The sequence below is a fragment of the Prionailurus bengalensis genome, chromosome D1, assembly GCF_016509475.1.
Source record: "Prionailurus bengalensis isolate Pbe53 chromosome D1, Fcat_Pben_1.1_paternal_pri, whole genome shotgun sequence".
NCBI classification, from domain to species: Eukaryota; Metazoa; Chordata; class Mammalia; order Carnivora; family Felidae; genus Prionailurus; species Prionailurus bengalensis.
Genome location: NC_057346.1, coordinates 22796939 through 22856658, shown reverse-complemented (window position 1 = coordinate 22856658; position 59720 = coordinate 22796939). Strand labels below are relative to the sequence as shown.

Genomic DNA, 59720 nt, shown 5'->3' with positions numbered 1-59720 from the left:
TGTATTGCGGGACCTTAATTCTGGCAGTGGCAGGGGCAGGTCTCATTTTGTAAGCAGACCACCACACACCTTGCTAAAATGCACCCCACCCCTGCTGGGGACCAATAGACAAAGAGAGCCTCTGTAGACAATGGTACTGAAGGAAAAAGAGGCAAAACTCAAAAGCAGAGCACATGCAACACACATAGGAGACACTCCCTGAAGCGCCAGGCCCTGAGGAACATGGGACACTGCATTGCAGGGCACTACAGGACTTCTTTATAAGGCTGTTATTGTTAAGAGCAAGAGAAGTGGCTGACTTTCCTAACACACAGAAACAGACACAGAAAGTTAGACAAAATGAGACAGAGAAATATGTCCCAAATGAAAGAATAGGAGCAAACCACAGCGAGAGACCTAAGCGAAATGGACATGAGTAATATGCCCGATAAGAGAATTTAAAATAATGGTTATAAAGATACTCGACTGGAGAAGAGTGGAAGACATCTGTGAGACCCTTAACACAGATATAAAAAAGAACCAATCAGAGATCAAGAACACAATAAATGAAATTTAAAATACACTTGAGGCTCGCTCTCTCTCTCTCTCTCTCTCTCTCTCTCAACATAAACAAATAAATAAACTTAACAAAAATTTTTTTATAAAGGGGGCACTTGGGTGACTCAGTCGGTTAAGCATCCAACTCTTGGTTTGGGCTTAGGTCATGATCTCACAGTTTGTGAGTTCAAGCCCCGCTTCAGGAAAGCTATCCTAGGTTCTCCTTTTGCTGCTTATGCTTTGCCACCATGGTCACCACCAAAAGCAGTCCCCAAGCAGGGTTCTTTCTCCCTCTCTCTCTGCCCCCTCCCCTGCTTATGCTCTCTCTCTCTGTCTCTCAAAATAAATGAATAAATAATACACTTGATGGAATAAATAGTAGACTAAATGAAGCAGAGGAACAAATTAATGATCTCTAAGACAGAGTAATGGAAAATAACTAAGCTGAGCAAAGAAGAGGAAAGAAAATTATGCAAATTGAGAATACTCTTAGGGAACTCAGTGATTCTATCACACATAGTAACATTCACATTATAGGGATCTCAGAAGAAGAAGAGAGAGAAAAGGGAATAGGAAATTTATTTGAAGAAATAATAGCTGAAAACTTCTCTAATCTGGGGAAGGAAATAAGAGGCACGGAGATTCCCCCCAGAAATTCAACCCAAGGAGGTCTACACCAAGACATATAATAATTAAAATAGCAGAAAGTAATGACAAATAAAAACATTTTTAAAGCAGCAAGAGAAGTAGTTACATATGGGAAAACCCTATTAGGCTATCAGTAGATTTTTCAGCAGACAGTTTTCAGGCCAAAGGGAGTGGCATAATATACTCAAAAGCACCGAGAGAGAAAAATCTGCAGCCAAGAATACTCTATCCAGCAAGGTTATCATTCAGAGTAGAAAGAAAGATAAAGAGTTTCTCAGACAATAACTATTAGAGTTCATGACCAATAAACCAGCCCTACAAGAAATATTAAAAGAGACTCTTTGAGTGGAAAGACCGTAAGTGAGAGTATGAAAAGTAGAAACAAAATCAGTGAAAACAAGTACTTCTCTAAAAATCAGCCAAGAGATTCATAAAATAAAAGGAAGTAAATATCTATAGGTATAGGACATATATTTAAAATGTGGGAGGGAGAAGAGTACAGAATGTGTTAAGAGTACAGACGGTTAAGTAACCATCAACTTAATATAAACTGCTATATGCAGAAGAGCTTAAGTACACACCTAATGGTAACCACAAATCAAAAACCACTAATAGATACATAAGAATAAAGAGAAAGGAATCCAAGTGTATCACTAAAAAAGTCAACTTATCATGAGAAGAGAGCAAGGGAGAAAGGATTAGAGAAAATCTATAGAAAAAAAAAAAACACTGAACAAGTAACTAAATAGCACTAAATACATACCTATCAGTAATTAGTTTGAATGTTAGTGGACCAAATGGTCCAACCAGAAGACACAGGGTGACAGAATGGATAAAAAAAAACAAAACAAAACAAAAAACAAGACCTGTCTATAGGCTGCTTACAAGAGATTTATTTCAGACCTACAGACACCTGCATATTGGAAGTGAGGGGTTGGAGAAACATTTTTCATACAAATGGATGTCAAGAGAAAGCCAGAGTAGCAATAGTTTTATCAGACAAAATAAACATTAAAACAAAGACTGTAACAAGAGACAAAGAAGGACACTGTATAATAATAAAAGGGACAATCCAACAAGAGAATATAACAATTATAAATATTTATGCACCCAACATGAAAGCACCCCAATACATAAAAACAGTTACTAACAAACAAAGGAAATAATAGATAATAATATAATAATAGTAGGAGACTTGAACACCGCACTTACATTGATGGGCAGATCATACAAACAGGAAATCAACAAGGAAACAGTGGCTTTGATTGACACACTGGACCAGATAGATTTAACAGGTATATTGAGAACAGTCCATCCTATAACAACAGAATACACATTCTTTCCAAGTGCACACAGAACATTCTCCAGAATAGATCACATATTAGGTCACAAAACAAGCCTTAACAAATTCAAGAAAATCAAAGTCATACTATGCATCTTTTCTGACCACAATGCTCTGAAACTAGAAATTAACCACAAGAAAAAATCTGGAAAGAGCACAAATACACGGAGGTTAAATAACATGCTACTAAACAACGAATGGGTTAACCAGGAAATCAAAAGTTACATGGAAACAAGTAAAATCAATGGTCCAAAATTTTGGGGATACAACAAAAGTAGTTCTAAGAAGGAAGTTTATAGGAAGACAAGCCTACCTCAAGAAGGAAAAAAATAAAAATAAAAAATCTTGGATCCAACAAAACATTAAAAAAATTATTCACCATGACCAAGCGGGATTTATACCTGGGATGTAGGGCTAGTTCAATATCCGCAAAACAACGTGATTCATCACATCAATAAAAGAAAGGACAAGAACTATATGATCCTCTCAATAGATTCAGAGAAAGCATTTAACAGAATATAGTATCCTTTCTTGATAAAAACCCTCAAGAAAGTAGGGCTAGAAGGAGCATACCTCAAGAAAAGCCATATATGAATGACCCAATACTAGTATCATCTTCAATGGGGAAAAACTGAGAGCTTTCCCCGTAAGATCAGGAACAAGACAGGGATATCCACTCTCACCACTGTTATTCAACATAGTATTGGAAGTCTTAGCCTCTGCAATCAGACAACACAAAGAAATAAAAGGCACCCAAATTGGCCAGGAGGAGGTCAAACTGTCACTCTTCGCAGATGACATGGTACTTTACATGGAAAACCCAAAAGATTCCACCAAAAAACTGCTAGAACTGATTCATGAATTCAGCAAAGTTGCAGGATATAAAATCAACACACAGAAATCGGGTGCATACCTATACACCAACAATGAAGCGACAGAAAGAGAAACCAAGGAATAGATCCCATTTACAGTTGCACAAAAGACCATAAAATACCTAGGAATAAATCTAAACAAAGAGGTGAAAAATCTATACACTGAAAACTATAGAAAGCTTATGAAAGAAATTGAAGAAGACACAAAAAAATGGAAAAAGATTCTATGCTCCTGGATAGGAAGAACAAATGTTGTTAAAATGTCGATACTACCCAAAGCAATCTACATATTCAATGCAATCCCTATCAAAGTAACACCAGCATTCTTCACAGAACTAGAATAAATAATTCTAAAATTTGTATGGAACCAGAAAATACCCCGAATAGCCAAAGCAATCTTGAAAAAGAAAACCAAAGCAGGAGGCATCACAATCCCAGACTTCAAGCTGTATTACAAAGCTGTAATCACCAACACAGTATGGTACTGGCACAAGAACAGATACTCAGATCAATGGAACAGAATAGAGAACCCAGAAATGGACCCACAAACGTATGGCCAACTAATCTTTGACAAAGCAGGAAAGAATATCCAATGGAATCAAGACAGTCTCTTCAGCAAGTGGTGCTGGGGAAACTGGACAGCGACATGCAGAAGAATGAACCCGGACCACTGTCTTATACCATACACAAAAAATAAACTCAAAATGGATGAAAGACCTAAATGTAAGACAGGAAGCCATCAAAATCCTCAAGGATAAAGCAGGCAAAAACCTCTTTGATCTTGGCCGCAGCAACTTCTTACTCAACACATCTCCGGAAGCAAGGGAAACCAAAGCAAACATGAACTACTAGGACCTCATGAAAATAAAACTCTTCTGCACAGTGAAGGAAACAATCAGCAAAACCAAAAGGCAACCGACAAAATGGGAGAAGATATTTGCAAATGACATATCAGATAAAGGGTTAGTATCCAAAATCTATAAAGAACTTATCAAACTCAACACCCAAAAAACAAACAATCCAGTGAAGAAATGGGCAAAAGACATGAATAGACACTTCTCCCAAGAAGACATCTAGATGGCCAACTGACACATGAAAAAATGTTCATCACTCCTCATCAGGGAAATACAAAGCAAAACCACAATGAGATACTACCTTACACCTGTCAGAATGGTTAACATTAACAACTCAGACAACAACAGATGTTGGCAAGGATGGGGAGAAAGAGGATCCCTTTCACACTGCTGGTTGGAATGCAAGCTGGTGCAGCCAGTCTGGAAAACAGTATGGAGTTTCCTCAAAAAAACTAAAAATATAACTACCCTATGACCCAGCAATTGCACTACTAGGCATTTATCCAAGGGATACAAATGTGCTATTTTGAAGGGACATATGCACCCCTCATGTTTATAGCAGCACTATCAACAATAGCCAAAGTATGAAAAGAGCCCACATGTCCATCAATGGATGAATGGATAAAGAAGATGTGGTATATATATATAATGGAGTATTACTCGGCAATGAAAAAGAATGAAATCTTGCCATTTGCAACTACGTGGATGGAACTGGAGGGTATTATGCTAAGTGAAATTAGTCAGTCAGAGAAAAACAAAAATCATATGACTTCTCTCATATGAGGACTTTAAGAGAAAAAAAGATGAACATAAGGGAAAGGGAACAAAAATAATATAAAAACAGGCAGGGGGACAAAGCAGAAGAGACTCATAAATATGGAGAACAAACTGAGGGTTATGGGAGGGGTTGTGGGAGGGGGGTTGGGCTAAATGGATAAGGGACACTAAGGAATCTACTCCTGAAATCATTGTTGCACTATATGCTAACTAATTTGGATGTAAATTTTAAAAATAAAAAATAAAATTAAAAAAAATCTCAAATAAACAACATAATTTATACCTAAAGGAGCTAGAAAGAGAAAAAGAAAACCCAAAACTAAAAAAATAATAGTAATAATAGAACAGATCAATGAAACCAGGAGCTGGTTCTTTGAAAAGATCAACACAGTAGATAAATCTCTAGCCACACTCATCAAACAAGATCCAAATAAGCAAAATCACCAATGACAGAGGAGAAATAACCAACACTACAGAAATACAACTGTAACAGATTATGAAACCTATATGCCAACAAATTGAACAACTTAGAAGAAATTGATAAGTTCCTAGAAACCTAACAAAACTAAAACAGGAAGAAAGAAAAATTTGAACAGAGCAATTACCAGCAATAAAATTGAATCAGTAATTTAAAAAACTTCCCAAAAAACAAAAGTCCAGGATCAGAGAGCTTCACAGCCAAATTCTATCAAACATTTAGAGAAGAGTTAATACCTGTTCTCAAACTATTCCCAAAAAAATAGAAGAGGAAGGAAAACTTCCAAATTCATTCTATGAGGCCAGTATCACCCTGATATCAAAACCATATAAAGACACCACAGAAAAAGAGACTTACAGGCCAATATCTCTCATGAATATAGAGGCAAAAATCCTCAACAAAATATTAGCAAACCAAATCCAACAATACATTTAAAAAAATCATACACAATGATCAATAGGATTTATTCCCGGGATACAAGGATGGTTTAATATTTGCAAAACAATCAACAGGATATGTCACATCAATAAGAGAAAGAATAAAAACCATATGATTATTTCAATGGTTTCAGAAACAAACATTTGACAAAGTACAACATCCATTCATGACAAAAACCCTATACTAAGTAGGTTTAGAGGGAACATACCTCAACATAATAAAGGCCATATATGAAAAAAACCCAGTGAATATCATACTCAATGGTGAAAACCGATGTTTTCCCCTAAGATCATGAACAAGACAAGGATGTGCACTTTCACCACTTATATTCAACCTAGTACTAGAAATCCTAGCTGCAGCTATGAGACAACATGAAGAAATAAAAGACATCCAAATTGGTAAGGAAGAACTAAAACCATCGCTATTTGCATATGATGTGATACTATGTATAGAAAATGTTAAAGAATCCACCAAAAAACTACTTACTAGAACTGATATGAATTCAATAAAGTTGCAGGATACAAAAATCAATGTACAGAAATTTCTTGCATTCCTATACACTACTGATGAAGCAGCAGAATGTGAAATTAAGAAAATCCCATTTACAGTTGCACCCAAAACAATCATATATCTAGGAATAAACTTAACCAACAAGATGAAAGACCTATACTCTGAAACTATAAAACACTGATAACAGAAATTCATGACAATGCCAAGAAATGGAAAAACATTCCATGCTCATGGATCAGAAGAACAAATTGTGTTAAAATGTCTGTTCTAACCAAAGCAATCTGCAGATTTAATGCACTTCCTATCAAAATATCAACAACATTTTTCACAGAACTAGAATAAACTGTCCTAAAATTTGTATGGAACCATAAAAGACCTCAAGTAGCCAAAGCAGTCTTGAAAAAAACAAAACAAAACTGGAGGGATCACAATTTCAGACTTCAAGTTATATTACAAAGTGGTAGTAATTAAAACAGTATGGTACTGGCATAAAAATACTTATATAGATCAATGGAACAATAGAAAATCCATAAATAAACCCATAATTATATGGTCAGTTAATCTTTGACAAAGGAGGAATGAATATACAATGAATAAAAATAGTCTCTTCAACAAATGGTGTTGAGAAAACTGGAAAGTCCCATGGAAAATAATGAAACTAGACCACTTTCTTACACCATACACAAAAATAAACTCAAAATGGATTAAAGACCTAAATGTGAGACCTGAAACCATAAAAATCCATGAAGAGAGCACAGGCAGTTATTTCTCTGACATTGGCCATAGCAACATTTTTGTAGGTGTGTCTCCTGATGAAAGGGAGATAAAAGCAAAAATAAACTATTGGAACTACATCAAGATAAGAAGCTTCTGCACAGTGAAGGAAATAATCCACAAAACTAAAAGGCAACCTACTGAATGGGAGAAGATATTTGCAAACGGCATATCTGCTAAAGGATTGGTATCCAAAATAAATAAAGAACTGATACAAGTCAATACCCCCAAAATGAATAATCCATTTAAAAAATGGGCAGAAGACATGAACAGACATTTGTCCAAAGAAGATATACAGATGGCCAGTGGACACATGAAAAGATGCTGAGCATCATCCATCATGAGGGAAATGCAAATGAAAACTGCAAAGAGATAATCATCTTACATCTGTTAGAATGGTAAAAATAAAAAACACAAGTAACAACAAGTGTTTGTGAGGATGTGTAGAAAAAGGAACCCTCTTGCAAACTGGTGCAGCCACTGTGGAAGACAACATATGGAGGTTCCTCAAAATTTTAAATACCCTATGATCCAGTAATTGCACTACTGGGTATTTACCCAAAAAATACAAAAACACTAATTCAAAAGGATATACATACCCCTATGTTTGTTGCAGCATTATTTACAATAGCCAAGGTAAGCAAGCAGCCTAAGTATGCATCAACTGATGAATGGATAAGGAGGATGTGGTGTATACACACACACACACACACACACACACACACACACACACACGTACACAACATACACATGTATACAATGGCATATTATTCAGCCATAAAAGAGAATGGAATCTTGTCATTTGTGATGACATGGATAGAATATAATGCTAAGCAAAAGAAGTCAGAAAAAGACAAATACCATATGATCTCACTCATATGGAATTTAAGAAACAAACATGCAAAGGAAAAAGAGAAACCAAGAAACAGACTCTTAACTATAGAGAACCAACTGATGGTTGCCAGAGAGGAGGCGGGTGGAGGGATGGGTGAAATAGGTGAATAGGATTGAAGAGTACACTTACCATGATGAAAAAAAATTAAATAAAAAAATAAGATAAAAAAGAAAGCTAAGCTTAAGCCTGCGATGTCAACTCTAAGCCTTATATATTCTCCTCCAAGTCAATGTAATATCTCTTCTCTCTTTCTCCTCAAATTAACAAATTATCAGAGCACTTCTTGAGACATCTAAATTTCCATAATAAAGAGCCTAAATGTCCATCAACTGATGAATGGATAAAGAAATTGTGGTTTATATTCACAATGGAATATTACGTGGCAATGAGAAAAAATGAAATATGGCCTTTTGTAGCAACGTGGATGGAACTGGAGAGTGTGATGCTAAGTGAAATAAGCCATACAGAGAAAGACAGATACCATATGGTTTCACTCTTATGTGGATCCTGAGAAACTTAACAGGAACCCATGGGGGAGGGGAAGGAAAAAAAAAAAAAAAAAGAGGTTAGAATGGGAGAGAGCCAAAGCATAAGAGACTGTTAAAAACTGAGAACAAACTGAGGGTTGATGGGGGGTGGGAGGGAGGAGAGGGTGGGTGATGGGTATTGAGGATGGCACCTTTTGGGATGAGCACTGGGTGTTGTATGGAAACCAATTTGTCAATAAATTTCAGAAAAAAAAATAAAATAAAATAAAACATTTTCACATAAAAAAAAAAATAAATTTCCATAATAATATTTTACTGTCAAAACCATCAGCCATTACTTTCTCCAGTGCTATGCTGTGTGGCCCTCTCCTCTGCCTCCTCTACCTTTTCTCTAACCTCAATAACTACACAGGGAATTTTTTTCTCTCTCAGGTAAGTGGTCAGAAATTGAACATGTCGATATCTGCAACTATTTGTAAGACCAAAAGCTCCCCCAGGGCTATTGGTGATGGGTGTTAGGAGGGCACTTGTGATGAGCACTGAGTGTTTTATGTAAGTGATGAAACCAATATTGCACTGTATGCTGATTAACTAAAATTTAAATTAAAAAAAAAAGTTATTTTCAGGAGAGAAAAAAAGGATTGTCATCAGTCGCTTTGAAATCATAGGCAGCGTCTAATCCAGGTCTCAGAGGCTTTCTCTCACTCTCCGCTGCCCCTCTGCCTCAGGCCTGACCACTTCAGTGGCTTGATCCAGGAGTGATTCAAACATCTCTCTGGGCTTTGAGTCTGTGCTCCTTGTAAATGCCCCTTCAGAGGGCTTCTACTGCAAGTTTATTTGAGAGTAAAAGGGATTTGTGTTATCATATTCACTTCTATGCCAGTTAAATGCAGTAGCTGATGTTCCACGTTCGCTTCACCTCCATCGGAACTCTTATTCAGCTACATCTTAGCCACTTCCTGGAATTCTTTGGCTGTATAGTTGACACTTGAACAACATAGGTTTGAACTTCACTTATATGCAGACTTTTTAAAATAAGTATTCCTATAGTACTATAAATGTATTTTGTCTTCCTTATGAGTTTCTTTTTTTTTTCAATATATGAAATTTATTGTCAAATTGGTTTCCATACAACACCCAGTGCTCATCCCAAAAAGTGCCTTCCTCAATACCCATCACCCACCCTTCCCTCCCTCCCACCCCCCATCAACCCTCAGTTCTCAGTTTTTTTTTTTTTTCTCAACGTTTTATTTTTACTTTTGGGACAGAGAGAGACAGAGCATGAACGGGGGAGGGGCAAAGAGAGAGGGAGACACAGAATCGGAAACAGGCTCCAGGCTCTGAGCCATCAGCCCAGAGCCTGACGCGGGGCTCGAACTCACAGACTGTGAGATCGTGACCTGGCTGAAGTCGGATGCTTAACCGACTGCGCCACCCAGGCGCCCCAGTTCTCAGTTTTTAAGAGTCTCTTATGCTTTGGCTCTCTCCCACTCTAACCTCTTTTTTTTTTTTTCCTTCCCCTCCTCCATGGGTTTCTGTTAAGTTTCTCAGGATCCACATAAGAGTGAAACCATATGGTATCTGTCTTTCTCTGTATGGCTTATTTCACTTAGCATCACACTCTCCAGTTCCATCCACATTGCTACAAAGGGACATATTTTGTTCTTTCTCATTGCCATGTAGTACTCCATTGTGTATATAAATGACAATTTCTTTATCCATTCATCAGTTGATGCTTATGAGTTTCTTAATAACATTTTCTTTTCTCCAGCTTACTTTATTGTAAGAATACAGTATAATGCTTGTAACATACAAAACGCGTATTGGTCAAGCTTTCAATCAACAGTAGGTTATTAATAGTTAAGTTTTGGGGAAGTCAAAGTTACATGCATACTTTTGATTGAGCAGGGCGTTGGTGCTGCTAACCTCCACATTGTTCAAGCATCAGCTATACTAATCATAATCATAAGCATCTAATGAGCATTTTCTTGTAGTAGACACTATTTACATGCATCATCAAATTTCATTGTCACAAAATCCCTGTGAGGTTAATATAATTATTTTTTAAATTAACACAGTTATTAGTATGAATTTATACTGTAATTAGTGTAATTATCTTTCTTAATAAGAAAAGGAAGGCACAGAAACATTAACCAACTTGGGCATGATTGCATCATTAGTAAAAGACAGACCGGGGATTCGAACCCAGGTGGTCTGAAGCATAATGCTCAACTGAGAAGATTCTGCTGTCATGGTTCATGGCTCAGCTGAGGAATAGAAGTGGGGGGGCTGCACTTCTGTGCCATTCATTTATTCCTAGTAATACCACAGTAAAGGGGTGTATGGATGTTTGAAACTTTAGAATGTTATGATAGTTGAGAAGGATTGTTTGACAAGGGAAACAAAAATTTTCACCTGTACACAGGCTATGCCTATTCTCATGGTTCAAGGGATGTAACACAAACACAAAGGAAAATCCGTTACCAGTGGGGCCTTCATGGGCACAACCCAATTCCTGACTATGGTTGTCTGTCTTCAGGTTCATACCTTTCTTAAATCCTCCATAGTATAAATCCCCCCCTTTAGAACAGGTATCCTCAGGTGCCCTACTTCCTGCCATCAGCAGCAGATCTACTTTCTCTGCACTAGTATATATCCTGACATATAATAATCTACAAGTTGTTTCCCCCAAAGTGAATTATTCAGGTAGCCATAGGGATTGTACTTAAGGAAAAGATCCTCTGTAATCTAGAGGAGAACGATAGAAGCAATCTGTGGTCCAGAGGTCTTTACCACTGGCATGCCATTCAAGAGGGGTTTGGGTCTCTGCACCCATGGAACCAGTCCTAGGTGGTGTTTCTGTGCCAAGTTGCCTCCCCTTTAAGACTGCTCATCAGCATGAGGTGTATATTTCTTCCCCAGTCTTCTCAGTCATTCAGCAGGAAAATAATGGTATGCATGCACCTGCACACGCACATGTATGTACACACATGCACACACATCCTGATGAACAGAAAAACGAGGCCATGGATCTTACTATCTTTTTCAAGCAACAGAGTATCTGGTGCTCGATTGCCAACCAATGGCTACCAAAAGACCTGGCTGAAACCCTGAAACTGCTGTTTTTAGAACCACATTTTGAGACTGGATATTCTTTTTAAAAAATGTTTGTTTATTTTTGAAAGAGAGAGAGTAGGGGAGGGGCAAAGGGGGGGAGGAACAGCGAGGATCCCAAGTGGGCTCTGTGCTGACAGCAGAGAGTTCAATGCAGGGCTCAAACTCTCACACTGTGAGATCGTGACCTGAGTCAAAGTCAGATGTTTAACTGACTTAGCTACCCAGGTGTTCCAAGACTGGATATTCTTGATATTCTCTTTCAAAGAGGGAACACAGAACGATGGATCATCACTCTCATCTCCCAAATCAAAAAGGTAGATGTAGGAGCTGCTTTTTCAATTTATATAAAAATTTGTGACTCACAATGGTTATGGGACGATCGACCTTTCTTATGCAAACAACAGCTTCTAAAGCAGCTGCTTTAAATTTATGGAGCTTGGCTGTCCAAAGAAGAAGCAGTTTTGATTCTTAAATGGTCTCTGTGCCCTAGGGCAGAACGTGTTGTTTGTAGTAACAGGAAAAATTTGTGGTCCAGAAGTCCTCCTCTTTGGCAGCCAGGTAAGCAGAGAAGAAACTATTGTTAACCTCACCCTTGCTGCACCCTGGTTTCAGTGGGAATACACATATTACATAGAAAAGTCCCTGTCAAGAAAGAAAGGTCAGGGAAGTACAGGCAAGGAGATGAAACAAAGGTGCAGTGGTACCACTGAGTGAGACCCTGGAAGGTGAGCATTGCACAAAGCTTGGTATTTTAGATGCCATAATTGCAGCATTTAAGAATTATGCCCCTCTGTGCTCAGTCTTTCTCTGACTTGGATGCTCTCATGCAGTCAGTCATTGTGGGAAGGGTTGAGGAGTTCAATTTTATCTTTCAAAGACAAAATAAGGGCAAATAGGGAGATCTGGGAGGCCCAGGGTCAGGCCTTTGGGAAAGCAAGGGGAGAGTGGTAGAATTGACTCAGCATTCAAAATCCTGGAAGCTGTGCCTGACTCTGGGCTTGGTCTGGGAACAGAGTCCCTTCTGATAATCCTGAACCAGGCTCTTTATGCCCTTTCCTAGAAGAAACTACTTGTGCCTAGGACTTTGGGATCTAGAAAAGCACTTGGAGATGCTCAGAAAATCACAATGAGAGGGGAGGTTTGGAGATGGGGGAAGAGATACAAGGAGAACATCCCCAGAACGTTTCAGTTGAGATTCATTTAGAGATTTTACACAATCCTTTAGATATTCCTTCAATTTTTGGTCACCCTGGCTTTTAGAACTCCAGATCTCCCCTTGTTTTTGGTAAATTGGAATTCATTTAATTTTCTTGCTGCTCACTCATCCGAGAGAAACCAGTCTGTTCTGACCCGGAGTCTCTGACTTCAAAGGCCATTCTAGAAGAAATTGTTCTTGATCTTCTCTTCCTGTTTACTCCCAGACAAGATGACTCTAAGCCTTAAAGATAGTTAACCTTTAGCAGGTCACTCCTGCACTAACCCCACTGCCAGGTTTGTCTCCTTGCCATGCTAGAGCCTCAGCTGCAGCCCCTGGGCTATGGCCCTCTTTGGACAGGTGACCTCTGAGAGTAGTCTGTTGGCTGATGCATCTGACACCTACTCAGGCTAGGGGGATGTGTGTGATTCCTGAGATTCCCACACACCCAAATCTTCCATTATCTTACCTCAGTTATGTTCTTGTGCTTTGGCATTGGGGGAGCATATATGACAGAATATCCTGTTCACTTTTGCTTGGGAAATAGAAATAGTGAATTTCATAGAGTTATGTTGCACAGTGGTGGGTCCAAGTTTTCCCAGTATAACTTTCTAACAAATTTGTGTGAACCTAGGTCAATATTCTCACTCTCCTGCACACCAGGGTTTTCTTGGGTAGATGAGAACAGGCAGAAGTTATACTGCTCCCGAGCAGAATAACTCGGGAGCACTATAACTTCTAGTCGCTCTTCTCCAGACTGACTGGTCAATGTCCTAGCAGCCTGTAGAGGGAAGCACACTAAATAGGTAATGGGTATTAAGGAGGGCACTTGTTATGTTGACACTTGGGTATTATATGTAAATGATGAATCACTAAATTCTACACCTGAAACCAATATTACACTATATGTTAACGAATTAGAACTTAACTTACATTTTGAAAAAGAAAAAAAAAAAAAAAAAGAAAGCACATGAGCATTTACTGTGACCGCAGTCCTGGAAGTTGGTCGAGAACTGCTGTTAGGGGTGGCTTGCAGCAGCCTTCCATCCCGTACTCATCACTCCAAAACGGGGCGGGCAACTACTGGAACAGGGGGCTGTTAGGCAGTGGGCTGGGGCAATGGAACAGGACTTCAGGGCAAAGCCTCACTGCCTTAGAGACTGAGATCCTGCTGACTCAGTGTAAGAAAAGCCTCGGGAAATAGGCGCTTTTGAGGAGGAGTCCTCTTGAAGAAGTCCATTGTCACTCCTGGCCTCCCCACAACCCATCCACTGTCAAGTCGGTTAGATGAGTTAAGCTCCAAAGCAGGGCATGTGATAGGAGCCGAATCGATGGGAAGTGGTGACCCAGAATCCATGTCTGACCCTGAATTCCCGTTTCTTGCTCTGTTAGCACCAATCAGACATGATCCCTGACCTGACAGCTGAGAGCACCCAGATCACGATCTCCCTCTGTCTTCACACTGCGGTGAAATTGCAATTCAGTCCTGTTTCTTAGGCATAAAATAAAGACATGGGGCTCTATTGCTTCCATGCCCAACTCCTCCATTTGACCCACTGGGGAAAACGGTACCTTCAAGGCTGCCCCCAGCGAGAAAGTCTGAAGGACAGTGAAAGGAGGGAAGTGGGGCTGCTTTGGGTTGAGTATGGGGGGACGGCAAGGGTTTCTGGAGTGAGACCCAGGCATGCAGGGCAGTGATGTGGGGTGGGTCCAGCTACTAGAGGGAGTGCGGTTCTGAGGCAGGGCTGGGTGAAGGGCCAGCCAGGAGAACGAGTCAGCCAGACCCCATGTCCCCTGCTGGCCCGGCAGTGAGGCAGGTTTGCACTGCGTGCAAGGGAAATGGTCATGGAGGAGAAACGTGCCTGGACCTCCGTCACACATGTCCTTTTTTCTGGGTGTGTGGGGCTCAGATGGAGTCCTGTAATAAAGCAAGGCTCCCTCTTGTCGTGGACTCACCTGGGACCAGATGATCCCACCCTCAGGTGTGTTCCCTGCTGAGCAGGGCCAGGGAAAGTGCTTGTCTGAGGTTGGCAGAAATGGTTGAAGGGCATATTGCTCTATGCAGGGAACTTTCTCTGTGTGAGTGGGGGTGGTGTTCTGCTTTTATTTTCTTTTTCCCTGTATCCTTTGCCCCTTCACTGCCCTCCTGCAGGGACAAAGTGAGCCCAACCACGGGCTGACTACAAAGGAGCCAAATGTGGCCTCAAGTCCATTACCTTCTCCTCTGTCTGCAGAGATAGGACGTGGGTACAGGTTGAGCCTCTGGGCAGGGCAGGAGCAGCAAAGAGCAGGACAGCGAGTCCTTCAACCACCCATCTAGGAAGGGGCAGCAGGCTGGAAAGGCTTTGAATAGGAGCCAGGGGTGGAGGGGAGAAGGTGCAGACCCTCAGCCCCAGGAGAGGCCCCAGGGAAGGGCTGGGAACCTAGTTCTGGGGGCTCAGATATGGAGGTGGGGAGGAAAGAATGCCTGGACAGCACATCCTCTCCCTCTGTGGGAGGGAGAGGTGGCCACGGGTGTCCAAGGTCTGTCGGAGGCACACACTAAGATCCTGAGGACAGAAGTGTTGAAAGGCTAAGCAGCTAGCCAAAGCTTCTGGCTGAGTCTGGAACACTCAGGTGTTATCCCGTTTAAAGGGATTTACCAGGGCACCAGCTCCTGAATCTCCCACCATTTCTGGGCCTCACATTCAACAGGGAAGACAGGTACACTGATAAAGTCACAATTTTCACAATAAGGAGCCAGAATCTCATACGTATCATGTACAACCCTTCTCAGATTGGAAAGGAAAGAAACAGCATGATGTAGTGGAAGGATATGGCTCACCGGGTCCAACCTTGTTCCCTGGGGAATAATACTTCATCTCTAAGTGTACTTGGGCTTCAAGCACACTTGAAGATGAGGTCAATTATTTCTAAGCTATGTGGTTGTTCAGAGAAGTCAAAGAAATCAAGAATGTTTGCCACCAAGTAGGGTCTTACTGACCATTATCGTATGTGAATTTATTAAGTCCTAATAACTACAGCTGATATACCTCTGACAGCCCTTGATTTCACCTGTGAGGTCCCAGATCCCATAGAAATGAGTAACTTGTTTAAGGTCACGTAGCAGGTAGGTAGCACCCTTGGGCCTCCATCCCAGATGTACAGGGAGTACCCTCCTGGCGAAGATTATGTGAGGGATCGTACTTGGGAATAGCATGTGTCTGGCTCTGGGAATAAGTCCCCTCAGATAAGTGGGCCCCACACTCACTCTGTCCCCAAGACAGGGGAATCTGCCATTGCCATCGCCTGTCTTCTCTGTGGTGACCACCAACCACAGGTCATCTCACAACTTGGTACTAGGGGCTTTTCACCGTTCCCTCGTGTCTCAGGTTAACCACACCAACGATGCATTCACTTTTTCATCAGATAGTCTTGCCTATCTGATAATTGCAAGGCATCCCAGTGCTGAGGAGAAAGCAGCAAACACAACACAGGGAAATCTTGCATTCAGGGCGCTTTCGTTCTTGAGAGGGGAAAGAGGCAAGAAAACATAAATGAGGAAAGTCTTAGAATGACAAAGCGGCTTGAGCATGCCGGAGAAAACAGGAAAGGGACGTGGCAAGTGTGGTAAGGGAGTTTTGCACGTATGTACAAATATTTCCTATTTACATGTGTGTATATTGGAAAGCCTCGGTGATAAAGTGACACTTAGTAGATGAAGGAGGGAGGCACAAATGTGTGGCACCATCTGGAGGAAGTGAGGCAAAGGCAGGGGACTGATGGGAAAGCTCATTTCCATCCCACCCTGCTCCCTTCCCCGCTCTGTCCCCTTTCTAGTGACTAATCCAAATATGTCTTCCTCTCTCCCCATAATCCCCAGTGTACGTCTCCCCACTGGAATCATTTCCGGTCTTTGTCTCCCTTGAACAAATTAGTGAAGGGAAACTGATCATCTTCACCTCTGCATCCCCCTTTCTTGTGCTGCCCCATCCATCTCTCAGAGTGGTGTTAATGCTGGGCGGTCAGACCACATCTGGAGTATCCTGATGGCAGTGACGACTCACTTTGGGAGGGAGGGAGTACCGCTGGAGGTCATGCTGAGGCCAGTGTCTGGATGGTTCTGGTACCTGAAAGGGACTGAGCCACTCCCTCGCAAGGCTCAGGGCCCCCCAGATTTGCTACATGTGAAAGGCTGTCCTGGAACGTGGGCTTAGACATGCTCCGTGTAGGCCAACGAATAGAACGACAAGCGAAGTGAAGAGGTACTAGGGAGAGAGATTCTACACCAACGTTAATCAGTTCCTTATGCTAGATCTACTAAAGTGAAGTGAGCTGTCTGGATGGGCTGAGTTCCAAGTATCTGGAGAAATGCAAATGCAGACAGGATGTACCATCTCCTGGGAATGTTGTAGAGAGGATTCAGGTGGCTTGATCTGAAATCATGTGATCTAGTGGGATGCCTAAGGGCAGGTGATGGGAATAAATAAAGCTGGGACGTCTATCTGGGACCATCTTAGGAATGGGCCCCGGGATGTTCCAGTTGCTTCTGCTGGGCATATTCACAGTGCTCTTCATGGATGAAGGTAAAACCTGTGAGGGAGGCAGTGATGGGTGGTGAGAGGCTATATGGGGAGGAAACTGAGGTGGTTTCTCAACTTGACTTTTGAGCTACTGTAAAATGGCTGATAGAGAATTTTTCTTCTTCTCTTCATAGGAGACAGAGTCCTGACATCAAAAGGTATGGTATAGTTGGTTTGCAGTTTTTGGATAAATAATGGCACAATGAGAGGGGACATTCCTGATTTTTTCACAGATTTTCTACCCTCCCTGACTATATTCCACTCTCTGCACTCAGTGCTCTAATGTCTTCTTTATGCCCCCAGACTTTGGTGAAGGGGAGAGGAGTCTTGAATCCTTGGAGTCATAGCTGTCACCCACTCAGGGGAGTAAGGACCCCTGGCAGAAGTTGGGAAGGGTGTCAACTTCCTTCTTTGACATCTGTACCTCACCAGTGTAAATGCTGACAGGAGAGGTAGCAGAATTACTTTCCCTAGAGCTCTGCTTTAAATCTTTTCTCTCTTTAGGGATACGGTTTTGCTATCAGTGTGACTTCTTTGATGGATTCAAATGCCTCACTCACTTGAAAAAGTGCTGGAAGTTCAATCTAATGATATATAACAGGAGTTGTACCATAGATCACTATTACTATAATGATAAAATTACAGGTAAGTGAGAGGGAGAGAGAGACACAAGACAATTACCAGTGGTGCCCACCTTCCTTGAGGTCAAGGTGTGGAGGGAACAGGGACCATGAGAGAGGCTGGGAAAATGGAATTCTCCATACCCCGACCTCGGGTGGAGCCTGTGTGGGAGGCAGATGTCTTTTGCCTGATCCTGTCTAGAGAGACCGTGATGAGATGCAGGCACAGTTTGGGGCTCATCCGTGGCTACAGAAAACCAATGAGATTTTTGAGAGCCATCATTGCCAGGGAAACAGTGTGATTAAGTAAGGCAATTACCTTTACTTTTCTTCTCTCTTTAGGGAGATATCTGTACCAATATACAAAACTGTCTTGTAATCCTTGTGAAGAGGGAATGTTCCAAATATACCATGACTTACTGAGAAACATTTTGCTGCAATCATGCTGACTTGTGTAATAATGGCAATATAAATATGGATACTACAGTGAAATTTGGAAAAGGGATAGATGTGATGGCTGAAAAGTCATGAGGTAAATCAAGATAAACATGTGCTTAAGATTTTTAAACTATATGGGAATACACATCTTCTTAAATAATACTCTCCCCATGAACTAGAAAAAGAGATAATATAGGGGCTGGCTTAGTCAGAAGAACATGGGGCTCTGGATTTTTGGTTATGAGTTCAAACCCACATTGTGTGTAGAGATTACATAAACAAACAAACAAACAAACAAACAAAAAAGAGAGAGAAAAAAAGAGATAGTATAAATGGAAACAGACCATAAAGTAGAAAAGATACACACAAACACACACACCATAAAACAACATGACTGCACTGACTAAACATATCAGCCAAATTAATTTAAAAAAAGATTTTAGTTTGGTAAACAGAGCAAAATCCAACTCTATGATGTTCAGAAATATGGCCAAATAGTCAGCGTTGGTGGTATAGTGGTGAGCATAGCTGCCTTCCAGAAATATGGCCAAATCAAAGCAATTAAAAATGTGCAAATATAAATGCATGGGAAAATATATATTAAAAATTAATATGGATCATGAGCCTATATTTTATGCTCCAGATCATCAAAAGAGAGAATATATACTTCATGTTATTAAAGCCACTAATCTACAATAAAGATATAAATTATTAAAATTGAGGCAGCCAATACCACAGCCATGACTTTTGGTAACAACTCTTCTATAGAAATTATAGGAGATATGATGAGAAAAAGAAATGCATGCTAATCACCAGATCATGTGGGTAAATAATTAGCAAGGAGATTAAACACATATACAATACCATTATTAAGGTGGATCTTATAAACCTACATCTAATCCTGAACTCAGATAATAGAGTGCCCACGGAACATTCACAAAGATTGGTCACATATATTAGCCCTTTGGAGGATAGAGTTGATTTACATCTGAACTGTAAAAGGCTATATTTTTCTCAGTAGATGCTTGGACTTTTGGCCAGGACAAAAATACATTTATGATGTTCTCTTTAAAGTCTGAAACTCCCCCGGTGACTCCCAGTGTCATTTGCTGATATAAATAAACTGTTTCCCAACATGGCTTGATCACATGGTCAGAGAGGCATTATAACCACACCCCACCCTACCAACCACATGCACCCTCATTAAGAACTTCTGTTTAAAGTACTCGTGAAGCTGAGATCCCTCACATAAATTGTGATTGTTCAATCCAGTGACAGAGGGCAATCTGTATGTATGTAAATGATGAGTCCTGGGAGCTTGCACATGGAATGTCTCCCAGATTTCCCTAAAGTTTGTCTGCCCTCTCTTTTTTTTGCTGCACTGTATCCTTTGTCTTTAAATAAAATCTGTATTCAGTATGCTCTCTAAGTATGTTCTTAGAGAATATGTATGTTCTATGAAGTGTGATGAGTTCTTTCAAATATCTAAACTTGGGAAATCTTTGCAAGTCCTCAAAGAAATACTCAAATTCCAAGAAATAGAAATAATATAACAATATTCACTTACCACACGCAATAAAGTGGAAGCTGAAAACAAGACCAAAAATGTGTCACCGCCTGGAAATATAGGCCTGTGTCATTGGCCTGGAAATATAGAAACATGTTATTAAGCAACTCTTATGTTGAAAGGAAAATCCAGGACGCACACACAAAAATGCAGAATTTCTTAACAGAAAACATGATATATCAAAAACTGTGGAATACAGCAATAGCATTTATCAGAGGAAAATTCATAGCATTAAATACACATAAAATTTTAAAAGTAAGAAATTAATTAAACATGCAACTCAAAGTAGCAGACCAAGAACAAAGTAAATAGAAAAGAGAAAGAACCATCAATACGTAAAAACAGAAATCTAAGAGGTGGTGTATTTGTTTCATATGGCTGTGTTACTTTCTGTGCTTTGTGCCATAGACTTAGTGGCTTAAACACACACATTATCTCACAGTTTCTATAGGTCAGAAGTCCAGACATAGCTTAGCTGGGCCCTCAGCTCAGAATCTCACAAGGCTGCAGTCAAGGGGTAGACCAGGCCATGTTCTCATTTGAAGACTTAATTTAGGAAGAATCTACTTCTAAACTCTTGGCCTGTTGGTAGAATTCATCTCTTTGTAGTGTGTCTGGGCTGCAGGGCTGGTTCAATATTCACAAATGAATCGATGTGATGCATCACATTAATAGAAGAAAGGATAAGAACTATATGATCCTGTCAATAGATGCAGAAAGAGCATTTGACAAAATACAGCATCCTTCATAAAAACCCTCAAGAAAGTCAGGATAGAAGGAACATACCTTAATATCATAAAAGCCATATATGAAAAGCCCACAGCTAGTATCATCCTTAATGGAGAAAACCTGAGAGCTTTCCCCCTGAGATCAGGAACACAACAGGGATGTCCACTCTCACCACTGTTGTTTAATATAGTGTTGGAAGTCCTAGCCTCAGCAATCAGACAACAAAATGAAATAAAAGGCATCCAAATTGGCAAAGAAGTCAAACTTTCACTTTTCACAGATGACATGATGCTCTACATGGAAAACCTGAAAGACTCCACCAAAAAGCTGCTAGAACTGACACATGAACTCAGCAGAGTCGCAGGATACAAAATCAATGTACAGAAATGGGTTGCATTTCTATACACCAATAATGAAGCAACTGAAAGAAAATCCATCCCATTTACGATGGCACCAAGAACCATAAAATACCTAGGAATAAACCTGACCAAAGATGTAAAAGATCTGTATGCTGAAAACTATAGAAAACTTATGAAAGAAATTGAAGAAGATACAATGAAATGGAAAAAAACTGCATGCTCATGGATTGGAAGAATAAATATTGTTCAAATGTCAATACCACCCAAAGCAATCTACACATTCAATGCAATCCCAATCAAAATTGCACCTGCATTCTTCTTAAAGCTAGAACGAACAATCCCAAAATTTGAATGGAACCAGAAAAGACCCCGAAAAGCCAAAGTAATGTTGAAAAAGAAAACCAAAGCGGGAGGCATCACAATCCCAGACTTTAGCCTGTACTATAAAGCTGTAATCATCAAGACAGTATGGTATTGGCACAAAAACAGACACATAGACCAATGGAATAGAAGAGAGAACCCAGAACTGGACCCACAAATGTATGGCCAACTAACCTTTTACAAACAGGAAAGAATATCCAATGGAATAAAGACACTCTCTTTAGCAAATGGTGCTGGGAGAACTGGACAGTAACATGCAGAAGAATAAAACTAGACCCCTTTCTTACACCGTACACAAAAATAAATTCAAAATGGATGAAAGACCTAAATGTGAGACAGGAAACCATAAAAACCTAGAGGAGAAAACAGGAACAACCTCTTTGACCTCAGGCACAGCAATTTCTTGCTCAACAAGTCTCTGAAGGCAAGGGAAAGAAAAGCAAAAATGAACTATTGGGACCTCATCAAGATAAAAAGCTTCTGCACTGCAAAGGAAACAATCAACAAAACTAAAAGACAACTGATGGAATGGGAGAAGATATTTGCAAATGACATATTGGATAAAGGGTTAGTATCCAAAATCTATAAAGAATTTACCAAACCCAACACCAGAAAAACAAATAATCCAGCAAAGAAATGGGCAGAAGACATGAATAGACATTTTCCAAAGAAGACATCCAGATGGCCCACAGACACATGAAAGATGCTCAACATCACCCATTATCAAGAAATACAAATCAAAACCGCCTTGAGATATCACCTCAAACCAGTCAGAGTGGCTAAAATTAACAACTCAGGAAGCAAGAGATGCTGGCGAGGATGTGGAGAAACGGGAATCCTCTTGCACTGTTGGTGGGAATGCAAACTGGTGCAGCTACTCTGAAAAACAGTATGGAGTTTCCTCAAAAAATTAAAAATAGAACTACCCTATGACCCAGTGATAGCACTACTAGGAATTTATCCAAAGGATACTGGAGTGCTGATTCATAGGGGCACATGTACCCCAATATTTATAGCAGTGCTTTCAACAATAGCCAAATTATGGAAAGAGCCTAAATGTCCATCAACTGATGAATGGATGAAGAAGATGTGGTTTACATACACAATGGGATACTACTTGGCAATGAGAAAGAATAAAATCCTGCCATTTTCAACAACGTGGATGGAACTGGAGGGTATTATGCTAAGTGAAATAAATCAGTGAGAGAAAGACAGATATCATATGTTTTCACTCATATGTGGAACTTGAGAAACTTAACAGAAGACCATGGGTGAGGGGAAGGTGGGGGGAAGTTACAGAGAGAGAGGGAGGCAAACCATAAGAGACTCTTAAATACAGAGAACAAATTGAGGGTTGATGGGGGGTGGGGTCAGGGGAGAGGGGAAAATGGGTGATGGGCATTGAGGAGGGCACTTGTTGGTTTGAGTGCTGGGTGTTGTATGTAAACAATGAATCACAGGAATCTATCCCCAAAACCAAGAGCACATTGTGAACACTGTATCTTAGCCAACTTGACAATAAATGATATTTAAAAAAAAAAAAAAAGAATTTATCTCTTTGTCGTAGTAGAACTGAGGTTCTGGTTTTCTTTCTGGCTATTGCTTAGTGCCTCTTTCAGTTCCAAGAGGCCATTCATAGTTCTCTGCAACACGGTTATTCCCATAGTCAATTTACAATATGACTGCTTCTTCAAGGCCAGTGGAAAGGTCTCTCTCCTAATTGCTAAGATTGAAGCTATAGTATATAATGAAACATAATAATATGTATAATATTCCATCACCTTTGGTAATTCTATTGGTTAGAAGCAAGACACAAGTTCTGCTTACGCTCAAGGGGAGAGAGCTATTCAAGGCTGTGACTCACTGGATACATCCTATTCCTTAGGATATGTCTGCCACAGGTAGAAAACAGGAAGTAAGTACAACAAATGAGTTAAAATTTTTATCTAAATAATCAAATCACAAGTTAACCTGTTACTTAAAAAAGAAAACTGCACAGGACGCCTGGGTGGCTCAGTCGGTTGAGCATCTGACTTCGGCTCAGGTCATGATCTCATGGTTTGTGAGTTCGAGCCCCTCATCAGGCTCTGTGCTAACAGCTCAGAGCCTGGAACCTGCTTCAGATTCTGTGTCTCCCCCCGCCCCCACCCCACCCCCCGCTTGTGCTCTTCTCTCTCTGTCTTTCAAAAATGAATAAACATTAAAAAAAAATTAAAAAAAAGAAGACTGCACAAATACAAATATTAGAGATTGCAAAGGAGAAATAAACATCCAAAACAAGGAAATTTTTAAAAATATGTAAGTTTCATGGGGCACCTTGGTAGCTCAGTCGTTGAAGTGTCTGACTTCAGCTCAGATCTCTGCTAACAGCTCAGAGCCTGAAGCCTGTTTCAGATCCTGTGTCTTCCTCTCTTTCTGTCTCTCCCCCATTCATGCTCTATCCTGTCAAAAACAAATAAACATTAAACAAAATTTTAAAAAAATTGTTTCGAAACTAATTTGTATAATCCTATGCAAATGAATATAAACATCTAGTTGAAATAAGTAATTTTCTAGGAAAATAGAATTTTTACCAAACTGACCCAAGCAGAATTAGAAAATCTACACAAATTGATTTCTATTTAAAAAAAAAAAAAATAGAGAAAATTATAAAAGAGCTCTTGTCATTTCCCAAAAAAGCACTAGATCCACATGGTTTCACAGAAGAATTCCAAAAAAATCTTTAAAAATTAGATGATCCCAATGCTATTTAAACTATTTCAGAGTATAGTGACACCTGGTTGGCCACCTGGGTGGCTCAGTCAGTTGACTCTTGGTTTCAACTCAGGTCATGATCTCATGGTTCATGGGATCAAGCCCTGTGTTGGGCTCTGCACTGCGCATGCGGCCTGCTTGGGATTCTCTCTCTGCCCGTCTCCCCTGCTTACATGTGCTCTCTTTCAAAATAAATAAACAAGCAAGTAAATAAATAAATAAATAAGTAAACAATTTAGAAAGAACTATTTCAGAGTATAGATAAGGAAAGGAGACTTATTCTTTTTATTTTTTTTATTTTTTTTTTTAACGTTTTTATTTTATTTTTGGGACAGAGCGAGACAGAGCATGAACGGGGGAGGGGCAGAGAGAGAGGGAGACACAGAATCGGAAACAGGCTCCAGGCTCCGAGCCATCAGCCCAGAGCCCGACGCGGGGCTCGAACTCACTCGAACTCACGGACCGCGAGATCGTGACCTGGCTGAAGTCGGACGCTTAACCGACTGCGCCACCCAGGCGCCCCACTTATTCTTTTTATTAAACAAAATAATATTAATCTCCAAATCCAAATGAGATTATGTAATAGAGAGCATTATAAAAATCTCACTTATAAACATCAATTTGAAAATCTTTGACAAAGTATTAGCAAGCAGATCTCAATGGCAGATAAAAGGATAATATAGAATGAATTATTTCATCTTTGTTGAGTAACAAGCCATTCAAAGACTGAGTGGCTTAAAACAATAAACAATCATTTTCCTGTGTTTGAGGAATTCAGATAATCCCAATGTGCTCAGCTGAGTAGCTCTGCTAATCTCAATGAACTAGACTCCTATGTCTAGGGGGTATCTGGAAATTTTTTGATTTAGTCACCCTTGGCTAGGGTGACTCAGCTCTGCTCTACATGCTCATTTCCCCCTAGGACTAATCCACTAGCTTAGACACGCCTTATTCATGACAATGGCAGAAGCATAAAGAGCAAGATCCAAGCCCATTTTGAACCTCTGCTTCCATTAAAGTTTGCTAACATCCCCAATGGCCAAGGCAAGTTACAAGGCCATGCCTAGAGTCAGGAAACTGGGCAGGTAATCCCACCGGCAGTGGGAGGACATTGAGAACTTGCAGGTTAAAGGACAGAGACATAAAGGAGAGATGACTGGGGCGCCTGGGTGGCGCAGTCGGTTAAGCGTCCGACTTCAGCCAGGTCACGATCTCGCGGTCCCTGAGTTCGAGCCCCGCGTCAGGTTCTGGGCTGATGGCTCAGAGCCTGGAGCCTGTTTCCGATTCTGTATCTCCCTCTCTCTCTGCCCCCCCCCCCCCCAAAAATAAATAAATAAAAGTTGAAAAAAAAAAAAAAAAAAGGAGAGATGACTAATTAGGTCCAGATGATGCAATTTACCACACATTATGGCCAGGGGAGTCTTATTCTAGGGATACAAGAGTGGTTCCATGTTAAAAATATCAGAAAAATCAGATGATCATCCCAAAAGATAACAAGAAGTCATTTCACAAAATTCAACACCTGTTCATACATTAAAAAAAAAAAAAAAACCACCTCAAAATTGGCATTGATGAATGTCTTTAACATGATAAAGTGATATATACCTGAGTCTGAAGGCCAGTAGTTTATTTGATGGGGGAAATATTAGATGGTTTCATGCTAAAATAAGAAGTAAGGAGGGGCACCTGGGTGGCTCAGTCAGTTAAGCTAGGACTCTTGATTTTGGCTTAGGTCATGATCTCATGGTTGTGAGATTGAGCTCCTGTCAGGCCCCCACTGGGTGTGGAGCCTGCTTAAGATTCTTTCTCTTCCTTGCCCTCTTCCCCTCCCTCAGTCACATGTGTGCATACATGCCCTCTGCCTCTACAGTTAGTGAATGTAATATTAAAAAATTACTCAATGTAATTAGACAAGAGAAAGCAATTAGAGGCCTTAGAATTTGAAAGGAAGAGGCAAAAGTATTTTCTTTTGCAAATGCAAGGTGTATACCTGATGAAACCAAAAGAAGCAATAGACAAACCGCTACGGCTAGCCTTTCCAAATGTTGAAATCAACTACGAAGGTCTGTAATTAAAACAGCAGGGTATGAATACATAAACAGATGAAGGGGACAACTTTTGAAAAGATGTCCTTGAAAATTTAAATGGCAGTTGAAAAAAATTTTTTTTTATTGAGGTAGTGCTTTCTCTGTTCCTTCCTATATCATAACCCTCAACTGTAACTACACTTCTGAATTCTATCATGGTATTTCTGTCCTGTTTTTAAACTTCATATGAGTGCAACTGTATAGATGAAATGAACTGTACTCTTTTGTGCCTGGCTTCTTTTGCTCACCATTATGCCTTTGGGAGTTATCCGTAATGTTGCATATAGCAATAGTTCAGTCTTTATATTGCTGTGTAGTGTTACACTATATAAATATACCACATTTTATATTTTCTGCTGTTGATGGACAATTGGGTTGTTTCTAGTTATCACCAGTAAAGCAGCCGTGAACCTCTTCCTACCACTCCGCTCTCTTCCTCCTGCTCTTCCCTTTATGGCAACCCCTTCATTTGGAAAATCGTGCTGATTAAAAAAAATTGATTCTACGTGGGTTATTGTTCAAAGGAAACAAAACAGCTGCCTCCAGTGCTCTCAAGGCACAAGAAACAACGATTACAGCCATTTCCTAATATGATGTAGGACTAACATGGTTGGGAATGGTTAAAGGGCTCAAGAAGGTTAGGGTTTTAAGTGAAATGCTTTCTTGAAAAGTAGCAGCCAATGAAACTATTAAATAGTTCTTTACAGTTTTTAAAGATTAAAATGCAAACATTTTAGTCACAATGAGGCCTATCATAGGGGAATTGAAAGGGAAATGTGACGACCCCCGCCCCCCCCCCCCCCCAAATTACACATCGGCTCTCCAGTGAGCTACTTTCCATTAAAGAATGAAATACTTTCTGGGGAAATTGGACAGGCTAAACAGCCTGTCCAATTGCCCACAGTGACATACAGGAAAAAGACAAGTCTTTATAATCAGAGGGATTAGAGCTGTAATTATGCCTCCAGATTGTGTGGTTTATGCTAATTCTGTCATCCCTCTTGGCCTGTTTCCTCCCTGAACATTCTTATAGACATCTTTTGATGGACCAGTCACTCTTTTCGCTACATAGGGTAGACCTGCTAAATCATAGGATGTACCTAATAATGAGGTTGAGAAGATTACCATATATTTCAAAGTACCAATTTACAGTCTCATCAGCAACATTTTTCAGATGCTTATTGACCGTATGGGTATTCTTTTTAGTAAATGATCTGTTTAAGTCTTTAGCCTATTTTTTTGTTTGGTAGTTTTTCATTATCAAATTGATCTGCAAGAATACTTTTTTTAATGTTTAATTTTATTGAGATATAATTGATACATAACATTGTATAAATTTAATGTATACAATGCGTCAATTTGATACATCGATATATTACAATATAATTGCCGCTGAAACATTAGCTAACACCTTTATTATGTCACAGTATTATCATTTCTTTTTTGTGGTGGGAACAATTAAGTAAGATCTAGTCACTTAGCAACATTGAAGTTTATAATACAGTATTGTCCGTAATCACTGTTTTGTGCATTAGAACTCTTGGACTTATTTATCTACTGGTTGCAAGTTTGTACCCTTAAACAACACTTCCTTAATTCTTCCATGCCCTAGACCTTGGTAACCACCCTTCTACTCTCTGTTCTTACTAGTTTGGCTTTTTTAGATTCCACATATATGCTTTTTCTATCTAATTTATCTCAAACGCTATAAAATTTCATGCCTGTTGTCGCCAAGTGGCAGAATTTCCTTCTTTATCATGGCTGAACAATATTCCCATGGTGGGGGGTGGGTATCACATCTCTTATTTATCCATTAGTCTGTTGATGAGTAGAAGTTGTTTTCACAGCTTGACTACTATAAATAATGCTGCAATAAACATGGGAGTGCTTATATCTCTTTGATATCCCATTTTCATTTCCTTTGGATGCATAACCACGAGTGGAATTTCTGGACCATATGTAGTTCTATCTTTAAATTTTTGAGGAACCTCTGTGCTGTTTTCCATGCTAGCTTTACCAATTTACATTCCCACCAACAGTGTCCAAGAGTTCCTTTTCTTCTCTACATTCTCAACAATATGTATCTCTATTTTTCTTGATGACAGCCATTTTAACAGGTGTGAGGTGATATCTCATTATGGTTTAGATTTGCATTTCTTTGACGATTAGTAATGTTGAGTATCTTTTCATGTACCTGTTGACCATTGGAAGTCTTCTTTGGAAAAATGTCTATTTCATTCTTTTTCCCGTTTTTAATTGGATTTTCTTTTCCTTTCCTTTCTCTCTCCCTCTCTTCCTTCCTTTCTTTTTTTCTTCCTTCCTTCCTTCTTCCCTCCCTGTCTCTCTCTCTCTCTCCCTTCTTTCTCTCTTTCTTTCTTTCTCTATTTCTCTTTCTTTCTTTCTTTCTTTCTTTCTTTCTTTCTTTCTTTCCTCCTTTCTCCCTCTCTCTTTCCCTTTCTCTCTCTCTCTCTCTCTCTCTCTCTCTCTCTCTCTCTCTCTTCCTTTGGATTCATAGAGAGAGTGATGTGTTTTGAGCCCAAACATACCAATTTGAATCACCCCAGTGCTGTTACTTACTATCTCACCAAATGGCCCTAAACTACTCTCAATATCTCAGAACCCCAGTTTCCTTATTTATGAAACAAAAATGATAGCATCTTCTTTACTGAGTTGTTGCAAGAAAGAAATTAGATCTTATATTAATTACCTGGCATGTATTAGGTGCTCAATAAATGCCATAAGTTGTTTTAGTGTTACTGAATTGTATGAATTCTTTATACATTTTGGATATTAACCCATTATCTGATATATGGCTTGGAAACATCATCTCCTATTTTGCAAGTTATCTTTTCATTTTTTTGGGGGGGGGGTTTTGGCTGTGTAGAAGCTTTTAATTTGATTGAAACCCACTTGTTGAATTTTACTTTCGTTGTTTGTGCTTTTGGTGTCATACCTAAAAAAATCTTTGCCAAGACCAATGTTAAGAAGTTTCTTTCCTATGTTTTCATCTAGGAGTTTACAGTATTATATCTTTTGTTTAAGTCTTTAATACATTTCAAATTAATATTTGTGAATGGTGTAAGATAGGGGTCCAATTTCTTTCTTTCTTTCTTTCTTTCTTTCTTTCTTTCTTTCTTTCTTTCTTTTTCTTTCTTTCTTTCTTTCTTTCTTTCTTTCTTTCTTTCTTTCTTTCTTTCTTTCTTTCTTTTCTTTTCTTTTTTCATCTTGTTATCCACTTTCCCCAACATTATTTGTTGAAGAGACTATCCTTTTTCCATTGAGTGTTCTTGACTCCCTTGTTAAATATCAATTGACCATAAATGCAAGAGTTTAGTTCTGGGCTCTCTGTTCTGTTCTTTTGGTCTATCCTTCTATTTTTATGCCAGTACCATACTGCTTTAATTTTTACAGCTTTGTGGTATAGTTTGATATCAAGAATTGTGATGCCTCTAGCTTTGTTCCTCTTTCTCATGACTGGTTTTCTACTCAGGGTCTTTTGTAGTTACATACAAATTTTAGCATTGATTTTCTATTTCTGTAAAAAATGCTGTTGGAATTTTGATAGGAATTGTGTTGAATCTATAAATGGCTTTGCATATATGGATAGATATTTTAGCAATATTAATTCTTCCAATTTATGAACATGGGATATCTTTCCATTTGTTTATATCTTCTTTAATTTCTTTCATCAATGTCTTGTAGTTTTCATTGTATAGAATTTTCACTTCCTTCCTTAAATTTATTCCTTAGATTTATTCCAAGTACTTTTTTGTTTGTTTGAATGCTATTTTGAAGGAAATAGTTGTCTTTATTTCTTTTTCAGATGTTTTGTACAGATGCAACTAATTTCTCTGTGCTGATTTTATATCCGCCAATTCCCCTGAATTTGTTGCTTAGTTCCAGTAGCTTTTTGGTTACATCTTCAGAGTTGTTCATATTATCTGCAAATAATGGCAATTTTGCTTCCTCCTTTCTCATCTTTTGTTTATTTTTCTTGCCTAATTACTATGATTAGGACTTCCAGTATATCTTGAATAAGAGTGGTGAGAGTGAGCACGTTTGTCATGTTCCTGATCTTAGAGGAAAAGCTTTCAAGTTTTCTTTGTATGTATAATGTTAGCTGTGGGCTTTTTTTTTTTCAACGTTTATTTATTTTTGGGGGGACAGAGAGAGACAGAGCATGAACGGGGGAGGGGCAAAGAGAGAGGGAGACACAGAACCGGAAACAGGCTCCAGGCTCTGAGCCATCAGCCCAGAGCCTGACGCGGGGCTCGAACTCCCGGACCGCGAGATTGTGACCTGGCTGAAGTCGGACGCTTAACCGACTGTACCACCCAGGCGCCCCATGTGGGCTTGTTATATATAGGTTTTATTATGTTGAGGTATATTTCCCCTATAACCATTTCTTTGATGATTTTATTCTCATAAAATGTTGTTATATTTTGTCAAATGCTTTTCTGCATCTATTGAGATGATGATATGATTTTAATTTTTTATTCTACCAATGTGGTATATCAGATTTATTGATGTGCATATGTTGAGCCATCCTCGGATCCCAGACATAAATCCCCCTTGGTCACGGTGATTAATCCTTTCAATATGTCATTGAATTTGCTAATATTTTGTTGAGATTTTTATATTTACCAGGGATATTGGCCTATAGTTTTTTAATAATGTTTTTATTTGGCTTTGGGATCAGGATAATGTTGGCCTTGTAAAATGAATTTAGAAATGTTCCCTCCTTTTAATTTTTTGAAAGAGTATGAACATTGATGTTAATTCTTCTTTAAAATTTTTCTTTAATGTTTATTTATTTTTGACAGAGAGAGAGACAGAGCATGAGCAGGGGAGGGGCAGAGAGAGAGGGGGACACAGAATCCGAAGCAGGCTCCAGGCTCTGAGCTGTCAGCACAGAGTCCGACGCGGGGCTCGAACTCATGGACTGTGAGATCATGACCTGAGCCGAAGTCGGACGCTCAACCAACTGAGCCACCCAGGTGCCCCTTTCTTAATTAAAAAAAAAAAAAATTTTTTTTAATGTTTATTTATTTTTGACAGAGAGAGAGGCAGAGCATGAGCAGGGGAGGGGCAGAGAGAGAGGAAGACACAGAATCCCAAGCAGGCTCCAGGCTCTGAGCTGTCAGCACAGAGCCCCAGGCAGGGCTTGAACTCACACACCGTGAGATCATGACCTGAGCCGAAGTCAGAAGCTTAACCAACTGAGCTACCCAGGCACCCCAAATGTTTGTTTATTTTTGAGAGAGAGAGAGACAGAGTGTGAGCAGGGGAGGGGCAGACAGAGAGGGGAGACACAGAATCCAAAGCAGGCTCCAGGCTCTGAGCTTTCAGCACAAAACCTGATGCAGGCCTCGAACCCACTAACTGCAAGAATGTTAATTCTTCTTTAAATGTTTGATAGAATTTGCTGGTGAAGCCATCTGATCCAGGAGTTTTCTGTGTTGGAAGGATTTTGATTAGTGACTCAATCTCCTTACTCATCATTGGTCTATTCAGATTTTCATTTCTCCCTGATTCAGTCTTGGTAGGTTGTATGTTTCTAGCAAGTGATCCATTTCTCCTAGGTTAATCAATTAGTTGACATATGATTGCTCTTAGTAGTCTCTTATAATTCTTATTTTGTGTTATCAGTGTAAGGTCTCCTCTTCCATTTCTGATTTTATAATTTGAATCTTCTCTCTCTCTCTCTCTCTCTCTCTCTCTCTTTTTAGTTAGCCTACCTAATGGTTTGTCAATTTGTTTATTTTTTTGAAAAAGCAGATCTTAGTTTTGTTGATTTTTAACATTGTTTTTCTTGTCTTTGTTTTATTTATTTCTATTCTGATCTTTGCTATTTCCTTGCTTCTGCTAGCTGTGGGCTTATTTTGTTTTGTTTTTCTAGTTCTTTCAGGTATAAAGTTAGGTTGTTTATTTGATATATATTTTCTGAATATATGCATTTATTGCTATAACTTCCCTCTCAGAACTGCTTTTGTAGCATATCATAGGTTTTGGTATGTTGTGTTTCGATTTTTTAAAATTTTATTTTAAAAATTTACATCCAAATTAGTTAGCATATAGTGCAACGGTGATTTCAGGAGAAGATTCCTTAGTGCCCCTGACCCATTTAGCCCATCCCCCCTCCCACACCCCCTGTAGTAACCCTCTGTTTGTTCTCCATATTTAAGAGTCTCTTCTGTTTTGTCCCCCTCCCTGTTTTTATATTATTTTTGTTTCCCTTCCCTTATGTTCATCTGTTTTGTCCCTTAAAGTCCTTGTATGAATGAAATTATATGATTTTTGTCTTTCTCTGACTGACTAATTTCACTTAGTGTAATACCCTCCAGTTCCAGCCACATAGTTGCAAATGGCAAGATTTCATTCTTTTTGATTCTCGAGTAATACTCCATTGTATATATATACCACATCTTCTTTATACATTCATCCATCGATGGACATTTGGGCTCTTTCCATACTTTGGCTATTGTTGATACAATGTGCTGCTATAAACATTGGAGTGCACGTGTCCCTTCAAAACAGCACACCTGTATCCCTTGGATAAATACCTAGTAGTGCAATTGCTGGGTCGTAGGGTAGTTCTATTTTTAGCTTTTTGAGGAACTTCCATACTGTTTTCCAGACTGGCTGCACCAGCTTGCATTCCCATGTATTTCCATTTTTGTTTCCCTCTCTCTCTCTCTCCCTATATATATATATATATATATATATATATATATATATATATCTTATTTTTTCTTTTGATTTCTTCTTTGAACCATTGGTTGTTCTGGAATGTGTTATTTAACTTCCACATGTTTGTAGATTTCTCAGTTTCTTCTTGTTACTGATTTCTGGTTTCATAGCCTTGTGGTCAGAAGATACTTGGTATGATTTCAATCTTTTTAAATTTGATAGGACTTGTTTTGTGTCCCGTTATATGGTCTATCCTGGGGAATGTTACATGTGCACTTGAGAAGAATGTGTATTCTGTCCCTGTTGGATAGAATGTTCTACAAATGTCCATTAGGTCCATTTGGTCTAAGGTATGCTTCAAGTCCATTGTTTACTCGTTGATTTTCTGTCTGGATGATCTATCCATTGCTGAAAGTGGAGTATTGAAGTTTCCTGCTACTATTGTGTCATTGTCTATTTCTTCTTTAATCTGTTAGTGTTTGCTTAATACATTTAGGTGCTCCAATGTTAAGTTTGCATATATTTATAATTGTCATATCTTTTGGATGAATTAGCTCCTTTATCATTATGTATTGACCTTCTTTTCCTCTGATTACTATTTTTGGCTTAAAATCTGTTTTGTGTGATATAAGTGTAGCTACCCTGCTTTATTTTGGTTTCCGCTTGTATGGAATATCATTTTTCCATGCTTTCACTTTGAGCCTATGTGTGTCCTTAAAACTGAAGGGAACCTCTTATAGGCAGCATACAGTTGGATCTTGTTTTATCCATTCAGCTACTCTGTGCCCTTTTTTGACAGGGGAATTCGATCCATTTATCCATTTACATTTAGAGTTGTTATGGATATGTAAGGACTTACTAATGCTATCTTATTGATTGTTTTCTGGTTGTTTTGTGTCTATTTTCTTTCTTTCTTCACTCTGTCTCTGCCTGTCTTTGCAAATTGGTATTTTCCATGGTCGTTTGCTCTTTCTCCCCTTTGTTTAGCTTTTATGCATCTACTCTAGGTTTTTGCTTTGTGCTTACCATGAGTCTTATTGAAGTTACAATAATTGTAGTTACATCATTTTTGCACCTAAGTCTGATGGTGGAGATCAAGTGTCAAGTAGATTAAATAGTCCAGTTTAAGCTGATGGTAATTTACCTTTGATTGTCTACAAAAGCTTCCCCCCTTTTATTTTGAGGTTATTATTTATCTCTTATATTGTGTATTTATTAATAATTACAGGAGCTACAATTATACTAATGGTTTCCCTTTTGCCCTTTGTACTATATAGTTAGGTGGTTAACACACCATCCTATTAGAATTTTCTAGGCGTGACTGTACATGAAGCTAAAGCAGTGTATTGTGTATTTTTGTATGTTTTCATGCCATTGGTTAGCATCTTTTCATGTCAGCTTAAATAACTCCTTTCAGCATTTCTTGCAAGTCAGGTCTAGTGGTAATAAAGTCCCTCAGTGAGAGCCAAAGCATGGGAGACTCTTAAAAACTGAGAACAAACTGAGGGTTGATGGGGGTGGGAGGGAGGGGAGGGTGGGTGATGGGCATTAAAGAGGGCATCTTTTGGGATAAGCACTGGGTGTTGTATGGAAACCAATTTGACAGTAAATTTCATATATTAAAAAAAATAATAAAGTCCCTCAGCTTTTTGTAAGAATTATTTTTGCATTCTGGATACAAGTTCTATGGAGGATATAAGTATTGCAAATCTCTTCCAAGTCTTTAACTTGCCTTTTTACTCTCTTAATGATACATTCTAGTGAACAGACATTGTTAATTTTAATGTGGTCTAATTTATCAATTTTTAAAAATGATTTTGCTTTTTAGGTCACGTTTAAGTAACCTTTGCCTATTCCAAAGTTATAAATGCATGCTATGCTTTCTTCTAGTTTTATTGGGTACTTTTCCTATTCAATTTATAATCCAGTTTGAATTGGTTCCTTTTGCATATTGTAACATAGAGGGAAGCAGCAGAGAAAGATTAGGAGAGGAAAGAGAAGAAAGGACAGTTGTGATGTATCTGGACTACATATTAACAGACCTACAAGTGGCCATGTGTGAGCTATGAATATCACAGTGGCAGGAATTTCCTTATTTTCTCCTTCATACTAACGTTGTATACGGGTGTACTTTGCAGGTGCCAAGAAAATCATGACTGAGTTTGAAGTGAACACTGTCCACTTGGAAAATAAGATTGTGTCTGTAGAGGAAAATCTCAAGTGTCTACCATCCATTTTACTGCTATTTCTGCTTAATTATAGTAATGATAAAAATGGGAGTTTAAGACAAAAGTATTTGTGAATGTTCAGGTGAAGTGCTTCTAGTCCAGCTCAACTATCTTAGCTGATCATAGGGTTTGGGAACAGTCTTGTTTTAAATTTCGCTGTACAGAGCCTCTTGGGACAGGATTCTTGAGTATAGAAATGCCAATCCCTGTCATGGGAGAGGTCTGTTGTTCAGAATCATCATCCTCTGACTGAGATAGAAACCGAGCTGGAGGTGCCAGGAAGGGTGACACTGAATTAAAGAGACAGCTGGGGTACTTACAAGACAGACAAGGCAAAAAAGCAAGGGCAGGCAGGGTATGAAGGGTGAGAAACATCAACACTTCAGAGTGAGGCCTCGGGAGGGCAAATATCTTAGATTTCGATGTTACAATAATTGTATCTGCAACATTTATGAACGTAAGTCCGATTGTGGAAATCAAATGTCAAGTCTCTGCAGAATTTCTGACACACCATATATGATAACTGCAGAATGTTATCTGTAATAAGAAAGAACATAGAAAATAAGTCAGTGATCTAAGTTTTCTTTTTTTTTTTCACGTTTATTTATTTTTGAGACAGAGAGAGACAGAGCATGAACGGGGGAGGGGCAGAGAGAGAGGGAGACACAGAATCAGAAGCAGGCTTCAGGCTCTGAGCCATCAGCCCAGAGCCCGACGCGGGGCTCGAACTCACCGACCGTGAGATCGTGACCCGGGCTGAAGTCGGACGCTTAACCGACTGAGCCAGCCAGGTGCCCCAGTGATCTAAGTTTTCTTTTTTTTCTTTTTTTTTTTTAATTTTTTTAATGTTTATTTATTTTTGAGACAGGGAGAGACAGAGCATGAACGGGGGAGGGTCAGAGAGAGAGGGAGACACAGAATCTGAAACAGGCTCCAGGCTCAGAGCTGTCAGCCCAGAGCCCGACGCGGGGCTTGAACTCACGGACCTTGAGATCATGACCTGAGCCGAAGTCAGACGCTTAACCGACTGAGCCACCCAGGTGCCCCTAAGTTTTCTAAAGACAAGTCAAACCCGGCACTATTCCTGCCCGTGGAAATTTAATTAGGCATCAGGGTGGGTTTAGGGATGGCTTCACAGCGTATCCGTACCATGAGGACTGAGGCAGGGAGATGTAGAAACCACCGGCCCCCTTCATGTTCGTTCGCCTGAGGTCCCTACAACTCTATATAGCTGTTTCATTTCCTTTCCTGGTAGATTAGCAACTAGTGCTTTAGTGTCTTCAGAGTTAGAATCTGGTCCATTTCGTTGGGAATATAGGGCCCCCGTCTTCTTCCTCCTGTCTCATTTCCCCCAATCCTCTTCTGTCTGCATGCACAGGGACCTGAGCTCAGAGGCATTCTGCTCGTCGGTTCCTCTCCTAGACTGGCCGTAGTCTGAGATACAAAATCGCTGAAGCGCTCTCCTAAGAATTTTCTAAGATTTTCACGGTACCTCTACTGGCCCTCTAACTTACCCTGGAAAATCTTTAAAGACATGCACGACTCAAACGTCTGAGCAATACAGGAACCAAAGCCTCTTCTACAGCGATCTGTCCGTGTGCGAAGGTGGCACGTTACACACTTCAGAGGTGTCACTGCTGGAGAGTGTAGAGCTGGTGTCAGACCAGGGACACTTTGGAAGGAGCTGGAATTATCTAGACCTGATTGTGGAGGGTGGAGGAGTAGGGGTGACGGGGGGTGGGGGTGGCGGATGAGGAGCTGGTGGTGGGTAGAATAGCAGGTAGTAAGCAGTTGGAGCTCTCACCAACTTCCTACCACACAAATGCGATTGTGAGTATAAAAGGATTCTTCGGATCCCTGTTTTAGCCGTTTTAACCTAGGTAACTCAGAGCAAAGATTTAGCCCCCATGACTTTGGTTTTTCCAGCTTTAAAACGGTTCTATTAATGATGGCCTGGCCAACTTGGCAGCACTGTAGATAGGTGGGAGTGTAATAATGAGGGTGAATGCTTTAAACTATTTTACCCAAGGGGCGCCTGGGTGGCTCAGTGGGTTGAGCGTCCGACTTCCGCTCAGGTCATGATCTCTCAGTTCGTGGGTTCGAGCCCCATGTCGGGCCATGTGCTGACAGAGCCTGGAGCCCGTTTCAGATTCTGTGTTTCCCTCTCTCTCTGCCCCTCTCCCACCCACACTCTGTCTCTGTCTCTCTCTGTCTCTCAAAAATAAACATTTTTTAAAAATAAAAAAAGAATAAAATATTTTACCCAAGCTAGGTTACTAACATTTGCCGCTTAGATATTATGAGGTAATATACTCTGTAATTTTTAACTTTGAACTGAATGTATGTAAGGTCCTCATGAATTACAACATATTAGTAACACTTCCCATGGTATTGTGGGATAACCTAATCAGAAATACAGGTTTAATAAAACAAACAAAAAACCTCTCCCTGGTGCACCTAGGTGAGAAAGGAAAGTAGCATTTATTGAGCATCTGATTTGGGCCATGCTTTCTCACTTTGCATCTGATTTAATCATCACAAGAGCCTGGTGAGTAAGTATTTCCCCATTTCTCAGATGAGTAACCAAAGGTACAGAGATTTTAAAACAGCAATTTAAAAAAAAAATTTAGTGAGAAATAATTGTTCTTGTTTTATTTATTTTTTAATATAATTTATTGACAAATTGGTTTCCATACAACACCCAGTGCTCATCCCAACAAGTGACCTCCTCAACGCCCATCATCCACTTTCCTTTCTCCCCCACCCCCCATCAACCCACAGTTTGTTCTCAGTATCCAAGAGTCTCTTATGATTTGCCTCCCTCCCTCTCTGTAACTTTTTTTTCCCCTTCCCCTCCCCCATGGTCTTCTGTTAAGTTTCTCAAGATCCACTTATCAGTGAAAACAGATGGTGTCTCTCTTTCTCTGACTGACTTATTTCACTTAGCATAATACCTTCCTGTTCCATCCATGGTAAGAGAGCAATTTAAAAATTCTGGTTCTAGAGCATCCAGTATTTCCTCTCCTATAATCACTTGTTTTCATATAAACTCCCTGATAAGGGTATCAAAAGTCACTGTCTAAAACAAACTACAAAATTATTCATTATAGACTGACGAGCTGTCACAGCAAATGGGATACAGATTTATGAATGGAAAGGATGACCTAAGGAAAATCTTGCTAGGATTTTAGATTATGGGGAATGGTAGGGACAGAATGGGGAAAGAATAGGAAGGGGCAGCCATAGAGGCTTGAGCCCCTGGTGAGGAATGGCAGAATGTTGAAAAGGTCAGAAAAGTTGGCCCGTAAGGCAGAAGGAGCATTCTGAAGAATGGCTTCCCCTCCCTTATAAACGTGGTCAAGGCTCAGCCCTCCATGGATACCTCCTGTACATGTAGAGTTTCCAAGGGCTCCTGAGATCCTGCCTCTGGAGCCCACTTCTCAGGTCTGTGACTCACCTACAATGAAGCAGAAAAGGAAGGAGACTATCAAGAAGTGTTTGTCCATCCTGAACCAGAAGTCTTCTGTACAGGAGGAAAAGAAGCCAGGAACTGCAAGAACAGCTCTTTAGGCTATAGGGAGGAAACCTTCTTCTTCACAGGGCAGGAATTATTCATGCCTAAGGGAAACCAATCACACAAGCTTTTCTCTGGAAGCTCAAGTTCATTCTCTCTCTACCCCATAGCAAAGCATAAAGATAATTAGTAAATTTGGGGTTTATATTCAGCTAACTTGGTTTTTTAATTATAATCTTTAGCACAGCAATTATTGTTATAGTTACTACATTATCATTCTTATTCTAATTTTACAGAGAGGGAAACTGGGGCTTGGTGAGGTCCAGTATCTTACCCATGATTACATATCTAGTGGAGGCCACACTTTCAACCACCTTGATTCAATGCCTCTTGGAGATTTATTCATACAATCAACGAATAAGTATTATTGAGAACTTTGGTGTTCCAGGTACAGTTCTGTGTGTGCACGTAGAGCAATGTATAAGTAAGAAAAGATCATGTAGCTCCTCACCCGATGGGGAAGAAACAGGAGAATGAAAGAGAAAAAGATGTATAATCTATGACCAAGCTGGGCCTTCAACCTAGAACTTCTGATTCTCAGCCCAGAACGACTTCACCTTAGCAAAAATCTGTCCTCCACAGTCAGGGGCTATTTACTCTGTAGGGCTGGGAGATTCTTGCTAGAATTACCACACAACATGATCTTTACCAAATTTATATTGTGAACTGGCTCGTTTTTCTATGATTTAGGTATCTATCTCTACAAAAGTTAACTCAGTTAAGGCTCACCATGGGTAAAGCACTGGGAAACCATGACTAACCCTGGCATTCCAAGTCTGCTTAACCTGTGTCAGTGAGCTGATGGCACCTTGGCAAGAGGTATCGGGAATCTTCCATGCAGAGCTAATTTAAGGACATATTCTTGCTTGTAGGAACAATACGTTCATTAAAACATATCAAGTATGACATTTTTAGATATCAGGTGAAGATTGGGTGACATGAAGTCTTACGTCAAATGCCACAAAAGTTACAATGTTCTTTTTCTATGACCAGAGTGTGGAGCCGATCATTGCCCAAGAAGAGAAACATGAGGGAATTCGTTTCTTCGAAAAGAATTGATTCTAGAATGAAAAGCCAGATTGTGAAGTCTTGAGTCTAGTTTTCTATTCTGCCATATTTCAGGAGGGCATCTTAGAAACTGGATGGCATTTTTTTCAGGACTTTTCAAAGGCTTATCAAGAAGGCAAAGCCCTGAGCCTTTGGTGCTTGGGTTTACAAGGCTATCAGGGCATTTCATTTGTCACCTATTTTCTCTGATTTATCTGTTTAAAGAGAATGACTCTAAAACCATAGCAAATGAAGTAAAGAACATTCCAGGTTAAACTGCAGTTGGTTTTCAGTGTCTACTCTTCTTTCGAGGTTCCCCTTGGCAGATGCTTTCTGAAAGGCCCATTGAGTTTTGAATCTCCTTTCTGCTGGATTATTTCTAGTTAAGATTGTGAAGTTTTGCAATTCTACCCAAACATTGGGTACCTGACTTACTCCTCATCCTCCCCCAGAACCTTACCCATCAAGTTTTTTCTTGGAAGCAATTTCCTTCTTCATTTAGCACGGCATAGGAAAGAATAAGTATTAGAACCTACTAGAGGCTGTGTGGTACGATGGAAAAAGAGGATTTTCCTGGGAGCCTGAGACTTTTGGTTGATTACTATGTAATTCATGGCATCTTTAGCAAGCCATTTATCTGTGATTTTTAGACTTCAACAATTCTATGGTCCTTTATGACTTTAACATTCCATGGTTTCATAATGTAAATCATGAATATGGATACTAAGATCTGTTATTCTGACCTAGCATTTTGCCTGGCACATGGTGATGTGCTGAGCATATGATGGATAAATCTCACGTGATACCACTATCCACAACCCCACTGATACAGAGTCCCAGATTAATGCACCCCATGGCAAGAAGGCCATCTACTCAGCCTAGATGCCATTTGTCCTGCTCTGATGAGACAGCAGAACATTGTGTCCTCATATTCATTCTTGGCTTCAGGGTTGGTAACTGAAATCTTGGTGATACCACAGATGAGCAACCCTCTTAATCTGGCTTCTAAATGCTGCCCTTTTGTTTTTTGGAGGGAACGGACATAGAGTCAGAAGTCAGGCTGCTTTGTTCCTTGGCTTCCAGGGGAAGTAATGGCTTTTCAGAGTGTATATAGAGTGTGAAATAATGATCTTTAAAAAGTGTGGTGGAGAGGAGCCTGTTTTCAGGGCCTAGGGAAATCACCCTCTTCTTCCAATTGCTGGTGATAAGAGAGGTGAAGGAGAGAAGAACAAAACCAACATTTATTGAGTGCTTGCTGTGTGCCACACATGGGGCCAGCCACTTCTACTTGCATCGTTTCATGGAGCCCTCACAACACCCTGGTGGTGAAGCGTCCATGAAGCAGCCCGGCTGAGGTTCAAGCATAGATCAGTGTCACTAACATTCTCTTTGTTCACAATATTGCTGTTAACATAATGTTTTAGATGAAAAGTCCTGATGGTAATGAAAAGTTTCAAAAAACCCTTTCAGGACTGTTTATGGACTGAATTTATGCACGTGTGGTAACAGATTTTTGTTAGCACCTTATTTTGGTTCCTGAGCAAAATTTATTAATATGGGGTTTAGTGGCCTCTTAGTTTCATGAGGTCCATGAACCTTGCTAGAAAATTTTAAATTTTTCACTAACCTCTTGTCGGGGAGCAAGAATTGCTGTCCCCTTCAAGATCCTTCTAGCCAGACTAAGAATCAAATTGACATGAGACAGATTAACAGGAGAAAATCAAATTTAATAGCATATCTATGGCGGACCCACATAGACATATAATATATATATATATATATATATATATATATATATATATCCCCAAACTAAGGAAATGGGGGCAAGGGTCTGGGACCTCAGAGGATAGGAATGCAATTTATGGGAAGTTTTAAAAAAAGAGTAAATATTTGGTAAACAAGTATTTGCTGGGCCACTCCGAAATAGTGGGACATGGAGAACTAGGTTCCTCCCATCTACCATACCTAGCTCTTACCATGTTGGAGTTTTATCTATGGGTGATAGCTTTCTTCCTGGAGCAGGTCCTCCATCTAAATTCTTTCAAGAGGTTGAGGGGTGCTTTTCCTGAATCTGCTGGCTTTTGATTGATTGCTTTTTAACTCAAAATAATTTTCATGCCAAAGTGGTCCATCTTGGGGCCTCCCGCTCTTGGCTACACTCTAAAGGATATCAATCACTCCGTTCCATAGTCAATGTTGGCAACAAACTACAAAACGTTAGCAGTGCCTAAGATTTTGTTCCTAATAGAAGTAAGTGAAAAAACAGGAATCAGATGTCTTCATTTGCATCTTTGAACTTACTAGGACACAAAGGTCACAGTGGTTGTATGTGTGTGTGTGTGTGTGTGTGTGTGTGCGCGTGTATGTGTAAATGTTCTTGTGAATGCAGATAGAGTAAAAGTGCATCTCACTTCTGTCTTTCCAGAAGCTATATCTTAGAATTTGGAATTTTTCCTAATAAGAAAGCTCAGTTGGAAAGAATGGGCGTGTTTCTAAACGTAGTTGTGCCATTTTACAAAACCCTTTTCTTGGGGCTTCTGCACATTTTCTTACCAGCCTGCTGAATAAATAGAAGCTCCACTTATATCGGATAAACTTTGGTGAACCATGTCGGCACTGATTCGTGGACTGCAACGAAGGAAAAAACTCTGTCATCCATTTTCCTTGTCCAACAGTTCCTATTTCTTGAAAACCTTGAAGCAGCCATTGAGGAATTGGCACTTATGCCACACCCCTTCATTTTACAATGGGATGAAACTAAAGCCACCTTCAGTGTTGCCAAGCTTCCCCCTTCTGATTTTGCTTGCTCTGCGCATGCTGAAGCCATCGAAGAATTCTTACATCATGAGTCTCCCCTGGGAAGTGTAAAAGTCAACGACTTTTTGTCAATAGGTAAAAAAGGTGGTTTTATCATGCAGAACTTTGAGGGAAGCAAAAGCTTCCTGTCTCTTTCTGCAGACGGAATGGAACTCCTGCAATGCTGGGTGGGCATCTGGTTTTCCTTGCCTCCTAGCTACTCACTTGTTTTGTGACAGACATGCACTGACAAAAGACTATTCAAACAACTCTAAAAGAAATTCTGTCATCAGCCAAAAGAGCCATCGACTTTATCCAAAGTAATTTTCTAAATCATCACATTTTAAAAATGCCTTTGCAGGGAATAAGAAAATCTTCTCTGTCACCACCGAAGTTCTCTGGCTTTCAAAGGGACAAACTTTAGTACCGATTTTGATAAGTTTTATTTGTTTACTTTTTAAAGAAAAAGCAAACCTACTCTTGAAACAATTTGAAAAAGAGGACTTTATTCATGGTCTGGCTCACCTAAAAGATACTTTTAACCATCTGAATGAGATAAAAATTTGCACTCAAGGTTCTGTATTTCTCGTTAAGGTGTTACTGAAAAATTAAAGATTTCTTGGCTGAATTGCCGATATTAAAGAAGAAGGTAGAGGTCAATATCCTTGCAAATTTATGTTCTTTCCCCCCAACTTTATTCAGATATAATTGACATATAGCTTTGTGTAACTTAGCAACTTTCAAGAAATGTAGCACAAGACTGTGACTTGTAATCGCGATGCTGTGCATTAAATTCCTAGAACTTACTCATTTTCTAACTGTAAGTTTGTACTCATTGGCCAACATCTCCCTCTCACCCTCTTGCAAATGTTAAAGTGCTGTGGGAAAAGCTTTAGCAGGATGGAATTGAAACACAAAATTTGTTGTCAATTTATTTGGCTCTTTTCGTGTGCTTCATTAGTAAAGAGATTGAACATCCGTTCAAATCTTTTGTCCCTTTCATTAATATTTTCCCAGAGTTATTGATACATGCTTGACATATAACATTGTGTAAGTTCAAATTATTAATAATGTTTATTATTGTTGTTTTTAAAATCTGTAGAATAAGTAGTTTTATTCTGTTTTATTCCATATTTTGTTAGGAAATGGTCCCTCTATTTCTATTTTCTGGAAGAGATGGTAGAGAATCTGTATAATTTCTTCCTTAAGTTTTTGGTAGAATTCACCAGTGAACCTATGGAGGGTACGGGGCGGTGGGGGGGGGGGGCTCTCTATTTTGGGAGGTTATTAACTATTTAAATTTTTTTAATTAAAAATTTTTTTAGATTTACATCCAAGTTATTTAACATATAGTGTAATAATGATTTCTAGAATAGAATCTCATGATTCATCACTTACATATAATACCTAGTGCTCATCCCAACAAGTGCCCTCCTTAATGCCCCTTGCCCATTTAGCCCTTCTCCCCTCCCGGCACCCCACCAGCAGCCCTCAGTTTGTTCTCTGTAGTTAAGAATCTCTTATGGTTTGCCTCCCTCTCTGTTTTTGTCTTATTTTTCCTTCCCTTCCTCTATGTTCATCTGTTGTGTATCTTAAATTACACATATAAGTGAAGCCATATGATATTTATCTATCTCTGACTTATTTTGCTAAGCATAGTATGCTCTACTTCCATTCACATTGTTGCAGTTGCAAGACTTCATTCTTTTTAATCGCCGAGTAATATTCCATTGTATATGTATGTACCACATCTTTATCCATTCACCAGTCAATGGACATTTGGGCTCTTTCCATACTTTGGCTATTGTTGATAGATGCTGTACACATTGGGGTGCTTGTGCCCCATTGAAACAACACAGTTGTATCCTTTGGATAAATGCCTAGTAGTGCAATTGCTGGGTCATAGGGTAGTTCTATTTTTAATTTTTTGAGGAACCTCCATACTATTTTCCTGAGTGGCTGCACCAGTTTGAGGAATGCAAGGAAGGTTTGACATTAGAGGAAGGAATCAATTTAATTGTCCCCATTCATGGAAGAAGAGAAACAAAACTTCAATGATAAAAACCGAATATCAATTTATAATAAAATTATCATCAAATAACAATAGAAGAGAACTTTAAAATTTTGATAGAGTGTCTATTAACATCCACGTAATGGTGAATTATCAAATCAGAAGTCCTTCCAACAAACTGTGCAAGAACAACTGGATGGCCATTTGGCGAAAGATGTAACTTTGCCTTTACACCATACAGAAATATTAACTTTACATGGACCATATATGATATATATAAACTAAAATGATAAATCTTCTAGAAGAAAATTTAAGAGAAGATATTAACCACATTCAAGTAGGCAAAGACTTCTATAATGAAACATGGAAACACAAATCATAAAAGAAAAAAATTATAAATTTAACTTCATCAAAATTCAAGTCTTCTGATTTCTGAAAATCACTACTAAGAAATTACAACAGTAGACTACAGTTGAGAATATACTTCATATGTCTCACGAATATACCATTCCATGTGACTAGTGAGGCCTTTCGAGCTTTTGAACCCTGACCCTTTACTGAGTTATCAGGTCTGAGTTGACTCACTCCCAAATGTGAATATCAGCTTAGAAAATACATCACAAGGCTTCCTTGGACTGGGCTTCAGTTTTCATTAGCACTCAGTAGCAGATCCATAGCTGCTTTTCAAAAGGGCTAGAGCTGTGTCAAGGAGGTGAGAAGTCGCCATCTCCAAGTGGACGTTACCTCTTTGTTGCCAGAAGCTCCAACGTCTGACTATCATCAGCCACAGTGTCTGTAGTTCAGAAAAGTCATTAGGGTTGAAGGGCTCAGAGGTAGAGAGTGGGCCACAGCTTTTCCCCTATGGGAAAAAGTCCAGGTTTTTTACCACACACACACACACACACACACACTTCTGGGGTTACCACAGCTGCAGGGAGATTGTTAGTCTGTGGTCGGGAGGGTGGTGCATGCAGGGAGGAGGTGAAGCTAGTGTGTAGGGCATGGCTGGAGCAGTGGGAAGTTTTTTCCTCCTCCTCCGCACCTTCTCTCACTATTGGTATGGCCCCCCTCACTCCTACGTAACTCCCCCACTCTGGGGCTCTCTCCTTTCCCATCAGATGCTGCTGTGGCTTTGCGCTGCAGTCCTCTGTGCTTTCAGCCAATATATAGATGATCTGCTGTGTAGCCAATTTCCTAAACCTTAGTGGCTTAGAACAACAAAATATATTATTTCGAAGTTTCTGTTGGTCAGGAATCGGTGTGGCTTAGCTGGGTCCTTTGCTTCCGAGTGTTTCACGGACATAACGAAGGTGTCGTTGAAGCTGTAGTGATCTTGTGGCTCAACTGGGGGAGGAGTCACTTTCAAGTTCACTCACACAGTGTTGACAGATTGAGCTGTTCAACTGGTTATTGGCTTCAAATGAGAAACACAGCCCTGGATAACACCTTGATTTTAGCCTTGTGAGATCTTAAGCAGAGAATCCAGTCACGCTGTGCCCAGACTTCTGGCCTACAGGAACTGTGAGATAATAAATCTGTGTTGTTTTAAGCCACTGTGTGTATGATAATTTGTTATGCAACAATAGAAAAGTAATAACAAACAAATAGCTAGGAGAAGAAGTTTCCCTTACCTCCCCAACCCCTTGGGGTGAGAGCACCTGCTACTGGATCCCCGGATGTCTTCTATCTCTCTTAACTCGATCCTGTGGGAGCCCTTGTCCTTCATCTTCCAGAAAGCCATATCTCTGTCACCATCGTACCCTCATCTCCCAAACTGTCAAGAACAGCAGAGGGTCTGGGATTTTACCCTACCTGCGAGCTAATAATCTGGCCTGTTCTTGTTTTATAGATGCTGGTAGAAGAAACAAAACTCCTGGATCAGAGACAGAAGACTTCATTCTCATGGCAAAAGCAGAAGCCAGACTCCATGTTGCTTTGCATCAATTCTCAAGTTCTCTGAGTCCCACAGGCAGTATAGCTGAGGCCCAGGTAGATGCTACTCACTGTGGGTTTGCGTTACAGCTAGGGAACACTGAGCTAAAGGAATTGATCACTTATATACTAAGTGGAAGCACAACTGCTCTTTGTCTTGGTGGAGATGTTACCTCATTCTTCAATATTTTTCACTGTGAACACAACCCAGGCGATGGCCTGGGAAAAGAGAGTGGTCAAGGCCTTGCATCTTGGCATACTCAACAAGAATACACTGTGATGCTCAGGCCCGTGGTCCACCATCTCTACTAACAAAAGTTGAAGAATATAAGCATATATAGTGGAATATTGACCTAAGAGAAAAAGAAAGTGAAATTGGTAGCAATTTTAAAATTTAAAAGAAATGAAGAGATTTATAGATTTTAAAAGGTTAAAATTTATTTATTTATTTATTTATTTTGAGAGAGAAAGAAGGAGTGAGGAAGGGAAGAACAGAGAGAAAGGGAGAGAGAGAGAATCACAAGCAGGCTCCACACTGCTAGTGCAGAGCCCAGCACGGGGCTCAAACTCACAAACCATGAGATTATGACCTGAGCTAAAATCCAGAGTCAGACGCTTAACTGACTGCACTACCCAGGTGCTCCTAAAAGGTTAGAATTTTTTAAATAAACAAAAAGATTCAATATACAGATAAAGAAGCTCCTGAAAAAAGACAACCAAGGAAAAAGAAAAGAATACTAAAAATTAATAATCATAATAAAACACTTTTCTAAAATGATTTTAAAAGACTTGAAACTTTACATTGCAACAGCACACTGTGCCTGATGCTGCCAACTTAGAATGATCAACATCAGGACATATTCTTGTAAAATTACCAAACTTATGAAAAAAGAAAAAAAATCCTTTGAGTTTTTAGACCAATGTCCATAATTTGTAAGGGACAGAAAATTGGTTAATCATTAGACTTTTGTAACAGCAGTGATGTATTTATGATATGTAAGGAAAGAAAATGTGAACCAAAGATTTTGAATATAGCAAAATTCACCTTCAAAGGTAAAGAACATAAAGTGTTTGGACATACAGGAATTTGAGAATTATTATTCCTATAAGCCATTTCTAAAGAATCCAGTGAAAAAATGCTTCTGATAAAGAAAATGACTGGAGATATGGATTACTCAACTTTTTTGAATAAGAAGTTCTTTATTAGTAAGAAGTCACAATCAAAAGAGTTTAAAATATGAATCAATGTTAGAGGACAGGAATATATATGTATGAATCTATAACTCCACATTTACACCACACAAATCTAGTTCTATAGATGAATGTAAATAGCTTAAAGTAACTGGCCTGTAGTAAGCTCAACTAGTTTGATGGGCTTATTGTTAAACGGGCTTATTGTTAAAATATGCACTCTTATATATTTTAAGCGTAATGCAAAAGGGATCCGACCTGAACCAAAGTCGGATGCTTAACCAACTGAGCCACCCAGCCTCCCCAAAGTTCTATTTCCTAACGCAGATGATGAAGCAAGGTATGCAGAGTTTCAGTATATGGGATGACTTCAGTGAGATTGCATCATCACCGTGGACCAGGAGTTGAAGAGGAGATCACTGTCTTTTACTTAATTATTATTAGCGGGAAAGAAATAGTCCAAATCCAGATAGTAATATGTCATTCATCAGTATCTATGACTGGCAGAGCTGGCTTAAAGTTTTTTTACTCCTTTACTAAATTCAGTTTAAAATGGACTTGTATTTAGTATTGCGAATGTACAGAATAGTGGCCAGAGGAGCCATCTACAAGCTGATGGTGTTGAGAAAGTACTATACTTGAGCTATAATAGTAAGCTTTTCAAATCAATATTTTTATGTAATAGCCTTCTAATTACTTTTTGGTAAAATTTCAGCCTTATCCTCATGTCCTAGATATTTTAAGATGTATAAATTCAGTTTCAGCTGAATAGGATGTGACTTACTTAGCCTACAAGATATATTTGATGTGTTACTAAATTCACTTCAAAAAACTTCTTCATTCTTTTTTTTTCTGCCTGCATAATATTCTATTGTGTGGATATATCACAATTTATGTAGCTATTCCCAACTGGTCCATAAACTTTCTCTTCTTTCTTCCCCCAGCTTTATTGTTTGTTATATATATCAAACAAAAGTATATATATTTAAAATGTACAATGTGATAATTTGATATTCATACATTGTGAAATGATCACCATAATCAGGTTAATTACACAGCCATCAGGCGACATAATTACCGTTGTATTTGTGTGTGTGCGCATGTACATGTGCCTGTGTGGCGAGAGTGCTTATGATCTACTCTCTTAGTAACTCTCAAGTACACAGTACAGCACTGTTAACTATAGTCACCATGCTGTACATTACTAGATCCCCAGAACATCTTCATCTCGTACATGAAAGCATGTACCCTTGGATCAGCCTCCCCATTCTGCCACCCCAAGCCCCTGGTAACCACCGTTCTACTTCCTGTTTCTATGAGTTTGACTTTTTTTTTTTAAAGTTTTTGCATATAAATGAGATCAGTATAAATTGTTTTCAATCTTGCAGTTATCAAGCCATAAATAACCATGTGTATTCACTTTTTCACAGATGTGCAAGGCTAATTCCACAAAATGACTTGGGTAAGATCCCTAGATCTTTATAATTTTGATAGCCATTGTCTAATCCCCCCCCCCCGCCCCCGACTGATGTATTAACTTACCCTCTAGTACTGATGTATGAGTGATGAGTAGTGCTGCTTTCCAACCTCACCAATTTAGGGGTGTGATTAGATTCTGATGATTGCCTAGATCTACCCATAAAGTCAAATCGTATCTGAGTTTAGCTTCAGCTCACATTTCTCAAATTATGAGGAAAGCTCAGCACATTTTATATGCGTAAGACCATTTAAATTCCTTTTTCTGTGACCTAGTGCTGTTATTAACTATCTACCTTTCTTCTTGAATTCTTAATAGCTTTCTAATCGATTTTTAGGATTTCTTTGTAAAATAGGAAGATGCAGTCCTCAGTCTGCATTATGAGTTGCAAATATTTTGTAACTGGTTGTTTATTTGTTATTCAGACTTTGCTTATGAGTTAGTGGTTTGTTCCTAACCTCACCTCCTGCTTCAGAAGATTTTTTAAAATGTAGCCAAACATATAAAATTTTTTTATGGTTGTATATTTTTAGCCATATATTGAAAGACACCTCCCCCTCCAAGACTATAAAAACTCCTCTGCTGTTTATTTGTTATTTTGACACATTAATGTTTATTTCTTTAAACCATCTAGGTGGTCAAAGGGTCCTAGATACTGAAACTGGTTTTCATTGATTTTCTTTGTTAATCTGCATAACTAGCACAACATTTCACTTTGAAATGTAAAAATACTTGCCACCTACCATTTTGGGATCCTAGCTGGAATATAGAAAGAGCCTCATTTTCACATCCTTATTACACTTAAAAAACAAAAATGAATCTGATCAACCTGGTTCCTATGTAATAATGGGCTGGAAGGACTCAAGAGCAGATGTGGGAAGATCATTATTTGTTTGTTCCACAGATATTTGGGGGGTGTTTCCTATATTCCGAGCCTCCAGATGCTGGGTATCCAGTGGAAATAAAACAAAGTCTTGGCTTTGTGCTAGTGGAAGAATCAAACAAGTGACCAAATAGATATGTAAGGTCAGGTAGTGAGAATTGCTATTAAAAAGAGAAGCAGGGAAAAGGTTGGAGAAGGGATGTTGACATTTCCTAATGTCAACCAGGAAATGCTGCCCTGAGAGGGTGACATTTGAATGAGCAAGGGGAATGTGGTAGGAAATGAAATGGGAGAATGGCCTTTGCTCAGCCTGGGGAAGACTTGCTATGGGAGGACCTTTGGATTCTCTTCAAAGCGTGATGAAAAGTCATTGGACGGTTTTGAGCAGGAGTGCGGCATCGATGGCCTATAAAAGGGCTCTCTGACCACTTTATAGAGAACAGACTATAATAGGGAAAGATTATAAGCAGGCAAGCCAAAAAATAAGGTTATTGCTTAGACCAGGCAGGAGATGAAGCTGAAGGTTATGGTAGTGGCAGTGGATAGAGAAAAATAAACCCATGTGAGGGAGAAGTTAGTAGGTAGAATGGATAAGACTTGCTATTTGATTCTCTTTGAGGACAGGGCACAGGTATCTATAAAGAATGATTCCTGGGTTTATTGAGACCCTAAACACTGCAGTAGGAGCAGGTTTAGTGAATCAGAAAGATTATGATTTCATTTTGAGACAGCCTGAGATTGATACTTTGTGAGCCACCTAAAATTCAATGGTTATTTGTAGACGTGAATCTGGAAGTCAGAGTAGGGGTCTGAGGTAGAGATATGAAATGGCTTGTCATAAGCATATGGAGCCTACCTTAAGCTTTAAGAATGGATCCAGTTCTCACCCAGTCTCAGTGAATCAGAACTCAACTTGTTCCCAGCTGCTCACTTATTCAAGCCAACTCAGACAGCTTGTTCTGAATCTGACTTTCTGTCTTCAAAGTCCATTCTAGAAGAGATTGTTATTAACTTCCCATCTTTTTGAACACCCAAAGCCAAATGTAAGCCTTATTGAAAGTTAACCCTTGACAAAACACTCCTGATACCATCCTCACAGCCGGGCTCTTGCCCCTTGAATGCTAAGACCACAGCTATAGCCACTACCTTCTTGTCTTTCCTAGCCAGATGCCCTTTCTTGTGTATGACTCCTTATGATGGAAATTTCTGATGCCTACCCTAGCAAAAGGGTCAAGGCTGCTTGTCTGAAATTGTAAGCACCACACAGGGAGTTAGTGCTTGATAGTTTCCAGGGTCTCCACAAATATGAGCTTCCCTTTCTTCACAAACTGTAATATAATCCTAATACTGATCATGTGAGATATGAAAATTATTCTCAACGTCAGTAACTCACCCAAAAATTACATAGCTGGCAAACAGCAATGTCAGGATTTGAGCCCATATAGTGGCAAACTTGAGTCTGGGATTAAAGGATGTGTCCTTTCCACAATTCAATATTGGTGCTGAAGAGGAGTGTATGCTTTCACATCTTTCCTAACTCCGGGGAAAATGGCTCTTTTCACTGACATCTTGCAAATGCACAGTAACAAGCAAGAAATTCCATCCTGCAAGCTTGGGACCAAGTGGTGCCAGCAGCAAGACCTGTGCAATGTCCCCTTGGGCCCCTCCCTTCACCCATATGCCATCCTCTCCAGCAGACTGTGTCTCTCTGTGCTTGAGTTTCTGGCACACTCATGTCTCTGCAGCCACATGACCTGCTCTCTTCACGCTGTGACAGGCTGTTTGACATCTCTGTACTCTGACATTTGCTGTTCCTTTGGGTGCCTGTCCCTACTCACTTTTTCCAGCTCACACATTGCTAGCCCTCCAAGTCCTGTTCAGCACCCCCTTCTTCATGGGAGCCTTCCCCGGTCAGGCAGTCAAATTTGAAGGACTTTCATCTAGATGTCCATAGCCAACTGCGCTCGATGTCCTTTTTGATGTCTCTAGTGAGGCCATTGATTGACGTCCTGGTTGCATAAGCATCTTTTCTTCCTGTGATACTGGCATGTGGTATATGCTTAGAAATTATTTAATTAGAATACCAATCAGTTAATAACACCTGAAGGCAAACTAGACAAATTTTATTTTTGCTCACCTTCTTCCTGAAGCTCCTTTTCCTCCACCACAAAAGCAGTACTCCAATACCCCCCACACATACAGACTATACCTGGAGTCTGCCTTGGTCTACATGAGACAAAGACAAATCTGAGATTATTCTGAGGAGAGTAACCAGGTTAGTGAAGAGAGATACAAAGAGCCAGGTGTCCAAATCCTGTCTTGAAATACCTGAAATGTTAAAATGTAGGAGAGAAATTTGACTCTACTTGCAAAGCACAAGGCTTAGGTATGCAACAATGAATAGAAATTATATACATGTATATTATATATTATAGTAGAGTATATCTTGTATTATAGATTATAATATATATTGTAGATATATATTATATAATATATAAAATACATAGAATATATATTAAAATATATAATAATAAATTATAAATATAATAATGTATAATATAAAATTTATGTTATATAATATAGTCTATATAATTCCATATTATATTATAGATCATATATAATATGTACCGTTGATCTCATCATTGAGGAGAATTTTGAAATAGATGCCGGAGGGGTAGTGAAACTTCAGTTGGTGGCTTTGTTCTGGGAACACTGAGGTGCTGTATGTCCCTGAAATTTTATGATTACATGATTTGGATGAGTAGCGCAAGGACAGATGACTGGAGATCAACCAGCACCTTTCACAGAAAGCTGTACATGATAAAAGTCTCAGGATGTTTGTTGTGTTTCTGCTGTGCATTGTCTTTCTGGTCTGCTCAAATAAGGGTAAGTCATGGAGACATGGGGAGAGCTGATTGTTGATTAAGAGATGGGCGGATGCTGAGGAAGGGGAAATTTCCACAACTGGCTCTTTGGGTGTTGGCAGATGTATATGAGATTATGACAAAGAAGATTTTTCTTTTTCTTTTTTTTTTTCCCCAAGGTGAATTTAAGGACCATCTGACAGGTACAATTATGGCTCGTCCACAATCTCTGGTAAACAGATCATTTATGATATGTTTAGGAACAAACCTCCTCTCAGTCTTCAGAGAGGGCTGTAATCCATTCTTACTCTACAATCCGAGGAGCTCTATCTTCTCCCAGACCAAGTTAGTCCATTTCTTGGAGTAAGGAAGCTGAAATCTCCTTCTTTGCTTTCCTTTCCCCATTACTGGACAAAATCATCAGGTTAAGTAACTTGTTCATTACTTGCGTCCATAGATAAATTTTATAGGAACTCTGATATTTTGATCATATACAGCAATTGATTCACAAGAATATCAAAGGAGTCAAATGCCAGAGAAAGATCAGGAACCACTAGACAATAGTAAGTTCCCATAGAGAAACTCACAGACCTGGAGAATCTTCTCCAGACTACATCTTTTAATTACCTCTTTCTCTGTCTCACAGACTCTGCAACAGCATGTTATAAATGTAAAAAATATCATCTTGGGTTATGCTATGACACCATGAAGATCTGCATCCTAAAGCACCAACAGTCCTGTGCTATTGAGAACCTTTACTTCCTTACGAGAAAAGGTAACGTGGAGTAGAGATTGTCTGAGAAATAGCCACCTGTGCATGGGTGAGTGGTCATTTAGAGGGGATGGCAAAGACTTTTCCTTAAGACAAAATTGGGTAAAGGAGAAGTTGATGTCTCCTATCAGTTAGGGAAATACAATCCATTTTCTGGGTCAGTCATTGGTAGATTCAGCCTTATAGCTGATTGGGGCTTAGCGAAAGGTTAGTGAGGCTCTGTAGAGAAAATACTCCTGGGAATATGATAGAAGGAAATGGAGTCATTACAACTGTGTTCTCTCTCTTTCATCTCTTCAGGGAGAAGTATGTATTATTATTCCAAACTGTCATGTATGACCAACTGTGAGGACATCAACTTCTTGAGTTTTGAGAAAAGAAGAGAGCTCATCTGTTGCAGACATAATAACTATTGCAACCTCCCTGAGGGAGTTTAATTCTATATCTCTCCTGGACTTGGGGTCATTCTTCAACTCACCATCCCCTAGTCTCTTCCCCCAGACCTGTATTTTGCTTTCCTCTTCCAACCACTGGTAGAGAGTGAGAGAGAAAGCCAGCTAGTGAGGTCACAAGGAGAGAGTGGAGGGTAGCTGAGTCTCATTAATGATGGAAGACTAAACTAGACTGAAGTTTTGCAAATCCCTGTTGCTCACATCTGGCAGTTTGGATTTCCTTATGATGGAAATAGGGTTGCCACAAATACAGTTGGGTTTGGAACTGGTTATTTATTATCTCCTATATGGTAATGCAAAGAATTGGGTCAAAATAGTCACAAACTTGTACCAAGAACTCTCTGGCCATACTTTATGCTCATCTATATCCACTCCTCTGGTTGGAATTGAGATTCTCTTCGGATTAGCCCTGACACCTTCTGGTGCTCTCCTTTTGCCCATGGGTTATGGAGATAAAAGAAAAAATAGCTCTGGCTTCCCAATTTGTGGGCAACATGAGCCATATCTTTCTTTGGTAGGGCTCTTAGAGGAGGGAAATCTCAGGCAGACAGAAAGCTGGACAGGCATAAGGATGAGGCATCAAAGAAAGGGCATTTCAGTTTGTGGAAACTAAGATTTGAGAGACAATTTGGTGTGGGTGAAATTGGCTTAAATTATCAGGGCCCTGGATGGCCAGGTGACCAGCTAGCACCAGATTGAAAAAGGTGATTTAATTGGGAATGGAGACCTTCTGCAAGAATGGTCAGTCAGTCTCTCCTTATAAAAATGAGGAAAGGGGCGCCTGGGTTGCTGAGTCAGTTAAGCATCTGACTCTTGATTTGGGCCCCGGATAAGGACTCGCAGTTTGTGAGTTCTAACCCCGAGTCGGGCTCTGTGCTGACAGCATGGATCCTGCTTGGGATTCTCTCTCTCCCTGTCTCTCTGTCCCTCCCCCGCTCATTCTCTCTCTCTCTCTCTCTCTCTCTCTCTCTCTCTCTTTCTCCTTCTCTCTCTCAAAATAAATAATAAAAAAAAGGATGAGGAAAAAATTGAGAAAAATAAAGCAGGTGGCACAGTAGTTGAAGACAATAGAAATGAACAGAGATGCCATGAGGTAGTGTTGTAGTTACAAAGTGTCCTATATAAGATGACATTATGAGTAAACTGATGATATGAGATAGCAGAAGTTAATAGTGGTGGGAAGAGAGTCAGGCAGACAGAGTGAAACAAACAGGCAGAGAGAAATGGAGTAGCATTGATGGTGGAATGTGACCAAGGTGGTGAAGCTTTCTTGGATACAGAATAATCCTGACATTTCTCTCCTTATAAGGCCTACTGCAGTTCCTGGTCCTGGATTTCCATGAGCTTTTTTCTCCTTTATTAGGCCTTGTAAAATTCTTTTTTTTTTTTAATGTTTATAATTATTTTTGAGACAGAGAGAGACAGAGCATGAGTAGGGGAGGGGCAGATCGAGAGGGAGACACAGAAATTGAAGCAGGCTCCAGGCTCTGAGCTGTTAGCACAGAGCCCGACGTGGGGCTTGAACTCCTCAACCGCGAGATCGTGAGCTGAGCTGAAGTTGGACGCTCAACCGACTGAGCCACCCAGGCGCCCCAGGCCTTGTAAAATTCTTAACAATAAACCAACTACCCCTCTACTTGAGTAGTTTGGTGCATTCTGTCTGTGTCTGAGAATATGATCCTTTCTGAAGAATTCTCAGTTGGGATTTTACAGAGCCAAGAAGAAGCAAGACATAAAGAGAACCTTTTCAAAATGGACAGATTGGAAAAGCCAGTGTAATGTGGATATTTTGAGTTACGGAAAGAACATATTTTTATTCCTAGTTGCACAGGGGCTTGCTCACCTATGGAATCATGGGGATGGGAGACATCAGTCTAGGGGGGAAAAGGAGAGAGACCGAGATCATTGTTTTGCTTCTGCCTCCCAGCTGCATTGAGTGTTGGCTTATGACAACTGATAGCTATGTGCTCTGCAGACTTGCCCTCTGCCAAATAGGAGCTGCTTTGCCCAGATGTTCAGCTCCCAACTTGAGCATAGACCACAGCCAACAAATGGCAGACTCCTTGCATCGAGATGGGATGGAGCCTGTGGTGCAATTTGTGCTGCAGAGCTTTTCCAGGGGATCTGACCGAAGCCAGTCTCCCAACTGAGACCATGTACTTGTTAACATCCCGCACCCCCCCCCCCCCGCCGACCTCCCTTGCTTCTGTTTTTTCCCCCCTCCAATTGTAAGAAGACCATATATTTTCCACCATCACTGTGAATGATGCTCTAAAACGAGAAGTTGGGTTAGAAACTGAAGTTACATTCTGGTACCTATGAGTGACGGTGTGTATAAGATATAAATGGATTCATCCTCATGAAGAGGAGAATCTTTCTTATTCGGCTTCCTAGCTAAAAGTGCTTCAAGCTTGGATATTACCTCTTGGTTCACCCCATCTTCGGATTTTCTTCTTAGTCCCATTTTCCATCTTGAACAAATGAACACAGTAAGACCTAGGTGAAAATTTCTTTATCCACACGATACCACCCCAACTATCAATCCTCCAATGCACATGCTCTTTTTTCATATATGCATGTAGTTGTGCAGGAGTTTTTTCTTCACATACCTTTTAAAAGACAGTAATTTGACTACTAATCTAAGTGTTAACTTGGAGTTGACTGCTAAGTAATTCATACAACCTTACACATTAGACCAAAATAAATGTCACATGTATTAAAGATTTAAATGCCATAAACAAAAAACCTGGGGCTCCTGGATGGCTCAGTCGGCTGAGCATCTGACTCTTGATTGTGGCTCAGGTCATGATCTCACAGTTGTGGGATTGAGCCCTGCGTAGGGTCCGTGCTGAGCATGGAGACTTCTTGGGATTCTCTCTCCCTCTCTCTCCACCCCTCCTCTCCTCAAAATAAATAAATAAATAAATATTTAAAAAGAAACAAAAAGCCTTTTAAATATTGTTGTGGCTATTATTGCTTAACCTCTTACAGTGTGCTAGACACATGTTAAGTACTTTTCATGTATGATTTCATTTAATCTTCAGAACTTCCTATGAAGTAGCTATTATTGTAAGACATTTTAGTGGAGGAGAAACCTGAAGAACAGACGGGTTGCCCAGATGCTAATTGGGTAATTTGACAAGTGCAGTACTTTGACAAGTGTTACACAGCTTTCCAGTTAATATTGCTACCTTAAAAAAATTATTGTATTGACTGGTACTATGGATCACAATTTAGAAAGTACAGAGTGGGGATAGCTCGTCTCTGCTCCATGATGTCTGGGGCCTCAGGTGGGAAGATTCAGAGTCTGGAGGTGATTCTAGAGCTGAAGACTGGAATCACCATGAGGTGTCTTCACTCACATGTCTTTGCAGTTGATGCTGGTTTAAGTTGTGATGTCACCTGTGGCTCTTGGTCAGAATACCTTCATATGGCTTTCTTGGGCTCCTTCACAGCATGGAGGCTCCAGACTTCTTACCCAGAAGCTTAGGGCTCTAAAGGCAAGTGTATATTCTAACAAAGTGAAAGTTGCATCACATATTATGGGCTAGCTTTGGAAGTCATGCATTATTACTTCTACTACATTCTATTGGTTACAAGTGAGTCACAAGCCTGGCCAAGCTCCCCTTTTTGATTGGAGAGTAGCAAAGAGAGCTTGTGGTAGGGGAAATATTGTGGCAGCCATCTTTGAAAAATACAATTTGTTACAACTAGTTAGTGGCACAGTTGGAATTGGATCCAATTTCTACACAATCCAAAAGCACTCTCTTTTTCTAAACTCACTATTATATTAACAATATTTATATAATCTAGTGATAGAGGAAGCTTTTGAATCATAACATCTATCACAAATAGGATAAGATTGATAGATCTGACCACATACGAAAGTGGTGTGTGTGTGTGTGTGTGTGTGTGTGTGTGTGCACATGCACGCACATACATCAAAGGGCCAATCAGGAACAATTGGCAACACCAAGAGTCCACAATTCCTTAAATGGACATGGTGAAGCTTTGTCAATCATATAGATATTCATATATTATATTATTCAGCCACAGAAAAGAAAGAAACCTTGCCATTTACAACAACATAGATGGAACTTGAGGGCATTATGCTAAGTGAAATAAGTCGGACAGAGAAAGACAAATACCATATGATCTCACTTACATGTGGAATCTAAAAACAAAGAAAAACAATAAAAACAATCAAGCAAGCTCATAGATACAGAGAACAAGAAAACAGTTTGGTGGTTGCCAGAGGTGGGAGGTAGGGGATGGATGAAATGGGTGAAAGAAGTCAAAAGATACAGATTTCAGTTATAAAATAAATAAGAGATCTAATTACAGCATGGTGATTGTAGTTAATACCGTTTTGCGTACTTGAATTGCTAAGACAGTAAATCTTAAAGGTTCCCATTACAAGGAAAAAATTTGTAAATGTGTGTGATGATGGATATTAATTAGATATATTGTGGTGATCATTTTGCAATCTATACAAATATCGAATCACAATGTTTTACACATGAAATTAATATTTCTATGTCAATTATACCCCAATTTTTAAAAAAATATCACAAGAAAATAATTCTAATTTGGAGGAAAGAATGAAACAAGATGAAAAAAAATTCACATGAGGAAACAAGCTCTGTGGCAGTGTTGATAATAAAAGTCAAAAAGTAGAAACAATCAGGATTGCCTAAATCAAATGTGATACATTGGTATACCGAAACACCATGCCTCCATAGAAGTGACATAATATAAATACAAATATATGGATTTCAAAACATGTTAGAATATGTTCATTAAAATAGGGGGTTTAAAATAGTGCAGTTTAGTGTGATCCCATTTTCACTTCACGTCTATTATCTATCTACCTCTCTCTCAATCAACTTTTTTATTCATCTAATTTTAATAGTGAAAAATGGTGGTATTTTAATGTATTATCTAGTTTTAGGCATTGAGTGATATATTTTTCTGGCATAAGTTTATTTTCTTTTCCTATAGAAGTAAAGCCATGGAAAAAGTTTCAGAGAATCAATATATTAAAAGACTGCAACAACCCAGATGTTGGAATTAATAGGCAAAGAATTTAAAATTCCTATTATAAATATTCTCAAGAACTTACAGAAAAAGAGAGACATGAGGGAATCTGAACAGAGAGGTGCAAAATATAACAAAGAACTATTTGACAAAAAATCTCAGACAATACTAATGTTGTAGGTAATTTATATTTTTGTCCCTTTCTCCTTTTTGATTTTTAAAAATGAACATAAAATTATTTTTAGTAGCTTAAAAACTAAATGAAGGACATAAATAATTTAAATGAGATAACACTGGGGGTGCCTGGGTGGCTCAGTTGGTTAAGCATCCAACTCTTGACTTCA

General features: G+C 39.4%; 2 protein-coding genes and 1 long non-coding RNA gene across 3 annotated transcripts in view; 2 read left to right on the top strand and 1 right to left on the bottom strand.

Annotated features, from left to right (window-relative positions):
- The window catches only part of LOC122483119, a 5016-nt gene extending 4454 nt beyond the window's left edge, over positions 1 to 562 (top strand). The window contains exon 2 of the long non-coding RNA XR_006297307.1: positions 1 to 562. This exon is cut by the window's left edge and continues 860 nt beyond it. This is a non-coding gene — a long non-coding RNA (uncharacterized LOC122483119).
- Positions 563 to 35752: 35190 nt separating this feature from the next.
- On the bottom strand, positions 35753 to 39023 carry PATE3 (prostate and testis expressed 3). The gene is made up of 3 exons (XM_043578847.1): positions 38798 to 39023; positions 36855 to 36977; positions 35753 to 35877 (listed from the first exon to the last, which is right to left on the bottom strand). The coding sequence occupies exons 1-3, from the start codon at positions 38844 to 38846 to the stop codon at positions 35753 to 35755; spliced, it is 297 nt and encodes a 98-aa protein (XP_043434782.1). The 5' UTR covers positions 38847 to 39023.
- Positions 39024 to 53085: 14062 nt separating this feature from the next.
- Positions 53086 to 54618, top strand: PATE2 (prostate and testis expressed 2). Its single transcript, XM_043582219.1, has 3 exons — positions 53086 to 53137; positions 53684 to 53890; positions 54188 to 54618. Exons 1-3 carry the CDS (start codon positions 53086 to 53088, stop codon positions 54322 to 54324), a joined length of 396 nt encoding a protein of 131 aa, XP_043438154.1. The 3' UTR covers positions 54325 to 54618.
- The last annotated feature ends 5102 nt before the right edge of the window (positions 54619 to 59720 follow it).

Coding starts and splice junctions, on each gene's coding strand:
- PATE3 (XM_043578847.1), bottom strand. CDS start 38,846: ATGGACAAACACTTCTTGATAGTCTCCTTCCTTTTCTGCTTCATTGTA. Junction 36,978..38,797: donor CCTTTTCTGCTTCATTGTAG/GTGAGTCACAGA, acceptor TACACTCTCCAG/CAGTGACACCTCTGAAGTGT. Junction 35,878..36,854: donor GTCTTTAAAGATTTTCCAGG/GTAAGTTAGAGG, acceptor TTCTTATTACAG/ATAACATTCTGCAGTTATCA.
- PATE2 (XM_043582219.1), top strand. CDS start 53,086: ATGTTTGTTGTGTTTCTGCTGTGCATTGTCTTTCTGGTCTGCTCAAAT. Junction 53,138..53,683: donor TCTGGTCTGCTCAAATAAGG/GTAAGTCATGGA, acceptor GACAATAGTAAG/TTCCCATAGAGAAACTCACA. Junction 53,891..54,187: donor TTACTTCCTTACGAGAAAAG/GTAACGTGGAGT, acceptor TCATCTCTTCAG/GGAGAAGTATGTATTATTAT.